This window comes from Bos grunniens, chromosome 13 (genome assembly GCF_055505025.1).
Source record: "Bos grunniens cultivar Pamir isolate PY7600 chromosome 13, Bosgru_T2T1.0, whole genome shotgun sequence".
Classification (NCBI taxonomy): Eukaryota; Metazoa; Chordata; class Mammalia; order Artiodactyla; family Bovidae; genus Bos; species Bos grunniens.
The window spans coordinates 48,198,359-48,269,886 of NC_141177.1; the positions used below are offsets into that span (position 1 = coordinate 48,198,359).

At 43.5% G+C, this 71,528-nt stretch overlaps 1 protein-coding gene and 1 long non-coding RNA gene across 4 annotated transcripts; both read right to left on the reverse strand.

The window, feature by feature from the left end:
• Nucleotides 1-15,171: 15,171 nt before the first annotated feature.
• Nucleotides 15,172-41,914, reverse strand: MAP3K8 (mitogen-activated protein kinase kinase kinase 8). 3 transcript variants are annotated; one of them, XM_086333913.1, is made up of 8 exons: nucleotides 41,779-41,914; nucleotides 37,134-37,495; nucleotides 28,439-28,606; nucleotides 25,759-26,020; nucleotides 24,138-24,244; nucleotides 19,014-19,166; nucleotides 18,041-18,287; nucleotides 15,172-16,305 (listed from the first exon to the last, which is right to left on the reverse strand). In XM_086333913.1, the coding sequence occupies exons 2-8, from the start codon at nucleotides 37,470-37,472 to the stop codon at nucleotides 16,175-16,177; spliced, it is 1,407 nt and encodes a 468-aa protein (XP_086190039.1). In that variant the 5' UTR covers nucleotides 37,473-37,495; nucleotides 41,779-41,914; the 3' UTR covers nucleotides 15,172-16,174. The 3 variants fall into 3 exon arrangements, with proteins under 3 accessions (XP_086190039.1, XP_086190038.1, XP_086190040.1); XM_086333912.1 differs by lacking the exon at nucleotides 41,779-41,914 and adding an exon at nucleotides 41,382-41,483; XM_086333914.1 differs by lacking the exon at nucleotides 37,134-37,495 and having other exon boundaries at nucleotides 41,779-41,907.
• Nucleotides 41,915-42,881: 967 nt separating this feature from the next.
• LOC147360944 (uncharacterized) lies at nucleotides 42,882-50,408 on the reverse strand. The gene is made up of 3 exons (XR_015139519.1): nucleotides 50,205-50,408; nucleotides 48,298-48,952; nucleotides 42,882-43,010 (listed from the first exon to the last, which is right to left on the reverse strand). It is a non-coding gene; the product is annotated as an uncharacterized LOC147360944 (long non-coding RNA).
• Between the last annotated feature and the right edge of the window lie 21,120 nt (nucleotides 50,409-71,528).

Here is a 71,528-nt window from a genome sequence, read left to right on the forward strand (position 1 = left end):
TCCTTCTTTGACTTTCTCTTGGGATCTTTTCTGAGGACCTTGTTTGTCCATGTGCCCTAGATCCACAGATCCACACACCCCCACCATGACCACCTCCATCATCTCCACTTGACCACTTTTCCCTCTGGGTTTCCCTCTCCCTCTTTCCCTTCATGGATCTAAATCATGAGAGCCCATCCTTGCCTGCCTGGAGATTATCTGCTCCTGCTTGTCCTTCATTCTTCTCATGCTTTCCCCAGCTACTTCTTCAGCATCCCTTCAATTTCCTCCGGATCCACTGATCCACCCCTGTTCCTGTGCAAAACTTGTCTTGCAAGCCTTGTCCTCTGTCTTCCAAGGAGCACTCTCCTGCCTGCCTCCCAGCAGATGCCACCAGCCCTCTGTTTCATTTCCCCTCTCACTCTGGGCCCATCTCCACTGTGGCCTACATATGAGTCGTTTATATAAATGCAACTTCCCTCCACCCAGAGATTACCACAGCCTTTTTTTTTTTTTAACTCAAATCATAGATATAGGTACTATGCTTGAAACACCATTCTCAACAGCACCATTGAATTCAGAGAGTTTCCTCTTTTCTCTTGTGTTTTTGAAATAACAAGAGTATCCTTTGGGGGGGGTGTGAAAATAATACATGGCGGCAATAGAAAATTGGCAATTGAAACAACTTTTTGTTATACAATGTATCATTTCTGTTGTTTGAAAGATAGTTTTTTTTAAAGGAATAGTTGTAATTATATTATACATACAACTATGGATCCTCCCATTTTCACTTAATATGAAGACTTTCCAGATATTCATTGAGTGTTTTGTGTGTGAAGGATTGTTTCAGGTCCTGGGGATACAATGCTGCTCACCCTCTTTGAACGTGTGGTCTAATGTCAGAGGTAACAGGGCAGTTATGATCCTGTATAGATAGCACAAAATCTTGTCCTGGAGGGGGTGGTCAGGGAAGGTCTTCTCCCCACCCCCCACCTCATGAAGTGAGATCCCAGCTAAGACAGAAAGAATTATCAGGGGTTACCTGGGAAAACTCTTCTAGGTACAGGGAATAACATGTATGCAGCAAGGAGGAGAAGGGCACAAGAGAAGTGTAAATGCTGATTCTAGAGAGGCAATAACAGATGGTATGAGCCAGGTTATTGAATGTGTATTTTATCTCAAGAGAGCCAGACACTTCCTTTTGAGTCTAATTAGATTTTCCCATAAGACAGCTGTAATTGCAGTAATGAAGCAGGGATCAACTCTTTTGTCTAATTATTAACTCTTCATAATACACCTTTTCTTGATAATGGAGATTCACAAGTAGAGGTACCATCACTTACTTAATCCTTTCCCTGCTGTTCCTGATATTTCATAGTTATAAATAATGTTGCAGTCAACACATTTCTCCTGGTCTCTCCTCTGCATTAACAGAAACCCTTTGCAGATGCTAACTCAATAGCCTCTTCTACATAATTCACCCTAAGTTCTTTTTGTTCCAACTCTACTCACGTTTCATGCTTCCAATCCAAGCCCTTAACTAGCCTACATACTTGGTAGGAACTACGGGGCTTGCCAGGCTTCCCAGCTGGAGCTAGTGGTAAAGAACCTGCCTGCCAGTCCAAGAGAGGTAAGAGACCCAGGCTTAACCCCTGGGTCAGGACGATCCCCTAGAGCAGGGCCTAGCAACCCATTCCAGTATTCTTGCCTGGAGAATCCCATGGACAGAGGAGCCTGGAGGGCTACATTCCATAGGGTGGCAAAGAGTTGGACACGACTGAAGTGACTTAGCATGCACACAAGGGGCTTCCCAGCTGGCACAGTTGGTAAAGAATCCACCTGCCAATGCAGGAGACAGAAGAGACAAGGGTTTGATTCCTGGGTTGGGAAGATCCCCTGGAGAAGGAAATGACAATCCACTCCAGTATTCTTGCCTGGAAAATTCAGTGGACAAAGGAACTTGATGGGCTATAGTCCATGGGGTCGCAAAGAGTCGAAAGAGTGGACAGGTTCTCCTGTGTTTCTGAAAGGAGCTGGGAGTCCTAGTGTGAGAGCCCATAGTGGTGTATGGACAGCACACACACACAAACTGAAAATGGACTGAAATCTCACATCAGCCGTTTTCACACACTTCCTCTTTTTCATTGTACCTTTTTTTAGCTTTCCCAGCTTACTTCTTAATTACCATCAGTGAGTGCAGAAGAGGAAGGAAGCAACTATCACCCTTCTTGAGTTACTGGATTATTTTAGATTCAATGTGATGGATCCACAATTGAAGCTTTGAACCAAAAGTTCTATTAAGTTTCACAGCAGTGCCATAACACACATAAGAGTTTCTACAACTATTCAGATAATGTCCCTTCTTTTTCATGTTGTTTTCTGCTGATTGCAGTTCTTGTTACTGTGTCATCTTTCCTAACAACTTAGCTTCCTCTCAAATTAAATTTTATTCATTAAAGGAACACCGTTTTCATGGTTCGTACTTTCTTGCTAATTAGACTGTATATAACCGCGGTATTAAAAACCACACCAAAGTTTATAGAGCTCACAAACCTTACACTAATAAACAATTTCATCCTTTGCAAATTTTTTGTGTGTGTATTTTTAAATCTCTTCTAAATCCTATTAAAATTCCACAAGCTTCTTTGTGCAGAAGGGGATTGCCAGAAAGAAGAGTTTTTCATTCACTTATTCATTCATTTACTTCTTTTTAAAAAGTGTTCATTGAAGAACCCATCATGAGCGAGGTTTGTGATACACTCTACTGTCCCAGGACATGGAAGATGTCAAGTATGACCCAGGTCCCAGCTCCAACCTCAAACTTTGATCAAGAGTTAAGAAGATACAATATTCTGAATATCTCAATTAAAAAAGACCTCTTTGTGCAGCGTGCAAAGACGACTCTATCACAACCGCACTCCTAACATAATGCCTAGAGCAGATCATGTTTTAACACTCCCTTCCTCTATATGACAAAATTATTTTCAGTCATAATTATGAAATGAAATAATGTGTAGTTATGACCAGAATAGAAGCACAATGAAAATGTTCTTTCATTAAATTTCATAATATATACATGGCTGTATAATAGCCATGCCCATAAAAAAATTAAGAATGAAATAAGTATTACAGTTCAAAAAAAATGTCACTCCTGCAGGTCATCACAGAGCACCAGGCTGAGCTCCCTGGGGCTGGATGGAGGGTGGGAAGGAGGCAATATATGTATATTTATAGCTAATCCACGTTGTTGAACCAAGGAAATCAACACATTATAAAGAAATAATCCTACAATTAAAAATAAAAATTTATTTTTAAAAAAAGGAATGATTAATATTTTTAATTGCATTAATTTATTTTTTAAAGAGATAGAATTTCTACTTTTCACTGTTGCAGTAGACAATAATAAATTATAGTTTCTGCTTTCCAGTCATAACTCCTGCAAATCTGTCAATAACAGACTTAGCTTTGATTGATCTTCTTCATGAATATGTGCAATACATTCTATGCTATGGTCAGATTTTCCATTTTTCTTCTTATAGTTGAATTTGAGAACAATGCTTATTAATTGTAATTGCAAAATGCTCCTTCCACATGAGACAATAGATATACAAACAGTTAGGAAAAGAATACAGTTTAGCAGATATTTCCATGAATCCCATTTCACAATAAACTCCAGAAATAGCAACACTGCCAGTATTTTTGTTCTTGGGAATTGATCCCAGTGGCTTTCAAAAGTCTTCATACTAAGAAAAACTTCCATTGTCTTCCAAGTATCTTCTCCAGAAGACACTATACATTGCCTCCATATTTGCTAAAATCTTTCGAAGTTTTTCTTCCTCTCCAAAAATCAGAGAGTAAACCTTGACATTACCTGCTCTGTTCCTTTAGAACAAGTGTTGAGTTCTTGGGGAAAATGACTGGGATATTTACACATTACACTTTGGGTTTCTTGTGGCAATGTAGGCCAGCATCTTTTGTCATTGCTATGTATTCTTCTTCAATATTTAATTCTATTTTCTATGTCAACATTACTTGTTCATTTTTTGTTGTTGCAGAGTTAAAGGCCATTTTCATAAAATCTAAGCAGATCTTCCTAACTTCAAAGTCAGGATTAATTTTTCAAAATAATCTGTGGCATGGACAGCTTCATACTGACCCCATCTTCTTTGGGAAAGGCTTTTTATTTGATATCTACAGTCTGCACCATTTTTCACTGATGGGGTGAGACTTCTAAGAATTTATTAAAATTTCCCATAATTCCAAAAATATCCCACCTGAAGAAACACAACCAAGAGAGTAAACTTGGCAAAGTTGTGAGAATGATTTCTTACAACTGTGCTGGACACCACTGTGCACACTGATCAGAGCAATAGAGGGGACATTGCCCTGACCATGGCAGAGGTTTATGCTCAGTCCATCCATGTCCAATTATTCCAAGATCTCTTTGATGCATCCAGCAGCAATCTGGGCCCCAGAATGGTAGCTTAAACTTATATAATGCTATATGTCAATTCAGTTCAGTTCTGTTCAGTCACTCAGTCATGTCTGACTCTTTATGACCGCATGGACTGCAGCACTGCAGGCCTCCCTGTCCGTCACCAACTCCTGGAGTTTACTCAGATTCATGTCCTTTGAGTTGGTGAGGCCATCCAACCATCTCATCCTCTGTCGTCCCCTTCTCCTCCTGCCCTCAATCTTTCCCAGCATCAGGGTCTTTTCCAATGAGTCAGTCCTTCTCATCAGGTGGCCAAAGTATTGGAGTTTCAGCTTCAGCATCATGTCCTTCCAATGAATATTCAGGCCTGATTTCCTTTAGGATGGACTGGTTGGATCTCCTTGCAGTCCAAGGGACTCTCAAGAGTCTTCTCCAATACCAGAGTTCAAAAGCATCAATTCTTTGATGCTCAGCTTTCTTTACAGTCCAACTCTCATATCCATACATGACTACTGAAAAAACCATAGCTTTGACTAGACAGACCTTGGTTGGCAAAAGAATGTCTCTGCTTTTTAATAAGCTGTCTAGGTTGGTCATAATTTTTCTTCCAAGGAACAAGCATCTTTCGATTTCATGGCTGCAGTCACCATCTGCGGTGATTTTGGAGCCCCCCAAAATAAAGTCTGTCACTGGTTTCACTGTTTCCCCATGTATTTGCCATGAAGTGATGGGACCAGATGCCATGATCATAGCTTTCTGAATGTTGAGTTTTAAGCCAACTTTTTCACTCTCCTCTTTCACTTTCATCAAGAGGCTCTTTAGTTCTTTTTTTGTTTTCTGCCATAAGGGTGGTGTCGTTTGCATATCTGAGATTATTGATATTTCTCCCAGCAATCTTGATTCCAGCTTGTGCTTCATCCAGTCCAGCATTTCTCATGATGTACTCTGTATATAAGTTAAATAAGCAGGGTGACAATATACAGCCTTGACATAATAGGTCAATTACATCTCAATAAAATCGGAAGAAAATAGTTTTAATAAACCACCTATGTTCTCTGTAATCTTGGTATTTAGTAGACATTTATGAAATCATAATATTATCAAATATCAACTGCCTGTTTTATTTTATTTTTTCGTTTCCCTTAAACAGAAGTGAAAAGTGAAAGTGAAAGGTGCTCAGTCGTGTCCAACTCTTTGCTACCCCATGGACTGTAGCTCACCAATTTCTTGGTCCATTTTTTGTTTTACAACAAACAGTAATTAAAAGAGAAAAAGTAAATTTTAATTATAACAATCAGTAATTACAAGAGAAAAAATAATTTTAAAAGATTTTTTCAAATTTAAAATATTTCATGTGTGAACCAAATTTTACACCTACCAGACAAAAATATTTTACCTCATAGCTCACATTCTATTTTACTATTTCAAATTTTAAACACAAATAGGAACTCCAAGTGGTCACTCAGAGTGATAGAATTGAAGTGACTCAGATCTATTTCTTCTTCTCTAAAACTATTCTCTAAAAGTCATTGTTTATTTTGAATTGGTTTAAACGTGGATATACCTAAGACCACAGAGGCTGCAGACACCAACTGTGACTGAGTAATGTCAACAATTATGTCATGTTGGAAACTTACTCTTGAAACTATATAGGTAACTGAGTTCTCTGTGGGGATAGCTTTGCAATTAGCTCCATAAGTTAGCACCATATGTTTATTATATAAAGTAATGACTGTGCTACTATGAGGTATGTAGAGCAGTCAATTCATAGAGACAGAAAGTAGAAGGGTTGTCACCAGGGGCTGGGGGAGGGGAACAGGAAGTTAGTGTTTAATGGGGATGGAGTTTCAATTTTGCAAAAATTGAAAAAGGGTTCTGTGTATGGAAGGTAGTGATGGCTGCACAACAACATGAATGCACGTAATGACACTAACTCTACTCTTCAAAACGGTTAAAATGGGAAATTGCCTATTATGTAGTAAATTTTACCACAAGTTTTAAAAATAACTAATTTTTTAAAAAACAAAAAAAGATAAGTAATTAAAATATGATAATTTTTAGCTTACATATATTATAGAAAGCAGCAATCACCACAGCAATTGTTTAGAATTTAGACCAACAAAAGATTTTTTTTAGGAAGGATCATTTTATCACGCAGGGTATAGTAGTAGTCAAAGCACAACTGCTTGTATTGATTCCATCATGGTTTGTGAGGTCTTTGTAGACAATGCCCCGCCATCCCCTGCATGCTGGAGGAGACCTCCCACTATCCCATCTGAAACTGAGCAAGACACTGTGGGGCTTCTAGGAACAGAAGCCTTTCTGTCCCCCATTTCTTGTTTGTAGGGAATAAGCATCAGCCTCCATGACCTTCCCTGAGTCCCAAAGTGAAAGGGAAAGGCGCTGAGTCATGTCCGACTCTTTGTAACCCCATGGAATTCTCCAGGCCAGAATACTGGAGTGGGTAGCCTATCCAAGGGATCTTCCTGACCCAGGAATCAAACCAGGGTCTCCTGTATAGCAGGCAGATTCTTTACCAACTGAGCTATCAGGGAAGCCCCAGAGGGCATATTCAATGGTTGCTAATCAAAGAAGGGAAAGGATGTGGAGAAAGACAGGAGCTGTCAAAAAACAATAGTGCAGATTTGTGGCAGGTCCTGGTTCCACCTGAAGGGATACACATAATAGCATCTTTGATTTCTTCTAGAGAACTAAATGGAGAAGGCGATGGCACCCCACTCCAGTACTCTTGCCAGGACGGAGGAGCCTGGTGGGCTGCAGTCCATGGGGTTGCAAAGAGTCAGACACGACTGAGCGACTTCACTTTCACATTCATGCGTTGGAGAAGGAAATGGCAACCCACTCCAGTGTTCTTGCCTGGAGAATCCCAGGGACGGGGGAGCCTGGTGGGCTGCTGTCTATGGGGTCACACAGAGTCGGACACGACTGAAGTGACTTAGCAGCAGCAGCAGCAGAGAACTAAAGCTGCCACCAAATGGAAGATATTAGCATTCTTCATTCCAAAGAGAAGATCATGGTTTGATAGCCCCAAGAACCAGAGAAGCTTGTCAAGAGACCACTTGAGGCCCGATTAAAGGAATGTAGGCCCTGCACACACACTAATCTTATCAGCAAACCCACCCTTGAATAGTTGCTGTAAATCCTCCACCAGATCCTCCTGGGTTGAGATACACAGTTTTTGGAGGGCTCAAGCCCACTGTGTGCCCCTTCGCCTTGCAAAGCAATAAAGCTATTCTACTTCACCTGAACTCTGTCTCTGAGCTTTAATTCAGCACCAGTGCATAGAGGCCTAGTTTTCAGTATCACATCCTTGGTCTATTCTTTCAAAGGTAATATCCTGGGATGCACATGTCAGGATAAGAAGAGATGGTCAAGTGGTGGGTTTTCTCAGTCCCAGCCCTCACTTATGGATTTGAGTGAAGTGCTAAACTGAGGTAAATGGAACCTGATTAATCAGAAACTGCCTAAAGGTACCTAGAGACTGAACCCAGCAGTGCAGAAAGGCCTACACTCACAGGCAAACCTTGACCAGCAAGACAGGACACCTGTGTCTTTTCCTGAAGCTGTAGCCAATTCAGTAATACACTGATTTGCTTCTCATCATTTTCTGTCTCACTCCCTCTTCCCTCACTCTACTGGCCTGGAATTATACCACCCCCTGACCTCTTAGGAGAGGAGAAGGGCTGGAGGTTGAATCACTCATCAATGGTCAATGATTCAGTAAATGCATCTGTGAAACAAGACCTCCATTATAACACAAAAGGGCTTCCCTTAATACTGGCAGTCCAGTATTAAGACTCTACACTTCCAATGCAGAGGGCTACATTTGATGCCTGGTCAGAGAACTAAATGCAGTAGGAAATGACAACCCACTCCAGTATTCTTGCCTGGAGAATCCCATGGACAGAGGAGCCTGGCTGGCTACAGTCAGTAGGGTCGCAAAAGAGTCAGACATAACTGAAGTGACTTAGCACACACGCAGAGAACTAAGACCCCACGTGCTGCACAGTGCAGCCAAAAAAGAAAAAAGAAAGAAAACCTCAAAGGAGGGGCTCAGAGAGCTTCCAAGTTTCCAGCCAGACCCTTCCCCTTGCCACCATGCAATGTCCCAAACTCCACAAGGACAGAAGGACCTCCACAAAGGTCCCTTTGTTTGGGACCTCACCCTAAGGATTGCTTCATCTGACTGGTTATTTCTTCAGTATGCCTTGTAATAAACAGGTGATCTAGTAAGGAAATGGAGAAGGCAATGGCACCCTACTCCAGTACTCTTGCCTGGAAAATCCCATGGATGGAGGAGCCTGGTGGGCTGCAGTCCATGGGGTCGCTAGGAGTCGGACACGACTGAGCGACTTCCCTTTCACTTTTCACTTTCATGCATTGGAGAAGGAAATGACAACCCACTCCAGTGTTCTTGCCTGGAGAATCCCAGGGATGGGGGAGCCCTGTGGGCTGCTATCTATGGGGTCTCACAGAGTCGGACACGACTGAAGCGACTTAGCAGCAGCAGCTGCAGCAGTAAGGAAAATGATTCTCTGAGTAATGTGAGCCACTGTAGCAAATTAATCAAACCCCAGGAAGGGGTTGTGGGAATCCCAGAAACCCAGGGATCTGGGAGTCGGGGTAGGGGGCAGTCGTGTAGGACTGAGCCCCTTACCTTGGGACCTGATGCTATCTCCAGTAAGAAAGTGTCAGAATCGTGTTGAATGGTAGGACTACTAGCTGGCGCCTGAGAACTGGGGGGTCTTGTGGGGAAAAGCATCCCCTGCATCAGAACTGGTGACTAGAAATCTGGTCAAGGTCAAAACTACAGTACGGTTTGCATCAAAAGGAGTTTGAATACCATAAAGTTCACTCCTTGGATTAGGACTGTCTGCTCCACTACACCCCACAGCTCTGGGGAACAGAGGGCACATAGCAACGTACTTTGTCATTGCTAACATCAGTGAGAAGCTCATGACTTTATTTCTGCATCAAACACCAGCAATTCTTCCCCTTTAATATCACCTTGATATTTGTCTCCATGTCTAGAGTCCCTCCTTTCTGTGTCCTTTGCCCCAGAGCCTGTTCTTGTGGGTAGCATCTCATGACCTCAGCTGGAGACAGGATCCAGCCTCAAGAAGAGAACTTGATTGATGGGTCCAGTCCAGCCCTGTCCATTCAGCACAGCCCAGAGCTAATGGGTGTGTAAAGTGTTGTCTCACTTCTGCTCTGGGATTCCCCAGCCCCTCAGGACAGCCATGTGGTCTGAAGGCAAGAACCTCATGTTAGAAGTCAGCAGCCTTGGTTCCCATCTTGCCCTGCAAACAATTCGATTCAGACCTTTGGCAGCTCCATAAACGTGGCCTGTTCAATTTCCTTTCCTGTTCAACGAATCTTTGTTGTTATTGTTGTTACTTAGAGTCGTGAAGTCATGTCAGACTCTCCCACCCATGCATGGACTGCAGCACTTCAGGCTTCCCTGTCCTCCACTCTCTCCCAGATTGTCTCAAATTCATGTCCACTGAGTGGGTAATGCTATCTAACAATTTCATGCTCTGTAGCCCCCTTTTCCTTTTGCTTCAGTCTTTCCCAGCATCGGGTTTTTCCCAATGAGTCAGCTCTTTGCATCAGGTAGCCAAAGTATTGAAGTTTCAGCAATAGTCCCTTTAATGAATATTCAGGGAACCTAAAAGATATCAAAAGCTGGGAGTGAATAGGGAGGCCCTCTGGTCCAACTCCTCTGGTTCCACCCCTCCATTTCCAAAAGCAGCTGGAAGGACACTGGGGTGGGGCAGATTGAAGTCTCCCTCCACCAGGCAGAAACAGCTAGGGAAAGTTTTGTCTAAGACGAATGCAAGACACTTGTTAAATATGATCACTCTTATTTAAATGCTTCCTTCTGTCACTGCTGGGAAATATTTCTGTCAAAAACCAAGATGTAAAATTAAGTAGACATTATGTGTTTTGTTGTTGTTGTTTTCCAAGGAAGGGTGCTAGCTAAGCGTACATGTGTGTGTGCCCAGAATATCGCTAGGAGCAGCAGCTGTTTCTGGAGAGCTGGCTGGGGCCTAGGGAGGGCCACAGAGGAGAATGAGGAAGGTATTTGCCAAAATCTTTCTGTTCATTCTTGCCCGCTGGCCAGGGGACAAAAGGAACTTGGGGTTTCAGAGACAAAATCTGAATTAATTACCCTGTTTGCACTCTCTCTTTCCTGTATAGTTTAATTAAGATAGAAACAATTGGGGCTTTCTTGCTCACGGGCTCTGGAGAGGACTCACAGATAAGTCCACACAGGGAAGTTGTGAGAGATCCAGGGCGTCGCCTGGGCCCCTGAGGCCCCACCCAGCCTTCTCATCTTTTGGAAGCAAAGCTTTGGCAAGACCTGAATTTCCAAGCAGAAGAAATACCCAGGCAGAGAGTGGGGAGGCTCTGCTGAGGCCCAAAGTTGACGCCAGCCCTTGTCATTCTATAACCTCTCCTTTATCCTTACTGCCTGTGGGTTCATGGTCCCCGGAGTCCACCCACGTGCTTTCATGAGAAGCCATGTTGACCTAGAAATCAGCCCCACCCCTCGGGTGCACTGCTCTCTTGTTCCTGAGATTGTTCTTCCTTTTCATCCCTTGGATGCCTTGCAAGAATGTTAGGCTCAGAAGAACCAAGTCAGTTGGAGCTTAGTTGGACCACTAAGGAGACATGTTCCGATGAAATGCAAAATGATTCCTACTCCTGGAGTTCTACATCCATGTAGGAAAAAGAGACCTGAAGTACTCTAAGCATCATAGAGAGGAAATTTAGCATGAGTTTAGGAAACAAGAATGATAGTCAACAGTTGAAGAGCAATTGCCCAGCTCTTCTGATTTTCAGGGTTATTCCAAGGATAATACAATTACCAAGACAACTCAGGGCACCTCTGCATGGACAGAGGGCTGTAATGAGAAGAATATTCTGCCCTCCAGCTGATTCCTTGCTGTTTGTATTTCCAGTTCACTTCACTTGTACGGTCACCAGAATTAACAGGATCTCATGAAATCAGCGGAGAAGGCAATGGCACCCCACTCCAGTGTTCTTGCCTGGAGAATCCCAGGGACGGGGGAGCCTGGTGGGCTGCCGTCTATGGGGTCACACAGAGTTGGACAGGACTGAAGTGACTTAGCAGCAGCAGCAGCATGAAATCAGCTTTAGTGCTCTGGACACCCAGATAAGCTCGCCTTTATCACTTCTATCTCTGCAATTTCTGATGAAACAGATGTCTGAAGGAGAAGTGCTTAGAATTTACCCCAGCACTGATCATAAGTGAAGGACATGCTCTGTCCTCATATGTGATCTCACTTTGTTTTGTTTTTAATTTTTGTTTTTTATAGAAGTAGAGCTGATTAACAATGTTGTGGTAGTTTCAGGCGGACAGCAAAGGGACTCAGCCAAACATGTACATGTATCTGTTCTCCCCCAAACTCCCCTCCCATCCAGGCTGCCATGTAACATGGAGCAGAGTTCCCTGTGCTATGCAGTAGATCCTTGTTGGTTTTCCATTTTATTTATTTATTTTTGGCTGCTCTGGATCTTCACTGCTGGAAGAGCTTGTCTCTAGTCACGGTGAGTGAAGGCTACGCTCTGGTTGCAGCGTGTGGGCTTCTCTCTGCGGTGGCTTCTCTTGCCGTAGAGCACAGGCTCTAGGGCACGCGGGCTTCAGTGGTTGTAGCTCCCAGGCTCTGGGCACCAGCACAGTAGTTGTGGCACATGGACTTAGTTGCTCCATGGCATGTGCTATCTTCCCAAATCAGGGATCAAATCCATGTCTCTTGCATAGACAGGTGGATTCTTTACCACTGGACCTCCAGGGAAGCCCCAGTTATCCATTTAAAATATAGCAGTGTGCACATGTCTGTCCCAAATTCCCTAACTATCCTTTCCCCCCATCGTCTCTCATTTTGACTTCGGAGTGAGACAAAGCAGATTTCCCATAGCTTCTTCACTGGGACCCATAATTGTGTGATGTCCCCTCCTCCTGACATTGTCACCTGCCTGCCCTCCCTAGGGGGAAGCCAAACAAAAGTCACAGCAAGGGCATGTGAAATCTGGGACAAAAGTGCTCTGTGTGCAGCCACTTTGCATCCTCATCTCTGGCTCAAAGTGAAGTTTTGAAACCCTGTTACTGCAATGATCACTTTCTGGTGCACTTGAGATTAAATCAACATTTAAAAATCTAGCTCCCAGGCAAAAGGTTAGTCTTAGTCAAAAAAGTATTTGGGGAAACAGAAAGTCATACATTAAAACAAAGAAACTCCTAACAATTCCAAAATGGGATATACTTCCTTTCAGCAGGGACTGGATTGGTCCGGCGGGCTGGAACCTTCTCCTACTTGTGTCCCCTGTAGGGGCCAGCCCAGTTCTTTGCCCAGAGAAAGTCCCCATAAGGCTTTGACTCAACTGCCAGCCTGCTGGGCAGCACATTTCTTTCCGATTGCCCCTAGGTCTGGCCCTGGACGCTGGCATCAAACAATCTTTGTTTCCAATCATGCTGCAGATCTACAAAAAATAAAAAAATCCCCCAGGCCCTCTAGAAAACATTGCTTTCACATTCAGTTATGCCACGGAAAAGTGCTATCAATGAAAGATCAATTGACTTCGGTATGTCAGATAGTGGAGGAACTCGGTGGCTGATAGAAATCAGCCCACTGCTTCAGGTCTTGCTGTGTCAGGACATGGCATACATCCGGTAGAACTAGCACCAGGGGTGTGGATGTGTTGGTTGACCCCCTAGATGGAAGCCGTTTTTCTGAGGCTCGGCAAGCCCCCATTAGGTCCCGCACATTCTGGGTGGGCAGTCTTCATGATCTGTTTCAAGTTATTTTCAGACCTCAAGGCAGACATAAGGGCGTTGTGATCATCAGAGGATCAGGTTCCAGCGTTGCCCATGTGACCGCCCCCCAAACAGGTCTATATACCAGTCTAAGAGCAGCTTAGACAAGACCGTCTCCAAGCCCCAAATGGAAACGTCCCATCCATCTTCCATGCTGCTGCTAAGTCACTTCAGTCGTGTCCGACTCTGTGCGACCCCATAGACGACAGCCCACCAGGCTCCCCCATCCCTGGGATTCTCCAGGGAAGAACACTGGAGTGGGTTGCCATTTCCTTCTCCAATGCATGAAAGTGAAAAGTGAAAGGGAAGTTGCTCAGTTGTGTCCGACTCTTCTCGTAACGCATTCCAATTCCCCCACACAATCAGCCTTGCTGCCTGAAGCAGGAAGTACCCGGGTGGGCAGGTGTTGGTTTCAGGATATGATCATTCTGTCCTCATTACCCTAGGGTCTGACAGCCCCACTGCCCATCTTCCAGGAAGGAGGTGAGCAGTGGATTCCCTCAGAACCTTCTTGGGGCCGCCTGGCTTCTCTGAAGCTGATGTTCTGTCTGGTGGCCCATCCCAGCCACAACTCATGGCTTTCTGGGTGGGCAGTTGTGCAAGTCCTCGGTGCTCACGTCCCAGCCCTGAACTCCCCTGGGTGCTCTTCTGACCACCTTCTCAGCCCCACTACCCTTGACCACCTCTTAGCAGACAAACATCCCCAGATCTTTCCATGAGAGCTCCAGTTTACTTAAAAGAAATGTTCTTCCCCAAGTGGAATTTGTTAACTGGACCTCAATTCACATGGGCTGTTTAGGTTTTTCAAGAAAATCATCAAAAGTTATGCACCTTTGGGACTTTCCTGGGGGTCCAGTGGCTAACGCTCAGGGCTCCCAATGAAGGGGCACCAGGTTCGATTCTTGGTCAGGGAACTAGATCCCACATGTTACAACTAAGATCCAGTGCAGCCAAATAAAAAAGGACATTGTGCACCTTGACAGCTCTATGCAAGTCCAGGTGTGTTGGGCCCAGCCTGGGAGGGCACAGAAGTTGGCACAGGGCCACAGAGGGGTCCCCACAAGCAAGGACCCCTGAGGCCAAAGCTGTATCAGCTTAGTGGTAAATCTATCTCTGCCCTTATTCAGAGACCAGAATTTTAGGGACACTGAGTTTTCTGTCACTTCTGTTGGTCTATCGTTATCACAAGAACAATCTGAGGAGGAGATTAAGCATGTGATCCAGAAAGGCCCACATGCAAATACCTCCCGTCTCTCTCCTGGCGGGCTTTGAGATCTTCATCATTAAGTGAGCTAACCTCACTCTGCTTCAGTTTCTTCTTCTGAAAAAACAAAAACAAAGCAGAGGTAACAGTGCCTCTTTCACAAGTGCAGTGTTGCAAATTACAGGGAGGGTATGTTTATATAACACTGGTCCAAGTGTTTAACACTATTCACTCAGTGAACGATGGATCAGACCCCCATTCAACAGTGTTCATTAGAGTTTCTAGACATGATTGAAATCTACCTTCTACAAAGGCAAGTTGGTTATGAGCTTGACAATAATTGGCATGGAGAATGCAAGCAGGTATTCAGAGGTGGTATAAATGTATAAAAATAAGATGCAAAATCGAACCACACTTAGCCTAAACCAGCAGCTGAGAATTATTTCCCAACCACAATGAGAATTATTTCCCAACCACGATGTACTGAAAATACATAATCCAGATGACAATCCAGATGACAACCATGGCTTCATACAGCAGCAACAGCAGAGATGCACACATACAACATGCAAAGCTCACAAAGCTCTCGGGCACTTTTGGCCTCCTCATGGCACACGTTCTCCTCCAAGTTCTATTCCAACCCCTAAAACCCATCCCTGGGCCCGTTGAGAATCACACTCTTTACAAGACTTCAGGCAAAATACTGAATTTATTCAGCTGATTTGATGGGTCATGTTGGATAAAAGTATCATTTTCATTTGCATGATGTAAAAACATACTTGAAGGAGGAATACTCGCATACATTACAGTGTTAAAAATATATATGTATGAAAGATTCATGAAGGCATTTGATATGAAACATACACAGTATGCTATTTTAATATACAAATGCTTTCAAGAAAATAGAGAAGTAAGAATTATAAAAGTAGCATCATTAAGAATTTATAAATGTTCCATTTTTCTTAAAGGTCATATTCTCATCCTTTGGGATGTACAGACATTATGTGGTTTAACACAGTTTTATCCACATTCAAAACATCATGTTTCAAATGTCTGAAGCATAGCATGTACAGTACAAAATGTTTCCATAGGAACCGAACCAAACCTGTCACTAGTGGCAGCTGTTACATGGCTCCCAATTCACCGGTTAGCCATTTTTAAGACACTAGCTCAGCTTATCGCTATAATATTCAAGTTGTTCTATTTACCCCAAATATAAAGATTTTCATTTCTATCAGCATTTACAAAGGCTTGAAGAGTTATCATACAATATATACCAATATACACCATATATACACTGAGTTAAAAGAAGTTCCCTTCGTTAAATTATTAATAGAACCAAGAACAGTCATTGTAGGCTAATATATTATTCTTGTGATTGGTATTCTTAAAATTTTGAGCAAAGTGCACAGTGAATGGAATCAGTCACTGAGAAATGATCCTTCCGTGAACTCTCAGCTTCCTTAGAGTCAGGTATGCCACCTGAGAAATGAGAACTTTCCAGCCTAGCGGGCCAAGGGTAGCTTCACATATCAACACACAGGAGCCACATGGAGTCACATTCACGAGTCTGAAGAGCCCAGCCAATAAAAATACAATTCCCTCCATGAAGATCCTATGCAGAGTTGGCAGAATCAGCTTCCCAGAGATCTATGAATGTTGAGTCCTAATTCAGGGCAAACGCCACCAGCCATCAGCCATACTCCAGGGTCGGCGGACCCCGGACAAGGTTGAAATAGCCAGCAAGGGCCCCAAGGTCTATGTAGAGAGAACGCTGCCTCTTCAGCATCTCCGATTCCTCAGTGCTCCCAGTGCACGAAGAGTCTGAAAAAGGAAACATCGAAAAAATAAAATAAGTGATCAGGGGATATGTTCAATAATAGATGCCTGTTCCCTCAACTTAACAAAAACAACACTGCTGCTGCTGCTGCTGCTGCTGCTAAGTCGCTTCAGTCGTGTCCGATTCTGTGAGACCCCGTAGATGGCAGCCCACCAGGCTCCCTGTCCCTGGGATTCTCCAGGCAAGAACACTGGAGTGGGTTGCCATTTCCTTCTCCAATGCATGAAAGTGAAAAGTGAAAGTGAAGTCGCTCAGTTGTGTCCGACTCTTAGCGACCCCATGGACTGCAGCCCATCAGGCTCCTCCGTCCATGGGATTTTCCAGGCAAGAGTACTGAAGTGTGGTGCCATTGCCTGCTCTGAATGGAACAGCATTAAAACTCTGTTGAATTATTATTAAAAAGCCATAGAATTGGGGGCTTCCCTGGTGGTCCAGTGGTTGAGACTCTGCCTGCCAGTGCAGGGGCTGTGGGTTCGATCCCTGGTTGGGAAACTAAGATCCCACATGCCTCAGGGTACAGCCAAATATTTTTTCTAAAAGCCATAGAGTTGAACACGATGGGCTAATTTATGGGATACAGCACAGACAAAAGAATTAAAAAAAGAGTCAACAACCATAAGAAATTAGCTGGAAATCCTGGCCCATTTTCCAACATCCCAGACGATTCTTTTCAAATACAGGAAAGTCAGACAAGAAGCCAAGAAATGCAAACAAGCATTCCAGGCTTGACATCTGGGTTTGGACCCAGACAGAGTTAGAACATCACAGATTTCATAATAAAAATAGAAACCCTTCTCCATGCATATCCAATGTTCCTGGAATGTGTATCGTTTTTCCTAAATGGGAAGGTTTCACAGCTGGAAGAGAGATTTTTGAGCAGAGGAAGACAGAAATGCAGGTTGCCTTCAAATTCAATATTTTATCAGTGCTGTGATGTTTCCAACCAACAACTGGCATAGTTTATCATAACTGCATTGTACAGAGTCCCACTCTTTGCCAACAGCAAAACTGTCATGCTTGATCTATTTTTAAAAGCAAACACTCTTCTCTGTTGCAAAAGAAAGCAAGGCAGAGATAATTCTCAAAGATAGCATTACCTCCATCTGCACTGGAAACCAGTTAGGCTTGCTGGTAAATTAGCTGATTTTTTTTTTAATTGTGAGTGTTTTTTTTTTGGCCACACCCCATGGCTTGCAAGATCCTAGCTTCCCCATCAGGAATCAAATTCATGCCCCCTGCAGTGGAAGCATGGAATCTTGACCACTGGACTGCCAAGGAATTCCTAGCTAATTTTTTCTTTTTTTTTGGTATATGCTTTTGCTAACATTCTTGCTGAAATCTCTCCAACAACTTATAGCATGCAGCAAGTCACTTCAGTTTTTTTTTTTAATTTTACTTAAGTCAAGTTGATTGACAATGTTTTATTAATTTCTGCTGTACAGAAAAGTAACTCAGTTATATATACATATAAAAGAATATGAAAAATATTATATATATATACTTTTTCATATTCTTTTCCATTATGCTTTATCACAGGATACTGAGTATAGGTTCCTGTGCTATACAGTAGGAACTTGTTGTTACCCATCCTACATATACTAGCTTGCACCTGCTAATTCTATTTGTTTTTCCAGGCATGTTCATGGGTTCTATTAGAAGGTGGATGGAGACAGAAAAAGAAGGGAAGCCAGGGCACCGCACACTGCAGGGTGTCCATACCGGCAATGTTCTCAGGAAGTTCTAACTCCTTCCGGCTCAGCAGCCGCTTCCGCTCAAAGAGGGCAGAGTCCAGACTCTGGCAGCGGGGTTGATCCTCCCTGGGGGGGTTCAGTGCCTCGTGTTTCAGTAGGTCTGCTGCCCTAGGCCGGTGATTGGGGTTTCTCTCCAGGGCAGCCTCAATCAGCTCTCTCATACCAGGACTGCAGTCTTCAGCGATATCTTCCAAAGGAGGTGCTTGCTTGTGGATCTGTGAACAAACCAGCTCTCTTAGCATCAACGGCATGAAAATATACCCTCGACAGGACAGGTATTCTAGTTACAAGACCTGGAAAGTCTTTTGTTTTGAAGTGAATACAGCTCATACCCTTCAGTAACATTTCCTAAGGACACTGAGTGAAACCCATCTTTTGGTTAAATGCAGTCAGAGATAAACACTCGGGGTCTGAATACACAGCTTTCCATAGAAGCAATGCCCAAAGGCCCCTGTGCAGAAACGGGGAAGCACCTGCCTCTCAATTTCTCTATAGTCAAAGGAGGCGGGTGAGTGGCGGGGGCGGGGGTAGGGGGGCGCTGCGTGTTTCACTATGTGCCAGGCTGTCCTGGGGATCTCGAATCTAATACCGTCTTTCTGGAAAGTGTTCAAAGAACATATACAACTTCCTCAGTTCAATGATTTATGCTACTCTGATGCTTTTCAGTGGCATCGTGTATAACAGCATAGCGTATAATTTCTGCCTGGGCATAGCTGGATGGGTTTCCATACAGTGATCCCTCCATGTGGGAGAGTTAGTAAGCCTAGTATATGGTCAGCATACCATGGTTAGCATACTGAGCATATAGTAGTGTTACCATAGAGGATGATGGTCATACTTCACCATCATCCCATCAGATGTGTGTGCTATCAGAGAGAGAGCAGCTCTCCTGAGCAGGTGAGATGCTCTAACCCCACCCTCCCCCCACTGCCCCCACTTACTATGTACAGGTAGGAGGGGTAGGCGGAGCGTGGGTAACGTTTCACCCAGGGTGGGGTGCCCGTCTGCATGTGGATGAGAGTGGCCCCCAGGCTGTAGATGTCTGCTTTGGTCGAATGGCCCCTGCAGAGGATCACCTCCGGACTCATGTAAATCTGAAAGAGAAGCAGGAAGGTCAGTCTGACCCCCTCATGGGTCTAGGCACCATTTCCCTAACCCAGTTCTGGAAGATGGTACATGCCCCTCGCTGTATCCACTGCACACTTCATCCCTTGAGAACAGCATGTCCCTGCTGTGTTCCCTTCAGCAAAGGAGTAGCACTGACCCGTGCGGCCTCAGGCAGCTTTACCCTGCAGCCTCACAGCACCTCTCCCCACAGACTGAGCACAAGGCAGACCAGGCAGCAAACCATCCACGGCTGAGAACACATCTGGCACTCCCACTCAAAGTTCTTCAAAGCAAGGATCAATGTTTCCTGTTCCTAATGAAATACCAATTCCTTTTGTATTTCAATGGACACTTAAATACACGTCCTCATTTCATGTTTGGCATTAAAACGCCAAACTGATAATTATCTTCAGTCATCAAAAGCAGCAGAGGTCCCAGAGTATCAACACCGACTACACAGAAGAGAAGAATTTAAAGTGTAGCAATGGACGACTTCCCTGGTGGTACAGCCAGCCAATGCAAGGGACACGGGTTTGATTCCCAGTCCGGGAAGATTTCTCGTGCTTCAGAGCAACTGGGTCTGTGTGCTATAAACTACAGAGCTATGTGCTGCAACTACTGAAAAGCCCATGCACCCTAGAGCCTGTGTTTCACAATAAGAGAGAAGCCCCTGCAATGAGAAGCCCACGCACTGCAACCAGAGAAAGCCCCTGTGCAGCAACAAAGACCCAGAGCAGCCAAAAACAAATAAATAAAGTATAATATTGGAAAAGTGATCCTAATGGGTCATTTCTATGAACCACTTCTTATTTCTACCCAACAGGGAGCCCAGTGACTAAATATTAAAGGCAGGCCATGTTCACATTGTGAAAGTTGGTTTTATGAGCCAATGCTGGAAAAGGAGGGCTTGTTTTAGAAATGGTTTCCCTAAGCAGTGTGTGTTTCTAAAAGAGAAAAAGAGCAAACACCAGTGACCTGTCCTTATGGCTGGTACAGGCACAGTGCAGTTCCTACCCTCACCGTCAATATTTAGCTTTAACAACCTTGGATGCTGCCATGAACATGGAGGGGGGGTGAGTATTCCCAGAATACATTTCAGAGCAAATAAAGAAAGAACTGGCTTACAAAAACTGGGGAAATTGCCCAGTTTCCCCACCTCACTTGCCTCAAGTACTTCCTACAACACACTTCCGGGCTGCCTGGGCTTGGTTCCTTTACTAGTTTTTTTTTTTTTTTTTTTTTTTCTCTCTCTCTCTCTCTCCTTGGACTTTCCTACTAAATAAAATCGCAAAGTTGAGCAACATATTCAGTGGTCAGGACAACTGTTAACAGAGGTGCCTGCCTCCCTTCCCCCCGACTCTGGGCGACTCTCCTAAGCAAGGATTAGGCAAAGTGTTACTTCTGGTGTCACCAGTGGCAGCTGTGTGCTCGCCTGGGGCCCTGGCAGGGTTGTGGGGTGGCATGTGGTAGAGGCAGATCCCTTGCCCAGAGCCCCATGGCTCCCAGTTCCTGACTCCTTCAGCTCTAGGGAGCCACAGTAGCAGGGCATGGGGTTAAGGGCACTTCCTAAAACAGGCCTGAGGGGAACCCAAGCCAGACTCTCTGGGGGTTGTGCACCCTTAGGCATGGACCCAGGAGCCTAGAGCTTGGCGGGGTAGGGCTTGGGGTGGGGGTGTCAAGGCCTTTACCTCCCAACACATTTATTACAAAGGGAAGGAGACTCTGTGTGTGTGTGTATATGTGTTTGTATGTCCCCAAGTACTTGATGATGACATGTGACCTTATATAAGAACTTTACAAAAGGAACAAGGCTATCAAGGGAACTCTAATTACTTTTTCACATTCATTATTTCTTCTTTCTCTGTACCAGGGAATTCCAAAACAATAGTTTAAAGATAGGCTGGATTAACCCTGTATGTGCATCGCATGGCACAGTTACAAGATCATGCCCTGAATAGGAAGACCGTGGGTGACCAGCGTCTGTATTTGGAAGCTTGGCTCGGGGGTTCAGAAGACATCTGATAAAACCAAATGATCAAGTTCTAATGGAAGGCGAATCTGCACGGCTGACCCTGATTAATGATGCCTTCTTGCTCTTTAAGGATGAGAGGTCAAAACAAGCTTTCTGAGAAGTGGCCTCTACATCTCAACTCATCAGCACACTTCCTACCACACTACAATCACATGTGCCAGACATACAATAAACAAACCCGTGTGGATCAGAAGAGTTTTTATAGCTAGGAACGCCAAGGCCAGTTTAGCACTTCATAGAAAGCAATTAACATTTGGTGAAAATACTTCAATCCAAACTCCTATTCAGGAATAGACACTGTGTTGCTATCTCATACTCAAATACACACTCTTCTGATAGAAAATCCCAGAAAGGAGATGTCTTTCTTCAGTTATTGCAAAATGTCCAATTTGATCATCCTGCCGGGAAGAGAAAGGTATTTTCCATCTTTTAAAACCATAAATAGTTTGTTTTTCAAACTAGCTCCAGGAAAAGGAGTAGAGTGTCACATATCTGAACATCTGACAACTGCCAAAACATGCTGAAGTATTTCCAAAGAAATCATGTCAGAAGTGTTAAGTCTTATTAGATTTTGTGCTTTGGGGAAGTATTCCCAAGATCTGGAGACTAAAACATGCTTAAAATAAAAGGTCTACAGTTTTCTGAATATTATTTTGCTCGAAGACAACTCTCCAGGATCCTCTCCCAAGTATTTTCCAGAATATGTTCACTAATAAAAGCAAAACCAAAGATCTCTTCCAGAATAAGTTCACTAATAAAAGCAAAACCAAAGATCTCTTCTGCTGCCCAAGAAAGTCTGCTTTAAGAGAGTTAAGAAAAGGCTTACACAACCTGGATGGGAGGAGGGTTTAGGGGAGAATGTTGCTGCTGCTGCTGCTAAGTCGCTTCAGTCGTGTCCGATTCTGTGCGACCCCATAGACAGCAGCCTACCAGGCTCCCCGTCCCTGGGATTCTCCAGGCAAGAACACTGGAGTGGGTTGCCATTTCCTTCTCCAGTGCAGGAAAGTGAAAAGTGAAAGTGAAGTCGCTCAGTTGTGTCTGACTCTTAGCAACCCCATGGACTGCAGCCCACCAGGCTCCTCCGTCTATGGGCTTTTCCAGGCAAGAGTACTGGAGTGGGGTGCCATCGTGTATACATGTATATGTATGGCTGAGTCCCTTCACTATTTACCTGAAACTACCACTGCATTATTAATTGGCTATGCCCCAATACAAATTAAAAAGGTTAAAGTTTGAGGGGGGTGGGGGAAGATTAAAAAAAGGCTGACAAAATCCCAGCCTAAAATGCAGACAATTCTTTTTGCAACTGCGTGCATATGTCTACTCTGTCACTTAGTCGTGTCTGACTCTTTGCAACACTTTGGATTATAGCCCACCATGCTCCTCTGTCCATGGGATTTTTCAGGCAAGAATACTAGAATGGGTTGCCATTTCCTCCTCCAGGGGATCTTCCCAACCCGGGGATCGAATCCACATCTCCTGCGTCTCCTGCATTGCAGGCAGATTCTTTACCGCTGAGCCACTGGGGAAACCCTTGCACTGTAATAGTAAATGAAATACATTTACTAGCTAAAATAAAGTTCATCTTTTGATTAATACCGGGACTGGCCTGGTAATCTGGCCTGTCTGAAGCAAAGATTCAGCAACTGCCCCCTCTTCGCTTCCTGAGGGCACTTTCAACAGAGAAGGACATGGGGCTGAGGGACTCTGATAGCTAAACACCTCATTGTCATGGAGATGGGCCAGGAAGGCAGATTCTACCCCCATGTACCTTCCCAGATGCAACCAACCCCACACCCATCATAACTGACTGTGAATTAAATGGCTGGTCATTTATTAATAATCCAGGTAAATTTAAAATCGGTCCTAACTCCAGAATGGAGTCCTTGTTGGCTTTGTCTTGGGTTCCATCCCTTGCATACACAGCAGCCTGAATGCTCAGATGTCCAATAGACACTCACTATATGAATCAACGATGCAGCCTAATAATGTGAATGCTAAATATATTATTTGAAAGCTCATGAATGCATTTCTCTGAATCTCATTTAGATTCGGGAAAGTTTTGTTTTTGTTGTTTTTGTTTCACAAATGAGTTGAATATTATAGTAAGCTTATACCTTCAAATAAGATTCATTCGTGCTCTAATAAGTGAGATTTCTTTTAAGAGTCCAAGGATTAAAGAAAGACCTAAAATATCAGATCTCAATAAATGTTGTTCTTAATGATCATGACGATTATGGCTATAACTGAACCAAAGCAGTAATACTGTTATACTGAAAATGTACATATTAGTTACACAGCAGTTAAACCTTAGACTATAGACTCAGAAAAAACTAGATTGGATTCCCTGATCTGTCAGTAGCTAAATAACTTTGGGCACTTTACCTTAACCTCTTCAAGCTTATTTTCTTATTTTAAAATGGTAATAATAGTATTTCCCTATGATAATAGTATTGTGAGGATAAAATAATACAATCCAAATAAAGTGTTAAAATGAGCACACGACACAGAGTGAACGCTTATTAAAAAGGTTCCCATGATAATAATGATTTAATGTAATGGATTTCTTCCCCTTCTTTGTCCTTTCTGCAGTAATGATAGAACATCTTATCTTTCCTGTTGATAAGATATTGCCAGACTGTGCTGGTGGTCCAGTAGTTAAGAATCAGCCATGCAATGCAGGGGATGCGGGTTTGATCCCTGGTTGGGGAACTAAGATCACACACGCCTCAGGGCAACGAAGCCATGTCCCACAACTACTGAGCCCACTGGCTCTGGAGTCTGAGCACCACAACTTGAGAGAAGCCCATGCATCACAAAGAAAGACCCCGAATGCCACAATTAAGACCCAAGGACAGCAAAACATAAATAAATACTAAAAAAAAAAAAAAAAGCTATTGCCCATTTTTTGGATGAACATAATTACCTCTGTTCCACGGAGGTCCTTAGGAAAATAGATCTCTTCGGTCATTTGGACACTTAGACCAAAATCCACCAAAACAGCTTTTGTGGACATGAAAACGATGTTGCTAGCTATAAAGAGAGGAGAATAAAGAGAGGAGAAATTTTAGTAAAAAATTGTGTATCTATCCATAAACAAAATGGAAACATTATTTAAATTGGGTTTCAAATAAAGATACATTGAAATGCTTCCTTTATTGATATGAGTGCATTATATTCAAAAGGGAAAGGTGAATGTGGGTGCGAGTTTAGGTAAAAATCACTTCAGATTTGTCAAGAATTCAGTCAAAGTGGATATAAATGAAGGTAGTCATTAATAATCCTCAAATTACAATAGCCAAGACATGGAAACAAGCTAAGCATCTATCAATGGACGAATGGATAAAGAAGATTTATACATATGCAAATTTTGTGATATACACATATATGTTGCCTGATACATATTAATATAATGGGATATTATACAGCCATAAAAAAGAAGGAAATCCTGCTATTTGTGACAACATGGATGAACCTTGATGGCTAAATAAATCAGAGAGAGAAAGACAAATATTATACAACCTAACTTTTATGAGGAGTCTAAAAAAGAAAAAAGCAAGCAAACATAGAAACACAGAACAAAGTGGTTGCCAGGGGTTGGGGAAAGAGAATTTGGGATGGTGGTAAAAAAGGTACAAACTTCCAGTAACGAGATCAAAAACTTCTGGGACTATATGTCCAGAAGTAAGGTATAGCATGGTGACTATAGTTAACAATTGTTGCTGTTCGGTCGCTAAGTGGTGTCTGACTCTTTGTGACCCCATGGACTGCAGCTCTCCAAGCTCCTCTGTCCTCCACTATCTCCTGGAATTTGTTCAAATTCATGTCCACTGAGTCAGTGATGCTATCTAACCACTTAATTCTCTGCCACCCCCTTCCCCTTTTGCCTTCAATCCTTCCCAGCATCAGGGTATTTTCCAATACTGTATGGTATTTTTGTAAGCTGCAGATTTTAAAAGTTCTCACCACACAAAAAAATTATAAATACATGAGATGGATGATGTGTTAACTAACCTTATCATGATAATCACTTTGCAATATATACATGTATCAAATTACTACACTGTACATCTTAAACATGTGTTATATTGTCAATTATTTCTCAATAAAGGTGGGAAATATTTTTTATATTTTATATACTGTGTACTATTATCAAGCCACTTTCTAAAACTAAAAAGTAAAATACCCAACTTTTCTCAGTACAAGTTTTGCTAGCCCACTTTATGCTTAGATATTAAGGATTCATAGTGGAGCTCCCTTATGTATTTCCCCACAATCTCTTACTCTTAGAAAACCACCATACTCATGCTTAGTTGCTCAGTTGTATACGACTCTTTGCAACCCCATGGACTACCAGGCTCCTCTGTCCATGGAATTTTCTAGGCAAGAATACTAGAGTGGGTTGCCATTTCCTTCTAGGGGATATTCCTGACCCATGGGCAGTCCTCATGCCATCAAGGACCTTCATATTGAATAGAAGAGCCCATCTGCCTAAAGTCCAGCTAGTCTGTTTAAGCCAAAAAGGGACACATCCAAAGATAACTCACGTTTAATGTCATGGTGGATCACTTTCTTTGAGTGCAGAAAATCAAGTCCCTTGAGAACATGTTTTGTCACCCAAATAATCTCAAATTCTCTCATGGGTCCACAGCTCTCCAGTTTCTCCAGGACAGACCCTCCTTCACCTGCTTCCATGAAGAGATGGACAGTTTCACCCCATAGAACGGCGCCATATAACTCGGCGATGTTCTCGTGCCGGAAGCAAGCCTGGATTTCCACATCAGATGGCTTAAATTGGTCTACTGGGATCTAGAACACAAAAGCACAAGGAATATCCTCAACAACCCCAGGACAATGAAAAATATACACAATATAGGTCAACTTACAAGCCAGAAGGCAAACAAATGCCCTCAAGAATACTCTGATGTATTATGAAATTGTACTCCAGAGTAAAGATAATGTTTACTTGGGATCTGCCTTTACATTAATGTCTGCATAAGGTGAAAAAATTCAAAATAAGAAAATAAAGGACAAAATAATAAAATACTAATTTCATTTAGAGTAGAGACACCAATGAAAGAATTGTTCACGATTGACCCACAGAAGGTAATTTCCCATCTGTTATACATGGAATTTCTATGCTACCTAGATTTTGGGTCATTATTTTCAGTCTTCCTTGTCATAAAACACTGTCTCTAGTCTCACAGTTCACGTTCTAACAATGCATTTAAATAAGCACTGACCATCTATTCTATGGAAAATCAATAGTCATTAATAAAGAAAGAAGTAACTCTTACATGACAGGAATGCCTCCAAAATAAACTGTTAGACTGAAGTAGGCAAGATGCAGAAATGCATATATTATGTTCGCATTTGTAAAACAATATTCCACTATACAGACACATGTCCATAGAAATTTTCTGGAAGGACGTGTAAGAACCCATTAATGGTAACTGCTGCAAGGAAAGGGGTCTCATTCTTTAGCCTGCATCCTTATGAACTGTTTGGGGTTGTTAATCATCTTACATGTTTCTCTTTTTTAAGAAAACACACAGCTTAAAAATTAAATATAAGGACTGCAAGGAAAACAGCCCACAAAGCTATTTGCCATGTCTTTTGTGATAAAACTGAAAAACAGAACACTTTCTGGCTCTAAGAGCTTTAAAAAAATGTCTCCAGATTTTTTTTTTTTTAACTTGGACATATCTCTTTCTAAATGCAACCTTCAAATAACTACTATATTACTTCCTTTTTTCCCCTTAATAACAGATGCTCTGGGTCAACCTTTATGGAGGCACAAACGAGGCCCTCATGATGAAAAGAGTGACTGAGATGATAGTGTCATTATTTTCTATTTTGTTTTTTGTTAAATCAAAAGTGAGTCTATTTCATTGCCCCTAAAAAACTTTAAAGTGTAAGAGACATACACAAAAATGCAAAACAGATTATCACACTCAATAAATTTTCAACCGAACACACCCATGTAACCACCATGTAGATCAGGAAACAGAACTTCACCAGCATCCCTGAAACCCCCTGCTGGCCCCTACCTGTCACCGCTCCCCAGGGACACCCAGAGATGGGATTTCCAACATGTCTGTTTAGCCTTTTGGGCCTTTATATAGGGTCGGCCAAAACGTTCCTTCAGGTTTTTCCACACGATATAATGGGAAAACCTGAAAAAATGTTTTGGCCAACTCAGTATAAGTGGAATCTCATAGAATGGATCCTGTTTTGTGTCCAGCTGTTCTAGCTTCACCTAATGTAGATTTATCTACATCACTGCAGTTGTAAATCACTTCTTCTCTTTGCTGGACAGCATTGCATTGTATAAATATACCACATTTCAACATCTGCAAACTTTCCAGTTTGGGGCTATTGCACAGTGCTGCTATGGACACGCCAGCATATGGCTTCTGGGGATCGTGGATGCATGCCTACTGGTCAGGCACCTGCAGGAGTGGAATTGCTGGGTTATAGGGTGTGTGCCTGCTCACTTTGGCAAATTAGGCCAGTATTCCAAAATGAGGGCACCTCAGCGGGTGCTGAATGTTTAATAAGAAGAGATGGGGTATCTTCAATACTGGTCTATTTAAATTTAGCCTTTGGGGACTTCCCTGGTGGTTCAGTGGCTAAGACTCCACGCTCCCAATGCAGGGAGCCCAAGTTCAATTCTTGGTTGGGGACTAGATCCAGGATGCTGCAACTAAGAGTCTGAATGCCAAAGCGAAGATCCCACATGCAGCAACTAAGACCCAGTGCAGCCAAAATAAATAAATAAATATTTTAAAAATAAATAAATAAATTCAGCCCTTTAATCTGTAGTCCTGAGAAGTCTTGTGGCTTTCTGAACAGTGTCTACTTCCCTGCCTAGTCCCCTCCCCTGTGGGTGAGATTAAAAACAGCAGCAAATAAATTTGCTCTTGCAGGAGAGCTTCCCTCCCCCATCCTACCACAAGAAGGATGCAGGCATCCAAGCTGGCGCTAAGTAAGCTAGTACCTTCTTTTTTACCAGCGCAAACTGACTAAACTTAACTATTGTACTTAAGTAGACTTGGGGATTGAATGATCCCAGGTAGGAAGCCTATCTATAAAACACAGATGCTTTGCTGGACTGAGTACCCTCAAACAAGAGGCAGTCAAAGGGTAGCCAGCTTTGGGTAAAGAAACACACAAAAGCCCCAACGCCAACACTCAGGGCACCGTGTCTGGTTATGAAGTACATACCAATTTACATGCCATCCTTTTCTTAGTCTTTATATCTTGTGCTAAGTACACTTTCCCAAATGCCCCCCGAGGAATGAAATCGGAGCCAATGTTCCTGTAGGTCAGCTTCCAAGGGATGAGCAGAACATCAGAGTCTATCTGGTAGCGTCCATTCTGAGGAGTGATTACCTACAACAAAGCAAACATGCAGGAGGGTGAGAATTTCAGCAAGGTTCTCTTCCAAGACCCACCCTTCAGGAACTGGTTATGTTAGAACACATTCTTAAACGCAGTGTTAAAAATGAATGTCACTGTATGTAATCCTAACAGTGTACAGAGGCTATATTTAGAGCTTCAGCAAGACAGAGAAAGCATGTAACAGAAACACGTCACTGGCCAGGCCTGATCGTATTTCTATCTGCATGTGAGTAATTCATTGCGAAAGAGAACTTTAAAAATGGTTTATCTAAGGCACCCTGATTGTTGTGATCAAAAGGCTGAAAATAAAGATTGCAGAAATGTAACCTGTACACGCAAGCTGACTGGTTTCCAATTAAAATGTGCTAACCTGTTAGTCTGCATAACTATTACTCAGAGGTGACGCACACAGAGAGAGTGCGGAAATGAACTGATGATCACAGAGGATTCTGGGAAACAATGTGTTTTGCCAGAGCTGTAAGTTGAGATAAATAAAGCAAGGGCAGAATTCTCTCTCATCTACTCACTCATTTAATGTTTACTGAGGGCATGATATGGGCCAGGCTCTATGTTTGGTGCTGAGGAGGCAAGAACAAGAGACAGACAGTCCCTGAGCTCTGAGTGTCAGCAGACACTTTGAACAAGACAGCTAACTCAAAAACTGAGAGCCACAACCTAAGATAGATAAAGATGTGGTACATATATATGCAATGGAATACTACTCAGCCATGAAAAAGAATGAACCAATGTCATTTGCAGCAACACGGATAGATCTAGAGATGATACAAAGTGAAGTCAAACAGAGAAAGACAAATACCACATGATATCATTTACATGTGGAAACTTAAAAAAAAAAAAAGACACAAATGAACTTATATACAAAGCAGAAAACAAACTTACGGTTTCCAAAGGGGAAATGGGAGAGGATAAATTAGGAGTTTGAGATTAACATACACACACTACTATATATAAAATAGATAACCAACAAGGACCTACTGTGTAGCAAAGGAAACACCACTCAATATTTTGCAATAATCTATAAGGGAAAAGAATCTAAAAAAGAATATACAGCATAACTGAAACACTTGGCTGCATACCTGAAATGAATGCAACATTGTAAATCAACTCAAATAAATAAATAAAAATAATAACTAAAAAATTAAGAGAGAGATATCTCGATAGCAGTATGGATTATAAGGGTATGTACCCATGTCAAAACTGGATATTAAAGATCTTTGTATTCTGTGTGTGTGTGTTAGTCACTCAGTCATGTCTGACTCTTTGTGACCCCATGGACTATATATAGCCTGCCATGCTCCATTGTCCATGAAATTCTCCGGGCAAGAATACTGGAGTGGGTGGCCATTTCCTTTTCCAGGGGATCTTCCTGACCCAGGGATTAAACCTGTGTCTCCTGCATTGCAAGCAGATTCTTTACCATCTGAGCCACCAGGGAAGCCCTCTGTGTATTCTACTGCATAGAAACTCTATCTCAATTTTTAAAGAGTGAAAAATTAAAGGGAGAAATAATAATAAATAAAATGAAAACAAGTTAATAAGTTCACAAGAGAGGTGACCTGGAGCACATTCTTTTTATAAAAAAAATGGTGTACGGTTTTTTTCAAGGGCTGCTGCTGCTGCTGCTGCTAAGTCGCTTCAGTCGTGTCCAACTCTGTGCGACCCCATGGACGGCAACCTACCAGGCTCCCCCGTCCCTGGGATTCTCCAGGCAAGAACACTGGAGATGGTTGCCATTTCCTTCTCCAATGCAAGAAAGTGAAATGTGGAAGTGAAGTCGCTCAGTCGTGTCCGACTCTCAGCGACCCCATGGACTGCAGCCTTCCAGGCTCCTCCATCCATGGGATTTTCCAGGCAAGAGTACTGGAGTGGGGTGCCATTGTCTTCTCCGGCTAGAATCCCAAAAATACAGGTTTTACCTACAAGTCATTAGTAATATTATGACTTCGGGAATTATGAGACTATTAAAGTGACACAAAGTTATTTCAAGAACGGAAGAGGCTGCAGGGGAATGCGGATCACTTGGGGAGAGAAGATAGCGATTCATCTCCAGACCCACTGGGCTGCTTACTCGACCCTGCTCTGGGAACAACCCTGGTGACCGTAAGGGTTATTCATTCAGGACCAATTATTGCTAATCGTAACTACACCCCACAGACATGTGCACTATTAGTCAGGGGATGAAACAGAGAAAGAGGCTCATACTTAGAAATGTGAAGTTACTCACACTCAAAACTTTAGCATTTACTGAGCCTGACCGCTGTGCAAGACTCGAGAGGGACCATAACTAAGCAGAGACCATGGTCTTGCCAAGTTTTAAATATGACCTCATTTCAAGAAGCGTCACCTCAAGTTCCTGGAGGCCACTTCTACAGGAGGCTGGGGACATGGTGGGTTTAGTCCTCAAGACAGAACTGTGCTCTTGGCACTCAGCTGCACTGGCTTTACCGCCTCTTCCTTGTTATTAAATATTTACAGATCCAATTGCTCTTGATTCTCCAGGGCTCACTTCAGGGTTTAAGCAGCCTTCGAAAAAAAAAATCTTACTTTTTTTTAGTTTTTTTTTTTTTTTTTTTAATCACTGAAGTATAGTTGATTTACAATGTTGTGTTAATTTCAGGTGTTCAGGATAGCGATTCAGTTACATAAACACATATACATTCTTTTTGAGGTTCTTTTCCATTATAAGTTATTACAAGATACTGAGTAGAATCCCCTGTGCTATATGGCGGGTCCTTGTTGTTTATCTATTTTATATGTAGCAGTTTGTACATGCTAACCCCAAACTCCTAATTTCTCCCTTTCCCCTCACCTTTCTCCTTTGGTAACCATGTTTGTTTACCTTTCTCCTTTGGTAACCATATGTTTGTTTTCGACATCTGTTGAGTCTGTTTCTATTTTGTAAATAATTTCCTTTGTATCATGTTTTTAGATTCCACATATACATGACATCATGGGATATTTGTCTTTGTCTGACTTCACTTGAAAGTTTTACTTTTGTTCAACTCCAATCTGCTTTAGCCCACTCTGGCCCAGTGTCCTCTTAGCTGAGAGGATAAGAGTAACAATACTAGCCATCTTCTGAGTGCTAGCTCTGGGCCAGGCACTGTGCTGAGTACTTCAGCACTAACACATGAGTTTCGCACAAGTCTGTGACGTAAGGACTCTCTTTATCTCCACTTAGAGATGAAGAAACTGACTTGAAGAGGTTAAGGAATTCAGTAGGCAGTGACAGTCAGGTCTGTCTGACCTCAAGCCACAGCTCCTATTCTTTAGATAAGAGCCTTCAGTTTTCCAGAGGTTGTAATTAAAGTTGAACCCAGTGACCAAATGCCTAATTTACAGTCCACTGAGACGGCTTGGCCTTCTCCTCTTTAGATCAAATTCTGCAGTTCCTTCACCCCAGTGTACCATTCCCCACATTCTTCTCTGAACGCCCTGAGAGTTCTCCACACCATCTCTGATGACAGACCCTGAACGTGCAGGGTGACACACACGTGTTGGCCAGTATGTGGTTCTGCAAGTCCTGGGATCTTCCCAAGTCCCAGACCTTCCCTATCTGGGTTTGAAATATTTTTCCCCTTCTTCTTCTTCTTTCTAGCAGCCCAAGTAAATAATCTTCTGGAAATCTCTGTTGTCCATTATCTCTGTCAACTCTTCCATGTACTAAAGCCACATTCAAGTGCAGACATTGGAGGCAAGCTGTCCGTGTGTGTGTGTGTGTGTGTTGTGTGTGTGCGCACGTGCTCAGTAGCTCAGTCATGTTCAACTTTTTGCAACCCCGTGGACTGTCACCCGCCAGGCTCCTCTGTCCATGAGATTCTCCAGGCAAGAATACTGGAGTGGTTTGCTATTTCCTTCACCAGGAGATCTTCCTGACCCAGGGATTGAACCCACATCTCCTGAGTCTCCTGCATTGACAGGCAAATTCTTTACCACTGCATCACCTGGGAAGCCCCTATGCTGTCCATTTATTTATCCTGATCACTGCCATTGGCATGACACATCACCAGCCCAGAAACAGCATTTGAGTAGGTAAGTCAGTGAGAATGATTCCATAAGGGTGATGTGGTAGCTAGAAAATGGATGTGACCTTGGGCTACATGAAGAGAGATAAGGGATCTAGAACAAAGGCCAAGCTGGCTCTGTGCTCCCCTGCTGGTCCCACAGCAAAGGGACAGCCGGGTTCAAGTTCTGGGCTATCAGATGGGCACTGGCTGGGGCCTGAGACCCAAGGAGGAGGAAAGTTAACAGCACAGTGCACAGGAAGGGGCAGGCACAGCCAGGGGTGATGGGGAAAGAAGAGGGAAGACGTGGGGGACGAGGGAAGAAGAGGGAAGACGTGGGGACGAGGGAAGAAGAGGGAAGACGTGCAGCTTTGTAAACACTGGGAGGACTGTCGTAAGGAAGGGGCGTGACAACCACAGCGGCCTGTGTCCTTTCAACACTCACCATGTGCACACAGGTCACTTGTAATTATTTGCCCCAAACAACCATGTGGAGTGAATGTGGCCACTTACCCATTTTACAAATGAGTAAACAGAGGCACAGAGGTTGTAGTAGCTGGCTTGGTGTCACCTAAGCCATTTCAGAGCTGAGATACATGCCGGGCCCTTTAACTCAAGGGCCTCTTTACCACTACTCAGCATATACCTATGAGATTCATCCCATTTTTATGGCCAAGAAGTAGGGCTAGGACTAAGGGGGCTCACACATAAATGTTTGTGCCGTCTAAGGAAGGACTTCTCTGCAATCAGTTGGCCTGATATGACCACACACACCCCAGAATATGATGCATGCTTCGTCACAGTTTTCCAAGCAAAGGCGAAAATGCCCCAGCAATTATTGGAGATGATGAATGGGGTGAGCCAAGTCTCAGAGATAGAGCTTGATTCAAGTATCTTTAAGGTTTTTTAAGACTGAGAAGCCAGGAATCCGTGACTAAGCCCTGAGGAGCAGCACTCAGCATCACACACCCACACCTCTGAGTGAGCTCCTTAGGGATCTTCAGCTTCCCAATAATCACCCAAGAGTTGAGTGTTGAGAATTCATTTTAGGCTATTAATCTCAGATGTGGGTGAGAGTTGGTCTAGATTATAGGTAACTTGTAGCATCCTCATACAAAGCATTCCCTGGCTTAGTCTCCTCACGTTTCTTCCCCAGGTCCTGTGGATGTTGGAGGAATCTTTATAAATATTATTTTTAGGAAAATAGCTGCTACCTGCACACACATGCAGACCACCGTTTCACATGCCTGTGCTACAGGTTATTTTTGTAATTCCTGGGCCCTCCACCCTGTCTAATTCCATGGTGCTGTGATTGTTAGTTGCCAGCAACACACCATGTATCTATGCCTCCAATCTCACCATCTGGAACATTCTCTGCTCTCCATCCCCTTCATCTGGCTGATTCCAACTCAGTAATTAAAACATCACTTCCTCTTGGGGGGAATTCCCCTGGCAAGGCAGTGGTTAGGACTCAGCAGTTCCACTCTGCCAGGGCCCGGGGTTCAATCCCTGGTTGGGAAACTAAGATCCTGCAAGTTGCATGGTGTGGCCAAAAACAAGGGGAAAAAAAAATTATTTTTTAATTCCTCTTGGAGGCCTCTCTAATGTTCTCCCTTCCTCCTATCAACCCTCATGGTTATGTGAGGTATCTTGCCTGACCATTCCCCTGATCAGGGCGTAGCTGTATTGAGAAATGTTACACTGCATTATAATTACATGTTTACTTGCCTCCTTCAGCACACAGAAAGCGACCAGGAAACACAAACTGTATTTCTAGCACCTGAAAAAGCACCTCATGCCCTGTAGATGTTTGAGCTCTGTCTAGCAAACGAATGGACAAATCCTGGAAGGGAGCATGTGGTCCGTATGAAGGTACACTTGGAACCAACGTGTTCAGTAGATGACTAGCCATCATCTTGTAAAGCAGAGAAATGAAATTTCCCCGAATTCCCTTCCGCACATTCCCAATTCTACGGCCCATCTCTCATCAGTCTGATTGGCCAGGGGAAAGAAGGGAAGTCTCTACATATTTACAAGCAAAAACAATGTGTTTATTCTGTATGGTTTCCTTTAAAATAATCATTTTAACAAGTAAGTATGCAAAAAACAAACACATAAACCATTATGTTTCTGATCATAGACATATATGTTATTTTGAACCAGAGTTCTCCAGCTATATTTTAGCTAAGACAAACAGGTATGACCCCTAGTTCAAATTATGACTTTGCATGTATGAAAAAAAGTACTCTTCTCAAGACAAAGTTAAGTATCAAATACACTTTGGCATATCCAGACCAAAGCAAGTCATACAACAATGCAAAATGTAACCTTTACTTTTTTTTGTAAAACATGATTTTGCAATCTTGCTGGCAATTGAGCGATAGGTGAACACAGCTGGCTTCTAACAAAACAATTCGCTACATAGCTGACCTAAATCACTGTGTTGTTTTGAACTAAACAAATGAGGTACACAAAAAATAATAATAATAATTAGGTACTTGGTACAGACTCTACTTGTTCAACGCCACCCTCCATATATTAACCATCTTTCCATTTATATGCACCAAAGGAAACTGAGGTGCTTTCATCATCAGTAAGCATGTTTTGAGAATTGTTCCCACTCCTTTGAGAATTGTTCTTTTCCAAAAATTAGATCACCTTTAGCCAGCACCTACCTTCACCTTTGACACACTAAGAGACTAACCACACCCCAATACATCACCTGATCTTCTATTGTAGCAACTAAGTGTTGTCACAATATTTTAGATTATTTGCATACTTAGGATAACTAAACAAATATATCCCTTGTCATTCATACCTCACCAATTAAAGAGAGAGCATCTCTGGATAACTACTTACTGCACACAAACTACATTTCTACAAGAATTGAATTTAGCCAGTACTAATACTATGATGTTTCAAGATGTAACAAAAGAGGGGCACAAAAATTCAGCCTTCAAAAATGTTAATTAAACAGAACATTCTTTGATATAAATTATAGCAATATTTTTTGGATCTGTCTCCTACAGCAAAGGAAATAAAAGCAAGAATAAACAAATGGGGCCTAATTAAACCTAAAAACTTTTGCACAGCAAAGGAAACCAAGGACAAAACACAAAGACAACCTACTGAACAGGAGAAAATATTTTCAAATGATACTACCAATAAGGAAAGGGTGAATATTCAAAATATACCAACAGTTCCTACAGTTCTTCAACATCAAAAAAATAACAACCCGATTAAAAAATGGGCAGAAGACCTCAACTGACATTTCCCCCAAGAGGATATGCAAATAGGCAACAAGCACAGGAAAAAATGCTCAACATCTCTAATCACTGGGAAATGCAAATCAAGACTACAAGGAGATATCACCTCACACCTGAAAGAATGGTTATCATCGAAAAGAACACAAATAACGAATGCTGATGAGGATGTGAAGATAAGGGAATCCTACACTGTTCGTGGGAATGCAAATTGGTGCAGCTACCATGGAAAACAGGATGGAGGTTTCTCAAAAAACTTAAAAGAGAACCACCATATTCCCAAGCAACTCTACTCTGGGGCATATATCTGAAAAAAATGGAAACAATAATTCAATAAGACACATGCATCCCAGTGTTCTCAGCAGCATTATTTACAATTGCCAAGAAGTGGAAGCAATCTAACCATCTGTCAACACATGAATGGATAAAGAAGATGTGGTACACACACACACACACACACACACACACAACGGAATACTACTCAGTCATAAAAAAGAACGGAATTTTGCCATTTGCAACAACATGGAGGGTATTATGCTTTTAAGTGAAATTAAGTCAGACAAACACAAACACTGTATGATATCACTTACATGTGGAATCTAAAAAGTAAAACAAATTAATAAATATTAAAAAAAGAAACAGACTCATAGAAAATAAACTAATGGCTAACAGTGGGTAGAGGGAAAGGAAGGGGGTAGGGGATTGAGAGGTACAAACTATTATGTGTAAAATAACCTATAAGGATATACTGTGTTACATAGGAAATATAGCCAATATTTTAAAATAATATACATGGAGTATATCCTTCAAAAATTGTGAATCATTATATTGTACACCTGTAACATAAAATTATACATAAACTATACTATATTATATATATATATATAAAGACAAAGTCTTTATTCCCCTCTCACATGAGTCTCAAAGCCTTTCTCTTTGACTTAATTGACAAGTGAGCTCTTTAGTGAATAATGAAATTAAAATTCATTCTTCTTAATTACCTATTTGTAGAACTACTTCTAAAATATGGAGAAGATTGTTTAAACAAAACTTTTAATGAAGGCTGTATTTTTTGCATCTTTCACACGGAGGTCATTCTTACAGATATTCCATTTTTAAAAACTGTACCTGGCAGCCAGTCTGAACAAGGTTCAAATCCCACTCAGCATTAAATGTAGCAGGAGTAGGAAGCTGAACACACAGCACTCAACTGATGAGGAAAAAACATACCATATTTAACAAAATTCCAGATTCTTGAGGTCGGCGTCTGTATAAACGCTTCGCAGTGTTGGATATGTGGTTTGCAAAAGCAAGCAAGTCCTCCACGGTCCCGTATCTGACTGAGGACAACCAGGGCCCCTCCTGCCCACTGAGCAGCAGAGACTCAGACCGCTCCTCCTCGTTGTGGTTACTGTCCTGACACATGGTCAGCAGACTGGGTTCATAAACCGCTGGCTCTTCACTTGCATAAAGATTTTCCATAATGTCTATCACATCGGACACATTCAAATGTTTCATTAATAAATCGAGTTCTTCTTTGTTGTCACTCCCGGTGCTCATGAACTCCATCACTGTTGGGCTCTCCAAAGAGTCTGCAGAAGAAAGCGCGACTACTTACTTTACTGTGTGTGTGTTTGCGATCAACAGGAAACTGACAAGATGGACTGGGTACAGACTTCTATATGCTTTTGTTCATAAAATAGGGGCTCCAGCCACAGGGTGTGTGAGGTCAAGTGCACAGACAGTGAAGAAAGGGACCTGAGATAACCTTTAATCTGGCGCTGATTTTACAGAGAGGAAACCTGAGATCCAGTGAACTCACTACCTACCCATTTACTCACTGAGTTGCTGGCATCAGCTGTAGCCTCTGAAAATAAACGTTCACTAAATTCAAGTATGAACTTGAGGAGCAGGAGCTGAGGCGCCTGGGTCTTGACAGTTTCCAACCTGCTGCTCTCCCAAAAGGGGCAACCCTTTCTGCATGATCTCTGTGACTTTTAGGCCTTGGGTGAATTTAAAAAGAAAAGAAACTCTCTGGGAATTCCCTGACAGTTCAGTGGTTAGGACTCAGCCCTTTTACCACAGGATCCTGTGTTCAATCCCAGGTGGGGGAATGAAGATTCTTCAAGCCACATGGTATAGCCAAAGATAAATAAATACATAAAATAAAAATAGAAATACACTTTAAAAAAAATTTCCTTTACCAAATTCAGGAGCTAGCTTTGCAAATAAAATTCAGGTCTTGAAGCCAGAAGCATCTCAAATGGATTTTAATCTAAGCAAATTTGGTGATGGTAAGTCAAGTTTCAGGAATAATTCTGATGCAAATAAATTAAACGGCTCACTTAGAAGGAAGACAGCAAACCTCAAATTCTCCTTCTGCTGAGGATGGCTATGAGAAAGGAGAAGATTCTTTTAACCTGTAATCAGCTGTCCCCTCCTGTGACCAGAACTCTTTAACGGGACAAAGCATGCATTTCACAGACTCAAGAGGGTTCATATAACATCTAAATCAATGACTCTCTAGAAGTTGTGGTAAGAGGCCAGGGCAGCCAAATCTATCATAAACAAGACACAGACAAGGTCAACTAAGTCTGCTTAGCCAAAACTGTATTTCAGTTTTTTACACACATCAGGAGCCATACTTGGGGATCTGTAAATAAGAAAATGAAGAGAAATGAATTGTAAACTGTGAGGCTGTAACACAGGATTTTAGAACAATCCCATCCCAAAGGGTTAAAGATAAAAGGACTTAAGGGACCAAGAAAATAGAAAGGTATGTATGTCTACTTAAACTACTGCACTCCTGGAAGCAGCCTCTCTCTGAGAGATGTTTCAGGTTCTTAAAAGCATAAGCCTTCAATGCACACTGGGATAATAAAAGCCACAGGCTCCCATCAACCTGGAGCACACACACCAAACCCAGGGAAATATTCCACCTCAGGGTCCCCTGCCCACAAGACCCAGACACAGACCTCTTGGTGAATTTCACTGGAGAAATGAACCATGCAATTTTGTGCCATTATTAAGTTACTGGGGGATCAATTTCCGCTCTACAAACAGTGTCTGGGATAAGAAGGTAAGATACTGCAGTCTGACACCCCACCTAGACTCAGACTGCAGGGGATCCAATCTCTAGCCTCTCCTTTTCTGTCTGCTAATCTTTACCCACAGAACCACCTGCAAAGCCCTCTTTAACCCCACTGCACATCAACGTTCCCCATCTGTAAAATGCAAGTAATAACAGCATGTCCTTCATAGGTGGTTGTGAGGATCAAAGGAGCTCAAGAGCACAAGGTCCTAGGTGCAGAGTCTGGTACACAGTGAATCAACTGTGTCTTTTGCAGCTGCTATGATGTGCATGAAAGCAAAGGACCGAGTCTGATTCCTGGCTTTGCAGATACCTCAACAGAGCAGCTTTCTTATCTGCAAATGGGATGTGGCTACCTATTCCCCCACTTCTTTGCAGCAAGGTTTTAAAGATCGTTTCTAAAATAAGAGACAAAGAAGAAAAAAAAAAAAAGAAAGAAACCTATGAAACGTTTTGATGGCTGTTATCACTGATAGTTGCATCTAGAGAGCAAAGGAAGCCCCCCTCTCTGAGACCTAGCGGGTCTTGGAGGAAGACTGATTTAGGGTCTTGGAGTCTGTTGAATTCTGAAAGGAATTTCTTAGGTTAATGGAGGAACCTTCAACTTGGGTTTCATGGGGCTGTTTAGTTGCAGTTTCTACTTGCAAAATTTACAGGAAAAAAAAAAACCAAAAACGGAATTAAAACAAAAACAGCCCAATTTTGGATCCCACTGGCTAAAAACTTCCAAAGCTGCTAGGTTTACTTCTCAAAAGGCTGGCCAGAGAGAAAATAAAGTTCCCAGGGGTAACAGGGTTAAAGAAAGAGAGAAAAAGGTCCATACAGTTTACAGGTCAGCTGATCCAGAGAGTGGAAAGGCAGGTTTTGGTTCTTATATTCTCCAGAAAGTCTGGAGCATTTATATGTAAAACCTAAGAGGCGGAGACACACACACCCGTAAACTGGAAGCTAGAGGAGGGAGGGAATGCACAGAGGGAGGGCAGGGAGGTGAAGGAGTGTGTCTTCCGTGCCACTAATTCCTTAGCAACGCCACCCTCCTCTCACGCAAATCTGTGCGCTCCCGAGGCAACCCTGATGACCAGTTCATCCACTAAAGGTCTGAGCAAAAGCTGTAGCACTTTCAGGCCTTAACTAGGCAGACAAAATGCTAACAATTTCCTAGTTATTCACCATCAGTAGCCATCTAGAAAAAGTGTGAATGGTGAAGGTATCTGTATTCCACGTTAACCACAAGGACCCTTCTCCACACAGTTTACAGTTTAAAAAAAAAATCTGCATTAAATCACTGGTTGTTACTGCAGTTGGGGAGTATACCAATTTTAGACATGGACAAATGGGCAGATATAGTCAAAATTCTGCCCATTTGTCCATGTCTAAAATCCCATGGGCAGAGGAGCCTGCAGGGTATAGTCCATGGGGTCACGAGGATCAGACACGACTGGGTAACTAAACCACCACCACAGTCAAAATTATCTGCTCTTAATTATTTCTGACACTGGCAATACAATCAAGAGGAAATACTTTTCCTAAACATAAATGGCATACTCCTGGCTTCTTTTATCTACACAAACAAAAGTTGAGGGTTTCCTGGCAAGTGTGAGTGAAAATGGCCAACATGACTGGCCTAAGTTCCTACTTAACAAAAGGATGATTATACCCTGTGGTACTTCCCATTTAAAACATTTTTCTGCCAAAATATTACATTGCCCCTCGGGGCACACATCCAGGAAGACTTTCTCTAATGATATTTTTGTTCTCAAAAAGCCCCAGAATGAAGCTCTCCAATTTTCCTTACAGGAGACCTCAGTCGGAAACACTGCACACAAACCTCCACCCATCAGATCTGGGGGCGTTTGCCGAGTCAGATAACCTTCTACTTGGCAAGTACCTACAACTCAGGCCACAGATACAGAAGCCAACTGAATTAGCGCTTCTTTCCCTGTTTTTATCAAGAGCAGTCCAAAATATGTCTTTCCCAAAGTGAAACAGACTGCAGTGTTTCACGTAAAGACAGTTAACTTTTGGGAAAATCTGTATGCCGTTCTTCCTTTTAAACTTCGCAATCCTGAATACTGAATTTCCACGGGGAAACATCTGTGAAATAACATTTTTCCCCTGAAGATTCTTTCTTAGGCCAAAAACCCAGCACTGGTCTTCTGCTATAATCACCCTATTAGTCACAGAAGACGGTCCACGGAACAAGCATGAAACTTAAGTTTCAGCTCTTCCATGTCTCTCGGTCCCACCAGCCCCCACCCCTACTCCCTTCTTCCCGTCTCTTTCCTTAAAGCGAAGGGAGCCTTAAAGGGCTTGCAAGTTAAGTTAGAAGAGCAACCCTCGTTAGGGCGAGGGGCAGCTGGGGGCCCCCGCCTCCGGGGTGCACTCACCGGGTCTGGGCAGGGAGAGAGCAGCTGTGCAGGTGGCGCACGCGGCGGGAGGCGCAGTGACAGCGGGCCCCAGCCTCCGGGTGCATCGCCGGGACCTGCTCTGCCCGCGCACTCGGGATCCGGGAAGCAGGAGGAAGGGGGAGGAGTCGGGGGCGGCGCCCCGAGAGACCCTTGCGCAAGGTGCTTTCCAGCTGTGCCGGCTGCAGCGACTACCCGCGAGCAGCACAGGAGCGCCGCAGCTGGAAGAGGGCAGCTCCTACCTCCTGGAGCCCCGGAATACACCCCGCAGCCCCACGCCCTGATGCCGGGGCTCCCCGGATCTCAGGGTGGGAACCCCCGGGGCACCCAGCAGGGCTGCGATCTAACGATACCCCAGAGCCCCCAAAGTCTGCGTTACCTGCGGCCTCCGCGCGGTCTCGCGAGCGGAGCGCTCCCGCCGCGGTCCCCCGACGGCTCTCGTCGCAGCTGGTGGGCAGCCCCCGGGAGCCGGGCGCTCCGGGGTCCCCAAGCCCGGCGACAGCAGAAGAGGGAGCCAGGGCGACCGGCCCCGGAGCGTGGCGAGCAGTCCAGGTCCGAGCTGCCAAATGAGCCCGGAGCAGCTCGCGCTCCCGGGCCGCCCTCGTCGGCCCCTGAGTCACGGCGTCTGAGCCGGCCGAGGGGCGGCGCAGCAGACTCCAGCCGCCGCCTCCCCGCCTTTTCCATTTCCCCTTTCTCTCCGTAAACAGAAAGAGCCCGCCGGCTTGCGGGGCAGCCCGAACCCCCGCGCTGGGAAATTCCGTCCTCCCCCTCCCCCGACTTGCCCTCGGGGCCCGGGGCGGAGCTGGAGGCGGGGCAGGGGAGGGGCGCGCCCTGAGCGGAATCGGCCTCGCCACGCCTCCCGGGGACACGGAGTACCGCGCGGCACCGGCCCTAGGCCTGGGAAAACACCTACGAGTTCCCTCTGAGCCGGGTTACCCGGCAGCCAGGGTGCTAGAGGGCACCCGGATGCGGAGTTGGCAAGGGCGACCGCAACTCGGCACCCTGTCCCCGAAGGAAGATCGTAGTTCCTAACGTGCTGGTGTTGGGCTCAGATTTCGGTTCAGGTCACAGACACAGCGCGGTGCTCCGCGCTTTCCTCCACCCCGCACCCACTCAAGTTCCAGGGCTCGCGAGAGGCGGCCGCAGTGTAAGCCCAAACCAGGGGAGTTTGGTATGGGGTAAGGGCGAACCCCTGGACCCGGGCCGGGATCGCCGCCAGCAAAACCTGGTTTCGCTCTTTCCGGCCTTCATTGGAACTAGTTATTGGTGATGCTGCCCGACACCAAAGTATGTCTGCCCTGATTTCCTCCTAACCCCAGCGTCGAATCTGGGAGTCTATCCTGCTGGGGCAGAAGCTCAAAGTTCATCTAGAGTGATCGTCCTTCCCAAGTGGAAAGCGTTTACTCCCAGGGAAGCCGGAAGAAGATTCTAGGGAAACAGCGCCCCTCTGCGAAATCCACGTTCCCAGTACCTACTGAGTACCTGCTCTCACGCTCCCGCCAATAGTGCCTGAGTCTTGCTGGGTACCTTTTGCAAGACAGGCCGAAGGAGATGCTGTTAGGCAGGGGTCCTCAACCTCGAGGATGCAATCCCTGATGATCTGAGGTGGAGCTGATGTCATAATGATAGAAATAAAATGCACAAGAAATGTAATGCGCTTGAATCACCCCCCCAAACCATCCACCACCACCCGCTTCTCAGTTCAGTTCAGTCGCTCAGTCCAGTCGGACTCTGCGACCCCATAGACTGCAGCATGCCAGGCTTCCCTGCCCATCACCATCTCCAGGAGCTTGCTCAAACTCATGTCCATTGAGTTGGTGATGCCATCCATCTCATCCTCTGTTGTCCCCTTCTCCTGCCTTCAATCTTTCTCAGCATCAGGATCTTAAAACTGTTTCCACAAAACTGGTCCCAGGTGCCAAAAAGGTTGCGGACTGCTGCTCTTAGGCACACACCCACTCTCCCTGCTAGCGACCCAGACCTTGGATGTGCCTTGTGGAGTCCAGATTCAAATGTCTTTCAAGACTGCATCGGACCTGCTCTAAGACTCTCCATATTTCTCCTATGGATAGTGAACTGTTATTCCCACCCAAAGAAGTCATCTGAGAATTGCCAGTGGAGGGAGGCTAACTGAGATGTGCTAGCCTCATTTCTCTGTGCTCCTGTTTCCCACGATGGTAACAAGGTGATTGATAGGGGCCCAAGAATTTAGTAAAATGGTGAGGACTGTTTGGGGACTAAGGCATCCCCCAGATTATTTTAAATACTAGGGTGTTGCGACATGAATGACATGGGCATGTGCCATTTCCAGGTGGCCCCAGTGCTGAACCACTCCCCACCCCCAACCTGATCCAGGGGACTAGGCTTTTTCTGCTCCTGGAGGAGGGCGTGCTACCTGGACCGACCCAGTTGCTCTGACTCCGCAGAGACTGCCGGCGCCCAGGCTGGGAGAAGCCTGACTGGCCTGGACGCGGACTCCATGGAATTTGGCCAGAACTCAAGAGCAGATTATCCCAGTCTCGGCTGAAACTGAAGCATTTACTACTTAGTCTTTTCTCTGGGAACAAGATTGGCCGGGTTGTTGCCTCTAACTGTAACATGAGAAACGTCTCTCCTCTTATCTGTTGTCTTCCACCAAGGAAGGGTGAGTTTTATAAACATTTTAAAAATAGAAACATGGAACCGCCCTCTTGATGAGCTCATGAAAACCACACCTAATCTTCTGGGAACTAAGTATTAGCCTTGGTTCCTACACAGAGATCTTCCAAATATAGCTGGATTTTAGGGAGCTGCTGAAATAGCTGCTCCAGGGGGGTTCTCTCTGGTTCTTCACTGCTTATGCAATCGCAGATTTCATCTGGTGGGGTGAATTAAGAGGCTTTACTCACTTTTTAATGTCTAACAGATTGGCCCTGGTGACCCGGATTACTGGAGAGAGAAAACAATTGAAGGGAAAGAAAAAGTTTGCAGACTACTTGCATTTTTCTCGGTCAAGACTTTGTTACACAGGCTGCAAAAGCAATCCTGCTCAATGTGCTGGAAAAGTGAGGCTTCAGCTTGCTGAGGAGAAGCCACCAAGTGGGGAGCATGCACAGCCAGAGAGGGGTGATTAAAGCAGAGATGGCTGTTTGCAGCCAGCAAAATGCACTTGAAAACTGAGCTGCAAGGTTGCAGTTTACTTGAAGAGGCTTCTCCACAGGTGCATTAGGACAGTAATAGACTTGTTATTTGTAGTGCGGAAATCAGAGCTCATTTACACCCCCAGGACCAAGGTGATTAACTACGGTAGATGCTTCAGTCAGGGCATCAGTCTGTGTAACCCTAACCAGATCTATACTGATAAATAAAATACAGAACACTGCTTTCCAGTCTTTTTCATATTCATAAAAATTATAGTATTTTCCTAGAATACTGGGATAAGCTGGAATAAATTGGAGGATACCTATATGTGACTTGGGCTTCCCTCGTGGTTCAGTGGTAAAGAATCTGCCTGTCATGCAGGAGACACAGGTTTGATCCCTGGGTTGGGAAGATCCCCTGGAGAAGGAAATGACAACCCACTCCAGTATTCTTGCCTGGGAAATCCCATGGAAAGAGGAGCCTGGTGGGCTACAGTCTATGGAGTCACTGAGTCAGACACAATTGAGCGACTAAACAACAGCAATATGTGACTTGAAGAAAAATGTATCAATATTTCATTTTCTTAAATTATAATAGCAATAAAATACAAGTGTTTGAGAAAGATCATTAAATCTTGAATTTTAGTAAAGTTTTAAATAAGATGTTTTTAAAGTTAAGTGGAACTTGAGCCTGATTTAATCAGCATAACTTTTTGCTATCTGGCTTTTGTTGCAGCTATACATATTTACGCACTATCCTGGATAGCTCAAGTGGTGAAAAATCTGGCCATGATGTGGGAGACCTGGGTTGGATCCCTGGGTTGAGAAGATTTCCTGGAGAAAGGCATGGCAACCCACTCCAGTACTCTTGCCTGGAGAATTCAATGGACAGAGGACTTAGTGGGCTACAGTCTATGGGATTGTAAAGAGCCAGACACGACTGAGCGACTAACACTTTCACATGCATATTTACCCATTCAGTTCAGCTGCTCAGTTGTGTCCGACTCTTTGCGACCCATGGACGGCAGGATGCCAGGCTTCCCTGCCCATCACCAGCTCCCGGAATCTGCTCAAACTCATCTCCATTGAGTTGGTGATGCCATCTCATCCTCTGTCATCCCCTTCTCCTCCCACCTTCAGTCTTTCCCAGCATCAGGGTCTTTTCCAATGAGTCAGTTATTTGAAGAATCAAGTGGCAAAAGGATTGGAGCTTCAGCGTCAGCATCATTCCTTCCAGTGAATATTCAGGACTGATCTCCTTTAGGAGGGACTGGTTGGATCTCCTTGCAGTCCAAGGGACTCTCAAGAGTCTTCTCCAACACCACAGTTCAAAAGCATCAATTCTTTGGAGCTCAGCTTTCTTTATAGTCCAACTCTCACATCCATACATGACTACTGGAAAAACCACAGCCTTGACTAGACAGACCTTTGTCAGCAAAGTAATGTCTCTGCTTTTTAATGTGCTGTCCAGGTTGGTCATAGCTTTTCTTCCAAGGAGCAAGCATCTTTTAATTTCATGGCTACAGTCACCATCTGCAGTGATTTTGGAGTCCCCCAAAATAAAATCTATCACTGTTTCCATTGTTTCCCCATCTATTTGCCGTGAAGTGGTGGGACCAGATGCTATGATCTTAGTTTTTTGAATGTTGAGTTTTAAGCCAGCTTTTCCACACTCCTCTTTCACTTTCATCAAGAAGCTCTTCAGTTCCTCTTTGCTTTCTGCCATAAGGGTGTTGTCATCTGCATATCCAAGGTTATTGATATTTCCCCGGGCAATCTTGATTCTAGCTTGTGCTTCATCCAGCCTAGCATTTCACATGATGTACTCTGCATGTAAGTTAAATAAGCAGGGTGACAATATACAGCCTTGAGGTACTCCTTTCCCAATTTGGACCCAGTCTGTTGTTTCATGTCTGGTTGTAACTGTTGCTTTTTGACCTGTATACAGATTTCTCAAGAGGCAGGTCAGGTGATCTGGTATTCCCATCTCTTGAAGAATTTTCCATAGTTTATTGTGATCCACACCGTCAAAGGCTTTGGCATAGTCAGTAAAGCAGAAGTAATGGGTAAAACCTCTTAGCCATTAAGAGGTTTGAATAATGACCTCTTTGCTGCTGCTGCTAAGTCACTTCAGTCGTGTCCGACTCTGTGTGACCCCATAAACGGAAGCCCACCAGTCTCCCCCGTCCCTGGGATTCTCCAGGCAAGAACACTGGAGTGGGTTGCCATTTTCTTCTCCAATGCATGAAAGTGAAAAGTGAAAGTGAAGTCGCTCAGTTGTGTCCGACTCTTTGCAACCACATGGACTGCAGCCTACCAGGCTCCTCTGTCCATGGGATTTTCTAGGCAAGAGTACTGGAGTGGGGTGCCATTGCCTTCTCCAATGACCTCTTTAAACTTCTGATAATAACCTTCAGATGAGAAAGTGTGCAGACACATAAGTAATAAATATAAAACCATTATAATAATCTTTAAATTTTCTGAACAGTTGAAATTCCGTTTTAAAAATCCAGTAGGTCTTGATTTTTTTCATTTCAACAGGTAGGTTTCTTATGGTAAGTGAATTTTAATGATAATTGAATGTTTTCATATTAAGTCTTTCTAAGTATCGAGGCTGTAATGTGAAAACTTGCTTGCACTGTCAGAGTATTTAGCTTCGATGCCGCTAAAAAGACACAGCAGACGGAAGGATGAAGCATGGTGGGGCGGGAGGGAAGATTCTGGACCGCCTGCCCCACTCCTTGCCCCACCTCTGCTGCTGATGCTCCATGGGCTTTGGCCTTGCTCCTCTAGCACATAAAAGGTTTCCTCCAGCCCAGGCTGGGCCCCCTGCAGCTGTTGGCAGATGGACCTGTTGGCCTCACTCAGCATTTTGGGGTGGAATAGGGATTCCATCAGACCTGCGGGGACCACATGAGCAACAGTACCTTTCGCTCTGACCCCTTAGTCACCCTATAGCATCCCAGAGAGGACCGCAGAGGCCCCCAAATGCCTTAAGGCTGCAGTCCCCAACTTTTTTGGCACCAGGAGCTGGTTTTGTGGAAGACAACTTTTCCATGGACTGGCGGGTGGGGGTTGCAGACGGTGGAGGTGGAATGGGGATGGCTTCAGGATAATTCAAATCTATTCCATTTATTGTTCACTTTCTTTCTATTATTATCACCTTAGCTCCACCTCAGATCATCAGGCATTAGATCCTGGAGGTTGGGGACCCTTGCCTTAAGGAATATGTGCATGCCCAGTCTTTCAGTCACATTCAACACTTTGCAACCCCATGGACTGTAGCCCATCAAGCTCCTCTGTCCATGGAACTTTCCAGGCAAGAATACTGGAGAGGGTCACCGTTTCCCATTCCAGGGGATCTTCGTGTCTCAGGGATTGAACACACATCTTGTGAGTCTCCAGCATGGGCAGGTGGATTCTTGACCATTGCGCCTTTAAGGAATACAAGGGTATCTATGTTCCTCCACATCACTGTGCAGGGCTTTCCCCTACAGATCCCTCCTAGGACTCAGGGCAGAGGACAGACCAGGATGAAGGGGACAGTTTTCTCTGTCCACCTCTTTCCTTTGTCTTATCCTCAACTTTGGGGACTAGAGAAGGAATGGCAACCCACTCCAGTATTCTTGCCTGGGAAATCCCATGGACAGAGGAGCCTGGAGGGCTACAGTCCATGGGGTCACAAAAAGTCAGACACAGCTGAGTGCATACACACACACATACACACACACGCACACGCACACAGACACACACCCCTTTGGGGACCTCACTGTACTCACCAACTTTTGCTCTCATGGTGCAAAGTGGGACCAGCAATGATAGGAAGGCCATGGGCCTGGGGCAGAGATGGAGTCCTCCGGTGGGGGTTGGGGTGAGAAACCCGCTGCTTCCTGGTCTCTCTCAGCTGTGGTTGGTGTTTACCTCTGAATAAACCTGTGTATACCGGGCCTGGGTGTGAACCAGACACCTGCTCTTAATGTGCAGAAAGCTCAAACTCCAGACTCTCAAAGTACCTAAATTGCACCCGTTTTATATGAAATGTATTCTTTTTTCATTCATTGCTTTGTGCTGTGACTTCCTCAAATGTGCCACACTCTGAAAACAGAAACTTCTGCTCTGTGCCTGTCTCTTCCACCTCCTGAATGGAAACTCCCAGTGCAGCATTTCTTAATCTCCGGCTTCCGAGATTACCACACGGCTCAGGATGCGCCCCCCCATCAAGGAACCATGTGGGGCTCTCTCCTCCGGCAGATGCAATTGCTTTCAGTTTTCACATTTGTAGAGGGGGGAGGAGGACTCAGCAACGAGACTCCCCCTAACTGTGTGGGCCCACGCACTGGAGCAGTCCCTGATGTGTTTGTGGGCATTCTCTGCTAGGCATCTCCCATGACTCCTTGTTAACCAGAGTTTCCTTATCCCAGGACCAGATGTCACCTGCAAACACGATATGAGGGACTATTGGCAACTTACTGCCCCAGCGACGCAAGGAATTGTTTTAACAAATTAAGTACAGCCTGATCTGCAAGTGTAAATGCAGAGGTAGAAAAAAAGTCACTATAATAGCATCCTCTTCAAAAACAATCGTTACTAACTTCTTTTGGAATGGTGTTCTTTGCACAATACACATTAGAAATTTGGCTGGATTACTATTTCAAACAGCCCTTTAAAAAGGGTGTTGGGTGCTTATTCTCATATGATTGCTTTAAACCAAGTGAGTTAAATACATTTGGGGTTTTCCTTTGCAGTTACAGCACTAAAGACAATTGCAAGGACTTCCCTGGTGGTCCAGGGGTCAAGAATCTGCCTGTCAGTTCAGGAGACACAGGTTCTATCCTTGGTCCAGGAAGATTCCACTTGCCGTGGAGCAACTAACCTCCATACACCTCCTCCAGGTCTTTAGATTGATAATCTTTTGTCTCTAATCATGGGAAGAGAGGTTGTGAAGGCATTTCATCTGTCTCCTAGTGGGTACAGATATGGAAGAGGACTGAGCCCGGGAAACCTCAGAAATGGAACACTAGTTTTGCTTATGCTTAAAGGGAAAATGGGCTTCCCAGGTTGAAACAGTAAAGAATCTACCTGCCAATGCAGGAGATGCAGGAGACTCGAGTTCAGTCCCTGGGTCGGGAAGATCCCTTGGAGGAGGGCATGCAACCCACTCCAGTATTCTCACCTGGAAAATTTCGTGGACAGAGGAGCCTGGTGGGCTATAGTTCACGGGGTCACAAAAAAGTCAGACACCACTGACCACAGCCTCACAAGCACAAAGGGAAGCCAGCTTTAATTCTTCCTGGGGTCTGTGGGAGCCCAGAGAGACTTCCTGCCCCTCTCACCCTGGTCCTGGGTCGGGTGATAGGTGCCTGGAGGCACTGCTGGGCTTAAGGGTATCCTGAGATCTTCTCCTGGTTACTGAGGGCAGATGGATGGGCAGTGTCTCCCTCTTGTCCACCCAGCTCTCGCACACAGCGCAACACCCCTAGGCCAAGACTCTCTCCAAAACAGGAGTCCTTGCCCAGATGCCTATAGACATGCTGGAATGGAGCCTATTTCTATCAGCTCACGGAGCTGGCGATAAACTCCTCATGATTCCTGAGACCTGGTTGTTAAGTACAGTCAAGACTAAACATAAAATTATAAGTAAATTAAATCTATATAAAAGACAAAGTGATAAATAATAAAAACTTACCACGTCCTGATTCTATTGCATGGAATTGTTTCTCAGCTCTTGAGGTCATTCATGTCTACTACATACCCGTGGTGGAAACACAACACCATGATGGGTGCCCAGATGTCTTTTTCCAACTCTGCATTCAGTGGCCTCGAGTTAGTAGCTTAAAATAGGCCATCGTGGGAGTTTTTACACCACAGAAACCAGCAAACACTACAAACCAGGGCAGGGCTTTCACAAGGCTGGTTGTTAAATATTTATCAGCCCAGCAAAAGCTATGTCCATGAACTTTTAATACTTTTGACACATTTTAGGTTATTTGTTTTTGTGCTCTACCCACCTTTTCTAATATTAGTAATCCATCAGAATAGCTCTTATTTCTACTGAAGTAGAAAATCTCAAAAAAAAAGAAAAGGAAAGAAAATCTCTGACAGTGAAGGGTGTTCACGGGCCACGATCTCTCTGTCACCCCTGGAGCTTCATCCTTGTTCTAACAGCAAAGCCATGGATAGTGGGGAAGGGCATCAGGGGTGTGTCCTGAGAGCCAGGCTATAGCCTAGAGTGGCCCCTTGGGGGCACAGACAGCAGACACTTTGCTTCATAATCTGACTTCCAAGCTGATGCTGGCTGGGTTTACAATCAGTATTGCCCACTGCCTCTTAGGAAACCCCTGAGGAATTCTCATTCAGTATATGGGGGGGCTTTGGCTCCCCAGGTGGCTCAGCGCTAAAGAATCCACCTGCCAATGCAGGAAACACAGGTGATATGAGTTTGATCCCTGGGTCGGGAAGACCCCATGAAGTAGGAAATGGCAACCTGCTCTAGTCGTCTTGCCTGGAAAATTCCATGGACAAAGAAGCCTGGCGGGCTACAGACTATGGGGTTGCAAAGAGTCAGACATGATCGAGCACACACACACTTAAGGGGGCTTGGTCCTCTGAGATCTGAACTCAGAAAGCTCAGGAGAATGGAAATATGGGGCAAGTAAAAAGTTGTTTGCACTCAAACCTCTGCTTTACTTTCTGTCCATGTGACCGTAAGCAAATTAACACATTTGTGGAGCTTCGGTTTCTTTATTTATAGAAGGGGGGAAAAACTACTTGGTTTTCATTTTACTTTTTACACTGTCCTTTTTTTAAAAAAAATAACATCAAGTGTTATCAATAACCCACAGCTTTGACACTAGGAGAAAAGTGAAATCAATTATTACATGTCTTTACATTATACTAATATACCTTTACAAAACACAATACTTTCATCTATTTGTCCATTATTATCATTCATACAACAACCTTGAAAGTAACTGTTATTAGGCTTGTTCGACATTCGAGGAAATTTAGAGATAAGTAACTTATCTGAGACTAGTCAAATAATACCCAGAACCAAAATTCTAACTCACATTTGCTACATTCAAAGCTATGCATTACATGTACTCTGATTAAAAAAAAATTTTAATAATCTAAAAATTAAATATCTAAACAAACTGAAAAAAAAAAAAAACATACAGCCATTAGATCTCAATATTCTTGGACTTAGCTGGTGCTAAGTCACTCATTCAAGAGACTTATGGGGAGCAGTAGCCTCCAGGGACAACCCGCATTGTCCATCTGCTGCTGTTTATTGTCCAGGAAGACACTGGCCAGTCCTCCCTACTTCTGCCTACAGCTGTGCTCTCAGAGGCCACACCAGTTTGAGTGCCCCCAGCCCCTACCTCCTTGGTTGCTTGAAACCTGCCACTCTGGGTGGTTTTGGCTAACTGAACTAAAATCAGGTCCTCTGGCTTCACCCACCAGATTAAAGATTCACGAGCATATTCTGGGCACAGACCTCCAAGCAGGGCTGAAAGAGTAAGATACTTATTATTATTCTATTTTTTCTATATAGTATTCATTTATGGCAGTGCTGGGTCTTCGTTGCTATGTGCAGGCTTTCTCCAGTTATGGTTCACGGGCTCCTCAATGCTGCGGCTTCTCTGATTGCAGGGCACAGACTCTAGGTGCACGGGCTTCAGTAACTGTGGCACATGGACTCAGTAGCACTGAGGCATGTGGGATCTTCCCAGATCATGGATCAAACTGGTGTCCTTAACCACTCGACCACCAGGGAAGCCCCAAGATGCCTCTTAGCTAATTAAAGATGGAGAAGCTCCAACACACCACACGGATCCCATAAGCACCCCTGTCCTGGTGCCCAGGTTGTAGCTTTAACTACTAGAAAAATTTCAAATTAAAGATCACACCAAGACTCTGCGCTTTGTGAAAACTTAAATCTGATGGCAAAGCAAGTTATGTTCACTAAAAACATTCTGGAAAATAGAGATAATGAAATTTACCTACAGTCCTAACACTCAGATCTCCAGTAACTACTGTCAACATTGTAATCAACAGCATTCTGATTTTCTTTGTAATGCACAGAAATTAATATTTCCTTGCCTTTTGCCCCTGGGGACTGCTTCTAAAGTCAGCTTTGCAAGTGAGAAGCAGAGAATAACCACCACATGATTTAAAAGGCAATTTGATCACTCATTTGTTTATTCACCAAACACCTGAGTGGCTGGTCTATGGCAGGGACAGTTCGAGGTGCTAGGAAACAACAGTGGACAAGCCCACTGGCCTTCTGGGAGCCTATCACCTGGGGACAGCGAGGCACTGGACAAATACACACAAACATACCATAGTTCAACTTCTGACGAGCGCTCCGACGGAAATGAACAAGGTGGAGGAAGTAAAGGGAAGTGAAAGACACTTATGAACTAGATCTTGCAAAGCTCAGAGAAGACCTTTCTGAGAATGTGCCCCTCACATAAAGATAGTGATGGAGATGATAGCAGCATGATATAGGTCAAATGTCGCTGTGTAGGTGTAGCTGTTTATCACTTAACTCCACCTTTCAATTTTGTTCTGAGCTGATGTGGGTCAATTCTCAAAGTAAGCAATGGTCTTAGAGGTGGTTTAACTCAACACCTTCACTCTATAAATGAGGAGGATGATGTCAAGGGATGGCTTATTCAGAACCATGTTACTAGCAAAGAGCAGAGCCTCGTCTACAGGCTAACTTTCAGTTCAGTTCAGTTCAGTCGCTCAGTCGTGTCTGACTCTTTGTGACCCCATGAATCGCAGCACACCAGGCCTCTCTGTCCATCACCAACTCCCGGAGTTCACTCAGACTCACATCCAACGAGTCGGTGATGCCATCCAGCCATCTCATCCTCTGTCGTCCCCTTCTCCTCCTGCCCCCAATCCCTCCCAGCATCAGAGTCTTTTCCAATGAGTCAACTCTTCGCATGAGGTGGCCAAAGTACTGGAGTTTCAGCTTTAGCATCATTCCTTCCAAAGAAATCCCAGGGCTGATCTCCTTCAGAATGGACTGGTTGGATCTCCTTGCAGTCCAAGGGACTCTCAGGAGTCTTCTCCAACACCACAGTTCAAAATCATCAATTCTTTGGCACTCAGCTTTCTTCACAGTCCAACTCTCACATCCATACATAACCACTGGAAAAACCATAGTCTTGACTAGATGGACCTTTGTTGGCAAAGTAACGTCTCTGCTTTTGAATATGCTACCTAGGTTGGTCATAACTTTTCTTCCAGGGAGTAAGCATCTTTTAATTTCATGGCTGTAGTCACCATCTGCAGTGATTTTGGAGCCACAAAAAATAAAATCTGACACTGTTTCCACTATTTCCCCATCTATAACTTTGGTGACCCATAAATCCCATCTATTATTACTATAACATACAGTTCCTTTTCAGTTCAGTTCAGTCGCTCAGTCGTGTCCGACTCTTTGCGACCCCATGGACTGCAGCACGTCAGGCCTCCCTATCCATCACCAACTCCCAGAGTTTACTCAGACTCACGCCCATTGAGTCAGTGATGCCATCTCATCCTCTGTTGCCCCCTTCTCCTCCTGCCTTCTATCTTTCCCAGTATCAGGGTCTTTTCAATGAGTCAGTTCTTCGCATCAGGTGGCCAAAGTATTGGAGTTTCAGCTTTAGCATCAGTCCTTCCAATGAATATTCAGGCCTGATTTCCTTTAGGATGGACTGGTTGGATCTCTTTGCAGTCCAAGGGACTCTCAAGAGTCTTCTCCAACACTGCAGTTCAAAAGCATCAATTCTTTGGTGCTCAGCTTTCTTTATAGTCCAACTCTCACATCCATACATAACTACTGGATAAACCATAACTTTGACTAGATGGACCTTTGTTGGCAAAGTAATATCTCTTTTTAATTACTTTTAGAGAAGCTTAATAGAAAGAAATGTTGCTCTATACTGTTCTCACAAATACACTGTAATCAAATATAACCAATCACACAGTAACTCGTATCTTTTTTTCCCCCTCTGATACAAAGTCTAGGGCAAAAGAAAGAACGAGGATTTTGGTATTAGTTACATTACATCCAGATGTTTTTTTCTTTTTTCATTCATTCATTTATTCTTTCTTTTGCCTTTCCCTAGCTGGTGGGCTGCCATCTATGGGGTTGCACAGAGTCGGACAGGACTGAAGTGACTTAGCAGCAGCAGCAGCAGCAGCAGCTGTGTGATTGGGAAAACGTACTTAATTCTCTGAACTTTAGTGCCCTTATTTATGAAACCAGCATGCATCGTAAGTGGTGGTTTTTATTCCAATGTTTAAATGGAGAAAATTGGGCAAGATTATAAGGGGAAAAATAGCATACATGGAGTGATACAAGTTAATGTCTTCAATGCAGGGGAAACAGAGTCAAGCTTGCTGGTGGTTGGGTTTTTCTTGCAACTCACTAGGGCTCTGATTAGTAACAGAAACCCTGGGTAAGTGCGTGGAGAAACCTCGTAACCAATCCAGCAGATTGAAGCTGTATCACTGTGGTTTTTCTCTTTAAGATACCAAACCTTCCGGTTTTCTTTGGTGCCTCTTTTCTAAACTTGCTTTATTGACTGCATCACCAGCTGTGTGGTAGTGGTTTCATTTTTACCAGTGAACTGGATTATCCCTCTGCAAATCTCCCTGGGGTTCTTGGAAAAATATCTGAAATTGATAAGAGCCAGGACATACCCAGGGTATTTGAAGGAAATACCCAGCTAAGAAATCACTGACTGCTCTTACACAGTTTGCAGACGTGTTAGGGAGATCTTAACTGTCTCCTTAGAAAGGCCCAGTTAAAGGTGTATTTTTAGGTCTCAGAGATCTCCTTGGAATGCTCTTTTTTGGGGGGTTGGGGGGACCACCAAGATAGGAAGAAGCCTAATATTAATGTGTTTGAGCCTTTAGCTCTGAGGCTTCTCAAGCAGGCTGCTCTTTTCCTAACTCAGCTGGGTTCCCACAGACCAAGCAGAAATGGTCTGACTCAGAGAGAAGATGTGGGCTCCAGCCCAAGGATGGGCTCTCACTGATCCCAGATACTGATCCCCTCCAACTCGGGGCTCCTTTCCTCTGCTTTGAAGTCCCTGGCAGGCAGTTCTGCCCAGAAAAAGGCATCCTCACTGTGGCTTGCTGGCTGCAACATTTCCAGAGAGATGCACAAGGCAGCCAGTGACGCATGGCTCCCAGAGGGCACACCAGCCTGCAGAGGAAAGAAACGTGTACCGCAATCTCGCTTCTCTCTTTGAAGACTCTTTCTTTCTCCTTTCTTATATATATATATATAGATATAGATAGATATAGATATAGATATACATATAAAATAAGATATGAGCTAGCTTTAAATGTGGTAAGAATAAAAATGAATATTTCTGCACTGGTGACTATGTGTCTGGGTTCATGGTCTTTTTGGCATCTAAGGGGCTTCCCTGGTGGTGTAGATGGTAAAAAAAAAAAATCTACCTGCAATGGAGGAGACCTGAGTTCAATCCCTGGCTCAGGAAGATCCCCTGGAGAAGGAAATGGCAACACACTCCAATATTCTTGCCTGGAGAATCCCATGGACAGAGGAGCCTGGCAGGCTACAGTCCATGGAGTCCCAAAGAATTGGACATGTCTGATCGACTAACACAAGGTCATAGACCTCATCATTAAAGACAGAATGACAATTCAAACTCACTTATAAATGAATCAGTAGAACTCTTTGTAATATAAGTGAAAAAAAAATAATGTAAGCAAATATAGCCATTATTATTATTATTAAGAGGGGGCAAGGTCTTCCCTGGTGAGTCAGTGGTTAAGAATCCTCCTGCCAATGCAGGGGACACAGGTTCGATCCCCGGTCTGGGAAGATTCCACACGAAGCAGGACAACTAAGTCCTGTGGCCTAAAACTACTGAGCCCACATGCCTAGAGCCCGTGCTCCACAACAAGAGATACCACCTCAATGAGAAGCCCATGTATGGCGACAAAGAGTAGCCTTCACTTGCTACAACTAGAGAAAGCCCCCCAGCAGCAACGAAGACTCAGCATTGCCAAAAATAATGAATTTTTTAAAAAAGGGAACAAAATATGCCCCCTCAAAATATACCATGTTACTATATAGATTATTCTGAATTAAACCCCCTTGAGCAGCAGCTGGTGCAAGACACACTGACCCTCCTTTATCCCCTGTAAGCAGGAAATAAGTCTCCCAAGTGAAGTGACCCTCCGTGTACCAGGAGGGTAGAAAGACATCCTTATCATCAGAGATAGGGAATTCAAGGCTAAGAAGGTTGTATAAACAAACTTTGTTGCTTCCTCAGTAATTTACTGCCCCAAGCCTACACTTCTTCGTGCTATCGATTCTTCACGAATTTACTGTTTCTTTGTCTAAGAGGTATAAAAGGTGCCTGCTTATTCACTGCTTTGAATCTCCTATTTTTATGAACTTCCTTCCATACAAAAATTCAGTTTGTTTTTCTCTGTTTGGTCTGTCTCAGGTCAACTTAATGATTAGAACAGCAGTGATTCTCAAGCTTGAGCATACCTAACACTAACAGCAACCAGTCGATCCTAAAGGAAATCAACTCTAAATATTCATTGGAAGGACTGATGTTGAAGCTGAAGCTCCATTACTTTGACCACCTGATGTGAAGAACCGACTTGCTAGGAACCTGATGCTGGGAAAGATTGAAGGCAGGAGAAGAAGGGGAAGACAGAGGTTGGATGGCATCACCAACTTGATAGACATGAGTTTGAGCAAGCTCCAGGAGATGGTGAAGGACAGGGAACTCTAGCGTGCTGCAGTCCACGGGGCTGCAAAGAGTTGGACACAACTGAGTGATTGAAAAATCACAACAAAACACTAACAGCTTGTAAAAAAAAAAAAAAAAAAAATTCAGACTCCTGAATCCCACCCCTAGATAGACTGATTAAATAAGTCTGGGGATATAACCTGGAACTCTCTACTTTAGTAAGCTCACCAAATGCAATCGCCAAGTCGTTTCCAACTGTTTGCAACCCCATGGACTGTAGCTCACCAGGCTCCTCCATCCATGGAATTTTTTAGGCAAGAATACTGGAGTTGGTTGCCACTTCCTTATCCAAGGAATCTTGCCAACCCAGGTATCAGACTTGCGACTCTGTCTCCTGCACTGGCAGGCAGATTCTTTACCACTGCTCCACCTGGGAAGCCCCAAAACTAACTTTAGAAATCCTAGCGTCCCTAAAAGAGAAAGCATACTTAGTATGAAATATACAAAGTAAAAACTGCAAGAACATTGCTGACATGTTCCCAAAGCCAATGCTCATAATTATAAGTGTTTGTACAGGACTTCCAATCTAATGTTCCAACTTCATGTTCCCCAAATAGGGGCAACCTCTTAGAAAAAAAAAATTACAGGAGAAAGAGAAAATCTGTCATTGCTGCTGGTGCCTCTCTGGGAAAATGAAGACTATAGGAAAAGCTTTCAAATAAGGTAACTTTGTATCTCAGAGGTCTGAGATTTTTGTGGTCCTAATAGAAATGTTTCCTGTGGTTGGAGGTCTGTACAAATGCCCTCTGGGTTCAGAGGCACCCAAATTACTTTCTTTAAGGGTCTTTTGTTGTTTTTAAAAAATATTGTTTAAATACCACATTTTTTTTCTTGAGAAAGAAAGATATCAACTGAGCTGGGAATGTTGGCTATCCTAATTACTATTCTACCTTTACTCATAGCCTGGTTTTCTTTTGTTGTTGTTGTTTTTTGAGGATGAGATGGTTAGGTAGCATCACCAACTCAGTGGGCATGAATTAGAGCAAACTCTGGGAGATAGTGAAGGACAGGAAAGCCTGGTGTGCTGCAGTCAATGGGGTTGCAAAGAGTTGGACATGACTTAGGGACTCAATACCAATGGATTATTCAATCTCTCTATGCTTTAGTTTCCTCACACATTAAATAAGGATGATAACAGCTTATTTTATCGATTCTAAGATGGACATTTTCCCCATAATTTAGTATGTCTGAAATCAGAGTGCATTTCATCATTGATAATTTTCTTTTTTAAAGCATTGTGTCCTAAATTAACTAGCGTATTTTTCTTAGGGGTGTATAAAATAATGGAATGTCCTATAATGGTGATGTCTGTTGTTGTTGTTGGATGAAATATGATAATAATATGGATATCCTAAGCATTTGTGAGAGTTAACTGAGTTAAGAAACAAAATGCTTAGAACTGTGACTTGCTAATAATTAATCACTTAATAGATATAATCTATTAGTATTCTTACCCATGGGTAGATTATAAATTAACTAGTCCCTCCTTGGTGGCCCTTTAGCTCATCTCCAATATTTCTATCATTATGAAGTGAAGAGAAGGGAAGTGAAAGTTGCTCAGTCATGTCCGACTCTTAGTGACTCCATGGACTAACCATCCATGGAATTCTCCACACCAGAATACTGGAGTGCGTGGCCTTCCCCTTCTCCAGGGGATCTTCCCAACCCAGGTATCGAACCCAGGTCTCCCACATTGCAGGCGGATTTTTTATCATCTGAGCCACAAAGGAAGCCCAAGAATACTGGAATGGGTAGCCTATCCCTTCTCCAGCGAATCTTCCCAACCCAGGAATCGAACTGGGGTCTCCTGCATTGCAGGCAGATTCTTTTTACCAACTGAGGTATGAGGGAAGCCCTTCTACTGTTATCAGTTCAGTTCAGTTCAGTCGCTTAGTCGTGTCCAACTCTTTGTGACCCCATGGACTGCAACATGCCAGGCCTTCATGTGCATCACCAACACCCGGAGCTTACTCAAACTCATGTCCATTGAGTCAGTGATGCCATCCAACCATCTCATCTTCTGTCGGCCCCTTCACCTTCTGCCTTCAATCTTTCCCAGCATCAGGGTCTTTTCAAATAAGTCAGCTCTTTGCATCAGGTGGCCAAAGTATTGGAGTTTCAGCTTCAATATCAGTCCTTCCAATAAACACCCATGACCAATCTCCTTTAGGATGGACTGGTTGGATATCCTTGCAGTCCTAGGCACTCTCTAGAGTCTTCTCCAACACCACAGTTCAAAAGCATCAATTCTTTGGCACTCAGCTTTCTTCACAGTCCAACTCTCACATCCATACATGACTACTGGAAAAACCATAGTCTTGACTAGATGGACCTTTGTTGGCAAAGTAATGTCTCTGCTTTTGAATATGCTATCTAGGTTGGTCATAACTTTTCTTCCAAGGAGTAAGTGTCTTTTTATTTCATGGCTGCAATCACCATCTGCAGTGATTTTGGAGCCCCCCAAAATAAAGTCTGCCACTCTTTCCAATGTTTCTCCATCTATTTGTCATGAAGTGATGGGACCAGATGCCATGATCTTTGTTTTCTGAATGTTGAGCTTTAAGCCAACTTTTTCACTCTCCTTTTTCACTTTTATCAAGAGGCATTTTAGTTCCTCTTCACTTTCTGCCATAAGGGTGGTGTCATCTGCATATCTGAGGTTATTGTTATTTCTCCCCGCAATATTGATTCCAGCTTGTGCTTCATCCAGCCCAGCATTTCTCATGAGGCACTCTGCATATAAGTTAAATAAGCAGGGTGACAATATACAGCCTTGATGTACTCCTTTTCCTATTTGGAACCAGCCTGTTGTTCCATGTCCAATTCTAACTGTAGCTTCCTGACCTGCATACAGATTTCTCAGGAGGCAGGTCAGGTTGTGGTATTCCCATCTCTTTCAGAATTTTCCGCAGTTTATTGTGATCCACACAAAGGCTTTGGCATAGTCAATAAAGCAGAAATAGATGTTTTTCTGGAACTCTCTTGCTTTTTCCATGTTGGCAATTTGATCTCTGGTTCTTCTGCCTTTTCTAAAACCAGCTTGAACATCTGGAAGTTCACGGTTCATTACTGCTGAAGCCTGGCTTGGAGAATTTTGAGCATTATTTTGCTAGCAAGTGAGATGAGTGCAATTGTGCAGTAGTTTGAGCATTCTTCGGCATTGCCTTTCTTTGGGATTGGAATGAAAACTGACCTTTTCCAGTCCTGTGGCCACTGCTGAGTTTTCCAAATTTGCTGGCATATTGAGTGCAGCACTTTCACAGCATCATCTTTCAGGATTTGGAATAGCTCCACTGGAATTCCATCACCTCCACTAGCTTTGTTCGTAGTGATGCTTTCTAAGGCCCACTTGACTTCACATTCCAGGATGTCTGGCTCTAGGTCAGTGATCACACCATCGTGATTATCTGGGTCATGAAGATCTTTTTTGTACAGTTCTTCTGTGTATTCTTGCCACCTCTTCTTAATATCTTCTGCTTCTGCCAGGTCCATACCATTTCTGTCCTTTATTGAGCCCATCTTTGCATGAAATGTTCCTTTGGTATCTCTGATTTTCTTGAAGAGATCTCTAATCTTTCCCATTCTATTGTTTTCCTCTGTTTCTTTGCACTGACCACTGAGAAAGGCTTTCTTATCTCTCCTTGCTATTCTTTGGAACTCTGCATTCAAATGGGTATATCTTTCCTTTTCTCCTTTGCTTTTTGCTTCTCTTCTTTTCACAGCTATTTGTAAGGCTTCCTCAGACAGCCATTTTGCATTTTTGCATTTCTTTTTCTTGGGGATGGTCTTGCTCCCTGTCTCCTGTACAATGTCATGAACCTCTGTCCATAGTTCATCAGTCACTCTGTCCATCAGATCTAACCCCTTAAATCTATTTCTCACTTCCACTGATTTAAATCTAAATCTCACTTTGATTTAAGTCATACCTGAATGGTCTAGTGGTTTTCCCTACTTTCTTCAATTTCAGTCTGAATTTGACAATAAGGAGTTCATGATCAGAGCCACAGTCAACTCCCGGTATTGTTATAGAGCTTCTCCATCTTTGGCTGCAAAGAATATAATCAATCTGATTTCAGTGTTGACCATCTGGTGATGTCCATTTGTAGAGTCTTCTCTTGTGTTTTTGGAAGAGGATGTTTGCTATGACCAGTGCATTTTCTTGGCAGAACTCTATTATCCTTTGCCCTGCTTCATTTTGTACTCTAAGGCCAAATTTGCCTGTTACTCCAGGTGTTTCTTGACTTCCTACTTTTGCATTCCAGTCCTCTATAATGGACACCTTTTTAGGGTGTTAATTCTAGAAGGTCTTGTAGGTCTTCATAGAACCTATCAACTTGAGCTTCTTCAGCATTACTGGTTGGGGCATAGACTTGGATTACCATGATATTGAATGGTTTGCCTTAGAAATGAACAGAGATCATTCTGTCATTTTTGAGACTGCATCCAAGTACTGCATTTCAGACTCTTTTGTTGTCTATGATGGCTACTCCATTTCTTCTAAGTGATTCTTGCCCACAGTAGTAGATATAATGGTCATCTAAGTTAAATTCACCCATTCCGGTCCATTTTAGTTCACTGATTCCTAGAATGTCGACGTTCGCTCTTGCCATCTCCTGTTTGATCACTTCCAGTTTGCCTTGACTTTTGGACCTAACATTCCAGGTTCCTATGCAATATTGCTCTTTACAGCATCAGACTTTACTTCCATCACCAGTCACATCCACAACTGGGAGTTGTTTTTGCTTTGGCTCCATCTTTTATTCTTTCTGGAGTTATTTCTCCACTCTTCTCCAGTAGCATATTGGGCACCTACCAACCTTGGGAGGTCATCTTTCAGTGTCCTATCTTTTTGCCTTTTCATACTGTTCATGGGGTTCTCAAGGCAGGAATACTGAAGTGGTTTGTCATTCCCTGCTCCAGTGCACCACATTCTGTCAGAACTCTCCACCATGACCCATCCATCTTGGGTGGCCCTACACAGCATGGCTCATAGCTTCACTGAGTTAGACAAGGCTGCGGTCCATATGATTAGATTGGTTAGTTTTCTGTGATGGTGGTTTTCAGTCTGTCTGCCCTCTGATGGAGAAGGATAAGAGGCTTACCATTATATACGGCGTCAAATATTTTTGTATGTAACCCTTTATGTTCACCTCTAATTAGGATAGACTGCTAAAAGTGAAATTGCTAAGGTCAAAAAGCAAGAATGGTATTTAAAGGTTGGACTTAAGAAAGTCAAATCTGGATTAGGCTCGCCAAAGGATTCTTAGTCATTCTACTTAGCCTTTCTGCGTCTCGGTTTTTGCATAGATCAAATGAGAATAATGATAAAATTCACAGGTGTTACAGAGAAAAACCACAGGCCCACAAGGGCAGCACATCCCAGAAGGATATCAGGCCTAGACTTAATGGCTCTCCTATTTGCAGTTTCAACCTCCCCTAGAAATGTAATCTTAATCAACCAGTCTGGAATTTTCTGGTCAGTACCAATGACATCATCGGTCACATGGGCCCTTTCCACTCCCCTCCCCACCTCGAAAGGGGGAGGAGGCCAGCTGTGTGATAAACTCCCTTTCCCCTCCCACTCCATAAGTGTCTGGGCCTCAAATAATCTTTTCCTTTCTTTTCACTAACAGTTCCCTTGCCCCATCCTTCTCTCATAGAAACCGTCCATTTGGTACCACCCCTTGGAGTGCCTTTTAGATTCGAGGTGAGGTGCTCCTCTGTTTCCGAATCACTGAATAAAACCAATGAGATCTTCAGTTTTACTCGGTGGCATTTTGTTTTTTAACACAGGCATGCTGTGAGGTTTAAATAAAATGATCCAAGTAGACAGCATACAGTACTGGGCCATAGTGAGTTCACAGTGAAGGTAAGCTATTTTACTGGGACATTCAGACTGGGCTTCCCTCGTAGCTCAGTCGGTAACAAATCCGTTTGCAAAGCAGGAATCCGGTTGCTTGCAGGAGACTGAGGTTCGAGTCCTGGATCCGGAAGATCCCCCGGAGACGGAAATGGCTAACCCATGCCAGTATTCTTGCCTGGAAAATCCCATGGACAGAGGAGCCTGACGGGCTACTGTCCATGGGGCCGCAAGAGTCGGACACAAACACGACTTAGCGACTAAACCACTCACCGTCACTAAGCAGACACCCTACTAAGGCGGCCCGTCGTGGACCTGTCCTCGAAGCACTGTGAAATCACCAGGGTCCAACAGTGACCCCGTGTGGCCATATTAGAAACAGCAGCTGCAGAAAGAATGCCTGCGTTGCCAGATACGATGAGATTCCTGTGTTCCTTTCTCGTGGTGTCCCGTGACCAGACTGTCCCCGGCCAGAAGCATGTTCCTGGGATTCTTGAACGACCTGAGACAGACAGACTCAGTTAAGGGGTAATGGGCACTGCCGACCTGAAGAGAAAGACCTGAGCGATTACTTTAAATGTTGATAGATGATGACCTCATAGGTACACGTGAACTGTGGAAAGAGTTAGTCATCATTTCTACAGAAACTACAAAGAACAGTGGATCTCCTTGCACAATATAACCATGAGACAGCACTTTGGCAATTACGTGTGTCCCTTATCAGTCAGTTCAGTTCAGTCGCTTAGTCGTGTCTGACTCTTTGTGACCCCATGAATCGCAGCACGCCAGGCCTCCCTGTCCATCACCAACTCCCGGAGTTCACTCAGACTCACGTCCATTGAGTCAGTGATGCCATCCAACCATCTCATCCTCTGTCATCCCCTTCTCCTCCTGCCCCCAATCCCTCCCAGCATCAGAGTCTTTTCCAATGAGTCAACTCTTCTCATGAGGTGGCCAAAGTACTGGAGTTTCAGCTTTAGCATCATTCCTTCCAAAGAAATGCCAGGGCTGATCTCCTTCAGAATGGACTGGTTGGAACTCCTTGCAGTCCAAAGGACTCTCAAGAGTCTTCTCCAACACCACAGTTCAAAAGCATCAATTCTTCGGCACTCAGCTTTCTTCACAGTCCAACTCTCACATCCATACATGACCACAGGAAAAACCATAGCCTTGACTAGATGGACCTTTGTTGGCAAAGTAATGTCTCAGCTTTTCAATATGCTATCTAGGTTGGTCATAACTTTTCTTCCAAGGAGTAAGCGTCTTTTAATTTCATGGCTGCAGTCACCATCTGCAGTGATTTTGGAGCCCCCCAAAAATAAAGTCTGACACTGTTTCCACTGTTTCCCCATCTATTTGCCATGAAGTGATGGGACCGGATGCCATGATCTTGGTTTTCTGAATGTTGAGATTTAAGCCAAGTTTCACTCTCCACTTTCACTTTCATCAAGAGGCTTTTGAGTTCCTCTTCACTTTCTGCCATAAGGGTGGTGTCATCTGCATGTCTGAGGTTATTGATATTTCTCCCGGCAACCTTGACTCCAGCTTGTGCTTCTTCCAGTCCAGCGTTTCTCATGGTGTACTCTGCATATAAGTTAAATAAGCAGGGTGACAATATACAGCCTTGATGTACTCTTTTTCCTATTTGGAACCAGTCTGTTGTTCCATGTCCAGTTCTAACTGTTGCTTCCTGACCTGCATATAAGTTTCTCAAGAGGCAGGTCAGGTGGTCTGGTAGTCCCATCTCTTTCAGAATTTCCCACAGTTTATTGTGATCCACACAAAGGCTTTGGCATAGTCAATAAAGCAGAAATAGATGTTTTTCTGGAACTCTGCTTTTTCCATGATCCAGCAGATGTTGGCAATTTGATCTCTGGTTCCTCTGCCTTTTCTAAAACAAGCTTGAACATCAGGAAGTTCATGGTTCACATATTGCTGAAGCCTGGCTTGGAGAATTTTGAGCATTACTTTACTAGCGTGTGAGATGAGTGCAATTGTCCCTTATAAACCCCGACAAATTCTGATACTGAATTTTAGTGAGTGGTTTAGTGGGGCTGTAACTACCCCAAAGACCTTCTGATGCAGCCTGGAGTTCATATAATGAGCACATTGAATACACTTAACAACTGGCTTGTCAGGTGATTGATTTTCATATTTCATCGATTGTGTTTCACATAATACCATGTAGACCTTAATTGTCTGGTGTCTACAATCTACTCAAAAGGATTAACTAAAAGAGAATATGAATTAAAAAAAATTTTTTTAATTGGAGGATTAAAATTACAATATTGTGATGGCTTTTTGCCAAGCACCAACATCACTCAGCATTAGGTACACACATGTCCCCTCCCTCTTGAACCCCCCTCCCACCTCCCTGCCCTTTTTATCCCTCTAGGTGGTCACAGAGCGCTGGCTTTGGGTTCCCGGCATCATACAGCAAATTCCTGCCGGCTATCTGTTTTAGATAGGGTAATGTATATGTGTATGTTCCAATGCTATTCTCTCATATCATCCCATCCTCTCCTTCCCCGCTGCTGTGTCCAGAATGTCTGTGTCTCCTTTGCTGCCTTGCCAGTAGGATCATCAGTAAGAGAATATGTTTTTAAAAGAAGCTTTTACTTTTTTAAGTAGACAGCATCTAGAACTACAGAACCTCAAGTAACAGTTGAAAAATGGCCATAAACCATCAAAACCATCAAAATCATATGGATGTGAAAGGTCAGTTTGAATTGGAATAAATTTAGAATATGTAATTTTAAAACTTTATAAGATTTTTTTCAATGTAGTATTTAAGAATGTATATAATAACTTCAAATACCAAGTTATATGGAAGATCTAAAATGCTTAAAGGTATATACTTCCTTTCTCCCTCTAGATACACATGGTTAAAAAAAAAAAAAAGTAAAGATGTGAAAGGCAGACAATGAAACTAAGTTGTCTCCCCCTCAACCTCCCTACAGCCCCATTAGATCCCCAATTAATCTCCTCAGAGGCAAGCTATAGATATGAGATAATTTATATTTTTAATGAACAAGTGTTTTGAATCTTTAAAATCAAATTTAGAGTTATAATGTTTAAAAATGTTTAAAAGGTCAAAAGCTACACAAGGCAAAAAAAAAAAAAAAAAAGTCCGCCTTTCATACTTGTCTTCCAGCCTTTCAGTCTCATCTCCAAAATCAATCAAGGCTACCAGATTTTCTGTGTATCCTTCCAGAGGTAGTCTGCACACACACCAGCAAATGGGTGTGTTTAGTGTCCTACCCACTGGTTGCTCCACTTGCAATTTTAATAATGTATCTCTCTTTGAAACTTTTTTAAATTGAAGTATAGCTGATTTACAATGCTGTGTTAGTTTTTGATATATAGCAAAATGACATACAGAGATATCTTCTTTTTCACATTCTTTTCCATTAAGGTTTATTACAAGATATTGAATTAGCAATGTATCTTGAAGATTATTCCAGATCAGTAGATAAAGAGCCTCCTCTTTCATTTATTACTTCTTCCACTAAGAGCAAGTTTGTCTCTACTATACATTTCTAGAAGTAGAATTGCTGGATCAGAAGTTATATGGATTTGTATTTCTGAGAAGTATAGACAAACTATCTGAAGAACATTTCTAAAATTCAACCGGTTCAAAGAAATTCACACATAGTTGACATTTCATTTGCATTTTTTCATTGCAAAGTCCAGTTTCATAAACAACAGAAAGGTAACTTTAGTCTCATCTCTGTCCAAATTATCTTAATTCCAAATTGGTAGAAGATTAACAAATTCTTTGTCTTCAGACATATAAAATTATAATGAAATTTCTGTAATGGAGCAAATGGAAAAAAGTGACAATTAAACCAAATGGAAATGAAAAGTAATATGCCAGTTTACGAGTAGATGTCCTGTGTTAGTACAAGTGTTTTAAAATTTTGGTTCATAATTCGATGACTTGTGAACCTATTATGTTCTTAGCGCTAGAGGAACAATGATGATTGAGTCACAATTCTTATAACAGCAAGCTGCTCACAGTCTTGAGAGAGAGAGAGTGTTCGTGTACCGTGCTTGTCTATTCCTGTAGCCCACCCCTCCCTCACAACACACCATGTCTTTTGGGGAACATCTGCTTCATGCTTACTTTCCCTTCCAGCATTTACCGCTGGATGCTACTTAACCTATCAACCAGTCTGGTCGCCTCAGCAGAAGGTAGACTCCCTGAGAGCAGAAACACAGTTTACTCTTGACATAAACATCATAGCACCATGCAGTACTGGCTCAGAATTTTAAGGGAATATGTCTTAACTGAATTCTAAGTCTTGGAGTTGTGATGCTAGAGAAGATTCCTTAATGCCACCCAACCATCTCATCCTCTATTGCCCCCTCCTCCTGCCTTCAGTCTTTCTCATTATCAGGGTCTTTTCCAGTGAGTCATCTCTTCACATAAGGTGGCCAAAGTACTGGAGTTTTAGCTTCAGCATCAGTCCTTCCAATTCAGGGTTGATTTCCTTTAGGATTGCAGTCCAAGGGACTCTCAATGGTCTTCTCCAGCACCACAGTTCGAAAGCATCAATTCTTCGGCACTCAGCCTTCTGTATGGTCCAACTCTCACATCCACACATGATTACTGGAAAAACCATAACTTTGACTGGATGGACCTTTGTACGCAAGGTGATATCTCTGCGTTTTAATATGCTAAGTTGCTTTTCTTTCAAGCAAGCATCTTTTAATGTGATGGCTGCAGTCACTGTCTGCAGTGATTTGGGAGCCCAAGAAAATAAAGTCTGTCAAGATGGAAATGACAAAAGAATTTGAGTTTCTCTCCTGAGGACACACATAGCAGGTTTCTGGAAGAGGCAGGACCAGAATCCAGCTTCCTGACTCACCAGGCCAGTGCTTTTCTCACACCTCCTGATGCTTTTGCCTGATCTCAGGTTGCTAGCCAGGGGCTGCCCTCATACAAAGTGCTATGCAGAGCTTTGAGAAAGAGCTATGAGGTTGGGTCTTTGGTCTTAAACAATGAATGAAAAGATGGGTGGAATTAGTATAAGTTAGTATAAATTTAGTATAAATTCACTGGAGAAGGGAATGGCAAACCACTTCAGTATTCTTGCCTTGAGAACCCCATGAACAGTATGAAAAGGCAAAATGATAGGATACTGAAAGAGGAACTCCCCAGCTCGGTAGGTACCCAATATGCTACTGGAGATCAGTGGAGAAATAACTCCAGAAAGAATGAAGGGATGGAGCCAAAGCAAAAACAATACCCAGTTGTGGATGTGACTGGTGATAGAAGCAAGAGCCAATGCTGGAAAGAGCAATATTGCATAGGAACCTGGAATGTTAGGTCCATGAATCAAGGCAAATTGGAAGTGGTCAAACAGGAGATGGCAAGAGTGAACGTTGACATTCTAGGAATCAGCAAACTAAAATGGTCTGGAATGGGTGAATTTAACTCAGATGACCATTATATCTACTACTGCAGGCAGGAATCCCTCAGAAGAAATGGAGTAGCCATCATGGTCAACAAAAGAGTCCGAAATGGAGTACTTGGATGCAATCTCAAAAACGACAGAATGATCTCTGTTCATTTCTAAGGCAAACCATTCAATATCATGGTAATCCAAGTCTATGCCCCAACCAGTAATGCTGAAGAAGCTCAAGTTGAATGGTTCTATGAAGACCTACAAGACCTTTTAGAACTAACACCCAAAAAAGATGTCCTTGTCATTATAGGGGACTGGAATGCAAAACTAGGAAGTCAAGAAACACCTGGAGTAACAGGCAAATTTGGCCTTGGAATACGGAATGAAGCAAGGCAAAGGCTAATAGAATTTTGCCAAGAAAATGCACTGGTCATAGCAAACACCCTCTTCCAACAACACAAGAGAAGACTCTACACATGGACATCACCAGATGGTCAACACTGAAATCAGACTGATTATATTCTTTGCAGCCAAAGATGGAGAAGCTCTATACAGTCAACAAAAACAAGACCAGGAGCTGACTGTGGCTCAGATCATGAACTCCTTATTGCCAAATTCAGACTGAAATTGAAGAAAGTAGGGAAAACCACTAGCCACTCAGGTATGACCTAAATCAAATCCCTTATGATTACACAGTGGAAGTGAGAAATAGATTTAAGGGCCTAGATCTGATAGACAGAGTGCCTGATGAACTATGGAATGAGGTTAATGACATTGTACAGGAGACAGGGAGCAAGACCATCCCATGGAAAAGAAATGCAAAAAAGCAAAATGGCTGTCTGAGGAAGCCTTACAAATAGCTGTGAAAAGAAGAGAAGCAAAAAGCAAAGGAGAAAAGGAAAGATATAAGCATCTGAATGCAGAGTTCCAAAGAATAGCAAGGAGAGATAAGAAAGCCTTCCTCAGCGATCAATGCAAAGAAGTAGAGGAAAACAACAGAATGGGAAGACTAGAGATCTCTTCAAGAAAATTAGAGATACCAAGGGAATATTTCATGCAAAGATGGGCTCAATAAAGGACAGAAGTGGTATGGACCTAACAGAAGCAGAAGATATTAAGAAGAGGTGGCAAGAATACACAGAAGAACTGTACAAAAAAGATCTTCATGACCCAGATAATCACGACGGTGTGGTCACTGACCTAAAGCCAGACATCCTGGAATGTGAAGTCAAGTGGGCCTTAGAAAGCATCACTATGAACAAAGCTAGTGGAGGTGATGGAATTCCAGTGGAGCTATTCCAAATCCTGAAAGATGATGCTGTGAAAGTGCTGCACTCAATATGCCAGCAAATTTGGAAAACTCAGCAGTGGCCACAGGACTGGAAAAGGTCAGTTTTCATTCCAATCCCAAAGAAAGGCAATGCCAAAGAATGCTCAAACTACCACATAATTGCACTCATCTCACACACTAGTAAAGTAATGCTCAAAATTCTCCAAGCCAGGCTTCAGCAATACGTGAACTTCCAGATGTTCAAGCTGGTTTTAGAAAAGGCAGAGGAACCAGAGATCAAATTGCCAACATCTGCTGGATCATGGAAAAAGCAAGAGAGTTCCAGAAAAACATCTGTTTCTTCTTTATTGACTATGCCAAAGCCTTTGACTGTGTGGATCACAATAAACTGTGGAAAATTCTGAAAGAGATGGGAATATCGGACCACCTGACCTGCCTCTTGAGAAACCTATATGCAGATCAGGAAGCAACAGTTAGAACTGGACATGGAACAACAGGCTGGTTCCAAATAGGAAAAGGAGTACGTCAAGGCTGTATATTGTCACCCTGTTTATTTAACTTCTATGCAGAGTACCTCATGAGAAATGCTAGGCTGGAAGAAGCACAAGCTGGAATCAAGATTGCTGGGAGAAATATAACCTCAGATATGCAGATGACACCACCCTTATGGCAGAAAGTGAAGAGGAACTCAAAAGCCTCTTGATGAAAGTGAAAGTGGAGAGTGAAAAAGTTGGCTTAAAGCTCAACATTCAGAAAACAAAGATCATGGCATCTGGTCCCATCACTTCATGGCAAATAGATGGGGAAACAGTAGAAACAGTGTCAGACTTTATTTTTTGGGGCTCTAAAATCAGTGCAGATGGTGACTGCAGCCATTAAATTAAAAGATGCTTACTCCTTGGAAGAAAAGTTATGACCAACCTAGGTAGCATATTCAAAAGCAGAGACATTACTTTGCCAACTAAGGTCTGTCTAGTCAAGGCTATGGTTTTTCCTGTGGTCATGTATGGATGTGAGAGTTGGACTGTGAAGAAGGCTGAGTGCCTAAGAATTGATGCTTTTGAACTGTGGTGTTGGAGAAGACTCTTGAGAGTCCCTTGGACTGCAAGGAGATCCAGCCAGTCCATTCTGAAGGAGATCAGCCCTGGGATTTCTTTGGAAGGAATAATGCTAAAGCTGAAACTCCAGTACTTTGGCCACCTCATGGGAAGAGCTAACTCATTGGAAAAGACTCTGATGCTGGGAGGGATTGGGGGCAGGAGGAGAAGGGGATGACAGAGGATGAGATGGCTGGATGCCATCACTGACTCGATGGACGTGAGTCTGAGTGAACTCCGGGAGTTGGTGATGGACAGGGAGGCCTGGTGTGCTGCTATTCATGGGGTCACAAAGAGTCGGACACGACTGAGCGACTGAACTGAACTGAACTGAGTATAAATTTCTGTTTGCTGATAGAGAAGTAAATCTTCCTACCTGGGCTGGTCCGAAGCAAGTGAAAGGGGATTATGAGCTTTCCTTGCTGCTGAGAGGTGAAAAGCTGGGTGAGGTGGACCATTTTGTAGACTCAGCGTTTCTCCATCAGGCTCTCTCCTGATTCGATGCTGTGATGCCAAGAAGGCAGTGAAAGCTTGCAGTTGCACCTTTG

Coding starts and splice junctions, on each gene's coding strand:
- MAP3K8 (XM_086333913.1), bottom strand. CDS start 37,472: ATGGAGTTCATGAGCACCGGGAGTGACAACAAAGAAGAACTCGATTTA. Junction 28,607..37,133: donor CTGGAATTTTGTTAAATATG/GTATGTTTTTTC, acceptor GCTTTGTTGTAG/GTAATCACTCCTCAGAATGG. Junction 18,288..19,013: donor ACCCCTCCTACCTGTACATA/GTAAGTGGGGGC, acceptor GTTTGTTCACAG/ATCCACAAGCAAGCACCTCC.